The sequence below is a fragment of the Ascaphus truei genome, chromosome 1 (assembly GCF_040206685.1).
Source record: "Ascaphus truei isolate aAscTru1 chromosome 1, aAscTru1.hap1, whole genome shotgun sequence".
In the NCBI taxonomy this organism is placed as follows: domain Eukaryota; kingdom Metazoa; phylum Chordata; class Amphibia; order Anura; family Ascaphidae; genus Ascaphus; species Ascaphus truei.
The window spans coordinates 397927888-397999976 of NC_134483.1; positions in this window are offsets into that span (position 1 = coordinate 397927888).

Here is a 72089-nt window from a genome sequence, read left to right on the forward strand (position 1 = left end):
TGCTGTGCCTGGAATCAACACCAAAGATACCAATCAATGTCTATTTCCTACAGCCTTGCTGTAAGTAGCTAGTGGCGGGGGAAAGGTGTATTCGTTGCCCTGAAGATACTGCGCAATGGTTTTTTGTTTTTGTATTTTTTCCTCGCAGAATATTCTGACAAAAGGATAGAAACATAAGAATACTCCATATAAAGAAGAGAACGGTGGAAAACAGTACTGTCCTACACTCCATTCTTCAACTCTCCTCACTTCTTTGGCAGGACTGGTATTCTTTATGATATTCGCGCCAGGACTTCATTCTTTTTTCATTTGTTGTTACAAGTCACAGGATAGACTTGTCATTTTGTCCTAAGGCTGCCATCCCATAATTTTATATTCTACTGTTGTAATTGGGATTATATCACATATGATTAGGTTGTTTTGTTAACTATTTTTATCACATTGTAGGTTAGGTTGAGCGCACGGTGTAGTATTTTTTATAGTATTGAAGTTCTCATGGATCTGTAGGAGGTCCTGTTCAACAGAAGTCCAAATCAGGAGGATGTCATTGATGTACTGAAGCTATGTAAGGGGTTTCAAATGACAGGTGGAAAGAAAGTCACTTTTCAGTTTTGCCCAGAACAGATTGGCATACTGTGGCGTCATCCGAGTGCCCATAGCGGTCCCGGTTGTCTGGAGGTATGTGTCATTTCCAAATGTGAAGTAGTTATTGGTCAGAATAAATTCGATTCATTTAGTCACTGTCTCTGTGAGTGACTCCTGCGGTTCCAGAAAGTATCTGCAGGCTGAAATCCCATCTTTGTGGGGGATGTTTGTGTAAAGTGATTCTACATCCATAGTTGCTAGTAGTGTTCCTGTTGAGGGGGCCAATGGCTTTTTTGTTTAGCAGGTCGGTGGTGTCCTGGATGTAGCTGCGTGTGTTCCTGACAAGTGGTTTTAGAATGATAATAATTCTGGCTGGGTGGAAGGCAGTCAGTGTGCCAGATCCAGAGATAATAGGGCACCCAGGCCTCTTACACATACAAATACTCTACATAATTCCATCCCTATGTACCAATAGGGACCACATAATACACACACACACACACACACCATTAGTAATGCAACACCCTCTTACATTTCCACACCTACCCACACCATTGGTATACACTTCCACTCCACACCTTTTGTAAAAGCGCTGTATACACTGTGGGTGCTTTATAAAATGTATATTTACACACACACACACACACACACACACACACACAACTAACATTCAGGGACCATTTAATACCATAAGTCATAAATTGCATACTGCACAGGGGGGAGGGATAGGTTTCAGTCACAGATCAGGCCGAGCTCACACTGCATGCTATGGCTGCGCACTTCCATGCACGCCTCCGCCGCACGCTCCTGCAGCCCAACGATCTGTGCTCAAGCTGCAGGAGTTGCGTCACGGCGGGGGGCGTGAAAGAAATTTGCATATGCAAACAGTTGCAGGTGCCGTCCCCTGTTCCCCCGGTGTCCCTCCGGGTGGGGGAGGGCGCAGTGTCACGGGCGCAGGGTGGTTTTGTGATCATATACTGAGAGGGGACTGATATAAATCTGTTTATGTTGAGTTCACTTTATTAGTATGTGCAACTGATTTTTGTCTCTCTACTGTGTAGTGCCAGTACCACACACATACAGCGTATACATCATGCGTCCCCCATCTCCACAGAAAGGCACCGTGATGTTGACGCTGCTTTGCTGTGATTGGAGGTTTTCAGCCGACAGCGCACTGAGCAACAGGCTCTGTTGTCGGCTGAAAATCCCAACGCCTCAGCACGGCTGCGGACGCTCGCGTGAGCCCCCTCTAAAGACATCCTCATTGAGGATGCAGGGGCTCAGCGCGGCTTCCCCTGCTATGGACGTAGCCTTAGATGCACTGTTCTTAAGTTAAACCTTGCTTGCTTTATTCATTAACACACATCCCCAGCTAGCTCAAACTCCCACACTGTAACATCGCCGGAAGAGGAGATCAGTGTATCTCGAAAGCTCGCACAAATAAAAGCATTTTGTTAGCCACAGAACGGTATCGTCTATTCATTTTCCATTATTAAGCTCGACCAATATGGTACAGACCCCCCCCACACACACACACACACACACAAACGAAAATATTGCGATTAGTGCAAACTCAGTGTAACTTTAATTATGAACATTTTAAGATCCAGTTTCTCTTCTACATTCTATGTTCCTTCCACATTTATCTTCCTTCAAATCGTTCAATGAGATGAGGGAAGGTCATGACCACCATTAATGGACATAAGCCCTTAACTTCAGCTATTAGCAGCTTGCACACATTCAACAGTACATACATCTTCATATTTTAAATAAGGTCCCCCTAGGGACCGAAGTGTTGGGCTAAATGTTTGCTTGTTGGACTTACTCTATTTTTCCTTTTACTGTGCTGTGCTACTAGTTTGGATCACCAACATGACCCTTACTGAGATATAAAGATACAGTATCTCTCTTCTTTTTTTGCCAATGTTAACACCAAAACATGCTAGTCGGGACAAACAAACTCCTCTGCTGCAGTTCATAGAGCAGGTCTTCATTTACACATCAAACAAGGTAAAACCGGCCTAAAAGGTTCTTTCCCCAGGCAGGCAGGCAGGCCATGCTGAGCATGCATCTGTTTTCAGACAAACTCCCACAGAACAGAATGGAAGCTATGTTTAAAGAAAAGCCACACAATGACACCTAGCATTACATTATACAACTGAGGCCAATCCCTCCTTTGCTCAGGAAATGTTGACTATGTTGGCAGGACTAAATCATCATAGTCCTACACAACCACAGTCACAATATCCTCCGCCTTGAAAGAATGCAAAAAAAAAAGTTACAATTACAGTACAAATACTTCCTCTATCTACACATGTCACAGAAGGAAAGACTTGAGGCCAAGCGGAGAAAGGAGAAATCTTTACCATCTCATACTTTCCCACAACAGGACAAACATTCTTTAAAGAAAATGCTTGTGTAGACATAACAATTCATAATCACAATAGAATGAAGCTTTTCAAACACATTTTATATTTAAACTATTATTTACTACCTATATCTACTGAATTCTAAAGAATCATATTTTAATAGGCAAACTGCCATACAAATGACAGCACTTGGTATGCCCGACAGCCCTGCGTGTGGCATGCTTTCCATGACCGGAGATGTGAAATCAGAACAGATTGATGGTTCTGGTATATATTTTTCCGGAAATGGACAGTTGGCCGCAGCTATTTCGCCCGAGGTAGGGGTTGCGGTTTTTAGGGTACAGGGCTAAATTACATGCGGCGGATAGCTGTCCTGGAGGGAAAACGGACGCGTTTAAATGTCCTAGAGCAGGAGTGGCCAACTTCAGTCCTGAGGGGCCACCAACAGGTCAGGTTTTCAGGATATCCCTGCTTCAGCACAGGTGGCTCAATCAGCATCTCAGTCGAAGAGTTTGCCTCCCCTGTCCTAGTCGCTGTTTTTGTCTGTATATGCAACAGAGAACAATATAGGATTGTCTTCCAGTCACTTTCACATGTACGCATATAGTATGCTCTGCAGTACAAGGGCACGTACAATAAGAACATCATTTATTAAAGGCTCATGTTGGAGCACGGCTCAGATGGAAGCCATTTGAAACAGGGGAGGTAAAAAGTTGCTAAATCTGGCATTGAGAATAAGATGCTGTTTTCATTAACCCGGCTGTACGAGAAGAAACTAAAAACGCTCTCTTTTTCTATGCCTAGTGACATCTGATCTACGCAACAGTTTCCCACATTTTGTTTTAAATTAATTCTGCAACGATCATGTCACTTCACGTTTAACTGGGAAAACATCTGCTTCGGTTTACAGGCACAAAATAGCTTCACTATAGACATTAAACTGCAGCATTCATGTGCACAAATTCCCATCTCCTTGTGTGGACTGGTAGAGAACGGCAGGAAGACACCTGCACCGCATTTTGCAAGGAGTTGCATATTAGAGACTGTGCAAAAAAAGTATATAACACTATTAAACTCCCCCCCCCCCCTAAACAGAATTTACGAACTTATTAAAATCTATAAAAATGATAATGGTTGTTACGAACGTAAGCTGTAAAAAAAAACCACACACACAGAATGCTACAACTTTACGAGCAATGCAATAACCAATCCAAAATATATCCAAATATTATTACACGCTTAAAGGATAGAGCAACTAGTTAAATACTATATCAAGGAAATCGGGTTGTGTGCACACAACAGGAGATGCACGTTTGTGACTTCTATCCTGGACAACCAGCCATTAAATAACAAATCGGGGCATAAAGCCGGTTATTGGTCCCTTGTGTGGGTTATACATGTGCACCTATAAATATCCAAAGCTTACTTATTTCACATACATTGACACCATATACATCCAGTAGGTCATGTCTATAATACATCCCCCCCCTCCCAATAGGACACTGCAAACCAGGACTCTACAAACAAAGGGGCCAGATCAGAGAACATAATATAGGAGAGTATAAGGACAACAAGCTTCCTAATGATCAGGTAATTTAAGATACAGCAACCCTTTGCGTGCCAGGGGAGTCACGGCCCCACCGATCAGGCGAGATCACTCCTTCGATGACGGAAGGGGGGTGAGTCATCCCTGTTCCATCCGCAATCAATGCAGATCGCGTTGGAACACAGGCCGCACCTCTCTCCCAACCAGCATCTTACCAAAAACACATTACTTTAGGTAGCGACTGCAATTTTCCATGGTGGACTTGCTTTCACTTTATGGTCATTCTGGTGTATGTTGCTGTGAACCTCTAAATCTGGGTAATCTAAAAGCCCATTGCACCATACTTCAATAGACGGCATTCCCCTCCAGGATAACAAAACGCCTATCAATGTATTTACCGACCAAGAGTTTTGGAAACAACTCAAATGTTGCATGGCTCATGTTAACCAGTTCCAATGAGAACCATGACTAGAACATTTCCCGATCGCAAGCTTTCGCCAAGCTTCAATAAAACACTTTGCTTACGGGAAAGAAAACAAGGAGCCACAGAAAAGAAATAAATAAATCAAAAAGTGCCAGACTACAGGGTGCAGCAGTTACAGATGGCTTTAAACCAAGGATTATATGAAAAGGAAGGTTTACAAAAAATATTTCATTGTTCCAGGGCCTGGAAGGGAAAAGCTGGTTGTAATTGGATGTGCTTTCAAATAGTCCTCTATAAACTTCTGCAGCAACAACACAACCTCAGCTAAATCTTTAGGGCAATCAACAAAAAAATAGCAAGGAAATTACCTATTAGAAAAGCACTCCATTTAATATAGTCAGGGGTCTGTCCGTGTTCAATTACATTGCTTGTTTATTGCTTTAGAAGTGTACATTACAGTGTGCAATAAATGTTTCTCCCTTATTTAAGTCTTCCAGTGTCAGTGTGTCAACAAGATAAAGAAGCTGGTCATATGGTGATCAATGAACCACTGGTTGATGCCACCCTACACATCTTTATTACGCCATCTTCTGCAAACATCAGTGTGCCACGCATCACGCACATCGCCCAAGCTTGCGCCTTACGTGCAAAGTTCAAATCAGGACATCTTGCAAGTCCATCATCCTCATTTCAAAAAGTTGAAACTTTCCATCACAAATCCAGTTTGTTTTCAGGATCAGCAAACACAACAGGAATACTTTATGTATTTCACTGTGGAATAGAAAAAAAAAAAGGTAGCTCTGTCCTTTTCGAATAATAAAAAAAAAAAAAAATAAGGGTGCTTTCCACTTCAGTTGTAGACCACAGAAAGAACAATGTTAACGCCGCTGGCAAATAGCAGTGTTTCTTTCCCCCCGGGAATCGCAGCTACCAGCTTCAAGCCACGTTTCAGCAAAACAAAGAAGCCGAAGAACAAGCTGCCCTTTCACTGGGAGTCTTCATTAAAGAAGGAACATCTTTACTCAATAAACGTTGGCTTTCTTGAACAGCTGGCTGTGTGTGATTGGGGCCCGCCTGTACGTGCGGCAAGACATTTTTCTTAAAATAAAAAAAAAGGTAGCGTGGAGATGCCACGGAAAACCAAAGCAATATTTAATGCCGTCTCCCAAAATCCCAGGTCAGAAGTTAATTCAACCGTTTCAATTAACCGTTTCGCCAACGGAAACGCATTGAAAAGCAATTATGCGCCGCTGGCACATCCTGCAGGGAAAGGGTTACAATTCTATTACCACCAAAACATTTACGGCTGTCAGACTTTGGCTGGGTCTTGTAGAGATGGATTTGGTATGGTCAAATCATTTTTACATGAAATTCCGCATTTTCCAGATGTACAGTATCTGTTACAAACTCACTGAAATAAGCCCTATTTTTTTTTATTATTATTTAGTTTTTCTTAACAATGAGACCAAAAAGTTTTGATTAGGAAAAGGGTGTTATTTTTCGCATTTGTATTTATGTTCTCAGAGATACAAATAAATTACCTATTCTAAAAAATAAAATAAAAATTAAAAAAATACACAACTATATATTCAAAAATAGAATTTCCAATTAACACAACAGGTTAAAATCAAATATAAATTTAATCTGGAAAAAAAAAACAGGACTTGAATTACACAATTGTATTTTTTATGTTTCAAAATTTAGTATTAAAGCATTGTGGGTGCGAACGCAATGAAAACTCTACTTCATAGTGACATTTCTAACTACAATAATGACAGACCAGAAATGTCCCAGAGCTCATGAACCAGGACTAGGGCTACAAGAAACACCATTAAATCAAGTCAATGATTAGGAAGTTGTTAAAGCCAATTCTAGTTAAGCCGCTGTCACCTGACTCCTTGCAATGGGCGATTCTGCAGTGCCAAGGTGCTGGGGTCACACATTCACATCCAGACAGTACAGAGAGGATAATGTCCCCTGCTATGTATATCTGTGATACACGTTAAGAAGATTGTACATGTTCCAACATACATCTCTGACCAGATCATATGAGGGGGGCTTCAACAAACCACTACCATCTTAATTTAGGTCCACCAATGGAGTTTGAAACAAAACATGAGCACAAGTGAGTCGGTTTGGACAGGACCTGCTCTATTAACCCCTTTGGTGCTGACAACCATAAAAGGTTTATATGAATTGGTTTAACAAAAGAAACAATGGAGCTACTTCAAATTATGATGTTACAATTTCTCTTATAGATGAAAATGCAGGTGCATTGACACTATAAAAAACACAGAATAAACCTCCCCATCTTGTGAGCTGGCTCTTTAAAACATACTACAGATGTTATAAATCACATGTTAAGTGCAGAAGCCTTTCAGAAGGAAGTCACAGAATGCAGCCTGACAAAAGGAAAGTTCAAATTCCTCCTCTGCTACGAGGCCCACAGCACAATGTGTATTAACTTTTACTATTTATTTTTTTATAATGTTGACTATGCAAGCAGAGCTTTCATAAATAATTATTTGATCCAAAGTGATAATCATTAAACTAATGGAACAATAGATAAACATTTGCTTGTTGAGTTGCTCATAGCTTTCGTTTGGTGTTTAAACTGATGAGTGATCCATCATGAAACAGTCAGGACAAAGGGTCTGGTGCATTAAAGTGGCTGTGACTGGAGGCAGCTCATCCTAGTACAGGCTGTAACACTCGCAATGAAATAATACCTAGTGTCAGGGCACATAATGCAGACCCAGGGACTTATCCACTGTGCCACACAGGGTTTCCAAAAGGTACAAAGCCAACAAAGGATGTGTGTGTGGTTAAGCCTGCAGGCTGACAAAGTATAATTAGCAAACAACCCCTTAAGTAAGAAAGGAGAGGACCTGTTTTAAGTCTGAAATGGGTAGGTGTGACACCCTTATTCATAAAAAAAAGTATTGATTTTCAAAAATGTCAAACAATTGTGTAGTGTCACAAGAATCAATAGTTACATACAGCACCTCCGAAAGCACAGACAAACACCAGTCTGGTTACCTGTAAACTGCAGTCATTGCACAGGAGTATGTGCAAATATATATTAAAAAAAAATATATATGCAGCGAGGCTTTCAGTATAAACACAGGCATATATTCCCATACAGGCTCTGAGCATACAAAAGATCCGTAATACTGAGCTCCTTGATGAAACAATGTCGCCACAAGTACTTTGGATAAAATCACAGAGCCACAAGTGGTTTAAAGATTCCATTTTTCCCACCACCCCACACGGTAACCACACTCCAGGACCCCCCCCTGATGTGCCTGGATGTATCTGAGCTGTCAGCATGGAATGTTCAGAGCAGAGCGTTCTATTGCATTGTCTTGCACTTATTGGGGAAGGCTTGGAACATTCTGCTGCTGGGTTTAACACAGTTTCTACGGACTATATAAACCATGTACAAATCAGAATAACTCAAATACTTAAGGGAGGGAATTTACACTCAGATAGAGAATGTATCATGCATACCTATAAATATCTTTATCTAATGCACTTACTGTGCACATAATACATATGTATAAACACTATACGCATACCTGAGTGCTCCTATCAGCCGGGGGCTTCATTACCGCCTGTCTGAAACTGTTATCCACATAGGACGCCATATTTCTGCCTCCCAGGATGCTGCTCTTATTATCCCAGCCAGCCGGCCGCCCCTTACCAGGACTTCCCTGGTGCGGGGACTCAGCCTCTCTCTGTCCCCTGAGGCTGTTGGGTTGGAGATCCAGTCAGTGCGACTTGTGTCCGCCGAGCTGATGCTCTGAGCCGGCCAGGAGTGAAACCTGGAGGGGTGGGGGGGATGTGTGAGAGAACTACAACTCCCAGCAGCCCCCGCCACCAGAAACCCAATCCAAAGCTCCCAGCTTTATTGTGCGAGATGCAGAGTATCTGAAGGACCGTGCACACTGTGCAGCCTCTCGCCCCACTGTCCCCCGCCGGTGCAGCACCCTCTTCCAGCCGGAAAGTAAATGCAAATGTACACAAAAGGAAAACAATGATAGCCCGTCACTCATCTAAAGGAAAGCGGGCAGCTGCCCCCCACGTACACACAGAGGGGGGGCTCAGTCCTGCAGTCATGGTGAGAGGGGCACACACTGGCAGCATCACCGCAGGAAGAGGGTGTGGAAGTAAGATGGGCAACCCCTCCTCCTTCTTCCCTCTTCCTTCCCCTTCCTGTCTTCCTTGCACGCCTCCTCCTCAGCTCTCTGCTGCCCCCTCCAGGATATCTCCAATGTGCACCCGAGCCCCTGTCAGGGGGATAGGGAGACATGAGGGAGGTCCTCAATTGCAACCCCAGAGATCAGTCACGTCCAGGAGTGCAGGGATTATTATTTTTTTAGATGGGGGTGCTATACATACAAAATCAGCAATATACATACATTACTGGCATGTACACGTATAAACCCGGCACCCCACACCCAATTGACAGACCACCTGGCTATATATTTATTGGCAAAAATAATTGCCCTATAAGAGCGTTTGACTGATAGGTGTAACGTAACCTGAAACATAAATCTCTCCATCTGTCTAATCTACAAAGTTATCCTGTTTTATCAATATTTTGGCGTTCTGTAAACTGACATCAAGGGGAATTGAAGTCCATAGAATAGAATAGTTGTATTACTATCTAAGATCTGGTGCATTTGTTTGCCAAGAATTGCACCACTTTTCACTTGGTTCTCAGATCCCATTCAATTAAAAATGTCAAACAATAAACAATATGCTGGTTGAATACAAAGATTATTCTAAGGTTTCCCAGTGTGATTTTGGAATACAATTATTTTTTAAATGTTATTTATGTATGTAACAGTGTTTCCCCCTGCCGCTGGGAGATCCCCTTGTTACCAGGTGTATGGTGCATGCTACCTGTTGGTTCACAAGGGGCTGAGTTGTTCGCTGATCGTTATGTGGACTGCAGGACAGGCTTCTGGGGTATATATCTGACATTTACTCCATGGTAGACAGCGCTTCAATCTGCCGTAAGCTCCAGATGTACGGAGGCGATCTCCCACACTAGAAACGGTTACCTCTCCCCCCAGTAAGATCACACACCAGGCAGGAGGTATATTCAACTGGAACGGATTTATTCCTGTACACTATCAGCACACGGCAGTCCTCTGCCCAACACAGTCTCTGTTCTGGTCTCCAAAATTGGGAATTTCCTTGAACTTTACTACGTGTCAAGGGCCCCTGCAGCAGTCCTTGCTCTTCCCCAGCCCTCTAGCAGGACCAGGGGAAAAGGTAATCAATCCCTCTCCCTCATAGGGAAGAGGAAAGGGCCTGCCAGGGCACAGTGTGATACCTTGTCTCTCTCAATGGTAGAGATACTACTGAATTTGGGGTTGCTCCACCCTTAAGTACAGTAGGGGGAATGTACTAGATCTGAACACAGGATTGGGCAGAACACAGACCTAGTCACACCTCCTCCCCTGTCACTCAAGGGACTGCCTGTGTGGGGGAAAACACATGATTAGCACGGGCACTGCCTGCTCTTACCAGGACTTGCATGCCAGTGTGGGCAGAATGGTAGCCAGGAACCAGCCATGGCTACATGTAAAAACAAAGTTAACTGCAGCAGGGCACACTTCAAAAACATACAATGCACTGGTCTTCAACTGGAGGCCCAAGGGCCAAATACATCCCGCAAAGTGCATTTCTGTGGCCCTCAAACAATTCTTTACATGCATTCATGTATTAAAAAACGACGAGCATTCTGGTATATTTATATGTTGCTGGGGAACGCATGAATCACTGTCTTTGGATTGAGCAATTACTGTATTTCTGCACTCCCATAGAGACAGTTATTTTTATATATATCCTGATTAACAGATTGCTAGTATTTTGTTGCCACGCACCCATCACTTCCGAGGACATTAATTAATTGTGGAAAAATGTTCTTGGGTTTTTTTGGTTGCTAGAAAAGTACCCAGATATCTGCCAAATGTTTGGGATCTGGCATAGTATGTCTCTAAAAATAATGTATTTTGTAAAATCCATATTCTTCCTCATTTTATACTGTGATATAACCAATGTCCATTTTTACTGTATGCTATGTTAAGGCTTGCAACCACACACGACAGATCAAAGAAAGCTAAAGACGCAGTGATTATTTTTAATATTGATTTTGAACCAATAAATATTTGGAGTCTTCATACTTATTTACAGATGGAAGGCAAATCAGTTAACATTATTAGGCACGTTACAATAGATAGGTTTACTCCTAAAATATGATGCAGTATAATTACTATATATTATTGATACACATATGTTTATAAAACAACCACTAAACCACATTTCTGTATAGTAAACAAACAGTGTCAAACACACACAGCAGGGCTAACAATATGGGAATTAGGTTTTTGGTCCGCAAGTGTGATAAGCTGTAAACCAAAACTAAAATATCAAAGAGACTGTATTTGCCTTCACCCCAACAAGTAATTTTGCTTCATGGCAAATCCAAATTCTTTGGAATGTTATTACCCATTTTGCAATACTGTATATGCTGGAATTACAATAGAAATGGAGTTCTCAGTTATATAACACTTGTCAATGATGTTGTTTCGTCATTTAAGAAACGTTTTAAATTCTTAAAAGTCTAACTATGATTTTTTATTTTATATATATATGTATTTAAAACCAGAGACATAACATAAAACACAGACAGAGCTCAGTGCACATCCAGAGAAAACTTATACACGGTGCAGTGCCTAAATATACATGTATAGATATCTATTAAATAAAATGGTCTTTTAGTTTAACATTTTGGCCAAATTGTTGTAAGCCCCTGAGCCACTACACGGCAGATCACATCTCAAGGGTCCCAAACACTAATATAAATTCTTAATAACCTGTGCATTGCCAGGAAGAATGATTTATAATAAATCTGTCAAAATTAGTTGCATAGATCTAAGTCTGATTGAAGCTTTTATTTACCTGTACATTACCAGGAAAAGCACTCTGTATTAGATTTGTCACAATCACACTGCAAGCAAGCAAGTTCCCCTGAGAGTGGGAGATGTTATGGAGTGAGCTTTTAACCATTTAAATGTGGGACCATTTATACATGTATATTTAGGCACTGTACCGTGTATAAGTTTTCATTGGATGTGCACTGAGCTTTGTCTGTGTTTTATGTCTCTGGTTTTAAATATATAAATTGCCATGCTCAGTAGCCCTCCTCTGTGACACTTATATGCTTATATATATGTTGTGGTTATTTTGGGGGTTCAATATGAGCTTGTAGGTGTCCTGTATGTTTTATATATATATGTAAACAGTGTTCTGTTCGAAAAACCTGGTCGCCCACTCGCTAGGGGCTAGTGGAAATTGGCTGATGTCCAGTTAAATTTCCCCTGCTGTGCAAAAAAAATCCCCTGCTCGGAAAAAAAAAATCCCTCTAGCAGATTCGGCATGACGCGGGATGGAGCTGCCAGGACCTTTTTTTTGGCGCTGAGCAGTCAAGCCACCCTTCCTTCTCTGCACGGGTAAGTTTAAAAGTGTGCGTGTGTGTTGTGTGTGTTTTGCTGCTCGAGTGCTTGCCTCCTGCCCCTGGTCCCCGTGGCTGGGTGCCTAGGGCGGGGGGTGTTCCTTCCCCCCCGGTACCTGGCGCTCCCTTGGCTGCCCGCACGGGGTGGGAGATTGGCGCGGGGGGGCAGTGGTGGTGGTGCGGGGGTGTTCCTTCCCCCCAGTCCCTGGCGCTCCCTTGGCTGCCCGGGCGGGAGATTGGTGGGGGGGGAGAGCGGGGCAGTGGTGGTGGTGCGTGGTCGTGGCTGGCTCCTGGTGGGGAGCTGCCTGCTTGGTCGCCGGCCTTTCCTCTCTTCCTCCTCCCCCCCCCCCGTCCCGTGTGTGTGTGTATGGGACACTCTGTCTATCACCCCCGCTCTGTCTGTCTCTCACCCACACACACTCTCTCTGTCTCTCTCTCACACACACTCTGTCTGTCTCTCTCTCACACACTCTGTGTCTCTCTCTCACATACTCTCTCTGTCTCACTCTCTGGATCTGGATATCTTATTTACCCTATACCTACACCGAAATAACATATACTGCTTTCTTCCAGATCTGACTTAAGCTTCACACGGGAGACATCGGAATCCCCCCTAACCCAGAAGATAGGTAGGGAACACCTCCCCTCCAACATATAACATTGCGGGAATGAGGGTACCTGGACATTGAGGGACTGCGGAACAGGTAAGATCCCAGGCGGGATTGCTGCTTTAGAAATTGTGAAGCGGGGACATCCAGACACTGGTTAAGGGGTTCAGGAAACTAGTCATTCATATCTGGCTTTTTTTTCCAGATCCGTCATTTAAATACACACACACCTATGTAACAAGGACTAATTGTAGTATAATTTAATACAATAAATAAACTTATGTCAAAAACGAATGTTGTTCTTACTAGGAATTTATTCAATGTATTTATTTTTTGGGGCTGGAGGCAGGACTAGGGGCGGGGCTAGGTGGCGAGTAAATTTTTTGATTCGGCGAGTAGATTTTTGGGTGATTTGTCAACCATTGTATGTATGTGTGTATATGTATATGTGTAGCCAGGTCCCCTCCGGTCCCCCGGTGTTGTGCCCTTCTCCCTCCTACCTCCGTTGGCGTGCAGGTGGTAGTGTGGGTGGCGATAGGTTCGCCGGAGGCTCCGGCGGCCCTCTCCACAGGGCACACCATCTTGCGCAAGGTTGCGCATGCGCAGGGCATGCCAAGAGTCACAGCATTCATACAAGGATCGCGCATGCGCAGGGAAGCATTGCGGCAGCCATTAGAGGCAGCGCACGCGGCGCCAATAGAAAAAAGGTTCCACGGGGACTACAAGCCCCATAGTGCTTAGGGGAAAATAGGCCATGTGATGCCAGTGAGCCAATGCCGCGGCCGGGTCTTCTGGAGGAGATACAATTTGTGCGCTGGCACAGGAAGGAAGTTAGTTGGAGCTGGGACGCAGATAGGGGAGGTTGTGTAGGTGCAGGGGTCTGTGACCCTCTGCACTAGGCCAGAGACCCCCTAGGCCCCAGCTAGGCCCCAACTCACCCTAAGATTGTTGCTGCTTTGGGGAAGGCCCCTGTAGTTAGGGACCCTGTCCTTTAGTGATCAGCCAGCTTAGGGCCACAGCTGCTTCAGTGAACATCTTGCTACACCCAGTCTGCGACCAGACTGCAAGAGAAAGAGCGACCATCACCGCGGCGGTCACTCCAATGGGAGGCGTTCCATCCGGCGGAGGACATCGTTGGATCGGCGTATCCCCTACTTCTCTTTGTCAGTGCGCCCGGGTGTGGACACTGATCATGCCTAGAGGGGTGGGCATCTTTTGGGGACACTCAGTGGGTGAGGTGACCAAGGGACTCCTCTGGTACTGTGGACACGGTGTGGGGGTACACGGTGGTGGATCAACGCGCTGCACGGCGAGGTATAGCTGTAACCATTAGTGTTGCTATTTCATTTATATAGTCTATGGTTATCTGTCACAGTAAAGGTTATTGTTATAATCTATGGGCTGTTATTATTGGTTCCTGCTCTGGATTATCTCATCCAATTGGGATCCCGTGCAGGTGGAGGTGCTGCCACTCAGTATATTTGTTACCCCAGGCTCCCGGTAGCGGAGGCTCAGATCCCTGTGAGCTGACAGGTAAAGCCAGCACTAGTAGACCCTTCACACTAGAGGGAAAGAGGGCTACATATATATGTTTCCTTCCCCGGCTCCCTGTTTCTCCTGCGTACTGCAGAGGATATGCAGGCAAGCTGGTTGCACCGCCATCTTGGTATTGCTCGCGCATGCGCAAGCAGCGGCAAATACAGCAGGACTCCGTTGGGGACTACAATTGCTACTTTTGGCGCACCAGGGACCACGCCTGTCGGAAGAGGGACCTCTGAGGAGCAGGTAGAGTCCAGGAAGCAGTGCTCCCCTGGACAAGGCCAGATCTTCCCCATTATGCCCCAGCTAGGCCCCGACTCACTGTAGCTTGTGGCTGCTATAGGGAAAGCCCATAGTCAGGGATCTTTCCCAGTAGCTGCCTATAGTCAGGTACAGCACCGGTGACATGCCACGCGGTGACTGTGGCCTGTGGTCAGGGACCAGACCAGTGACGCGGTAAAGACGGTAGGGTGATATTATCCACGCCAGAATTAACCCACACGCGGAGGTGGATGCCATCGCGGACGACAACGTTGGATCAGACAGATCCTTCTTGTTATTTTGCAACACCCGGATGCGGGAGCCCCGGGCAGGTACCTAACCAAGTGCACTAACACTCCACCGGATAGCGCTATCTCCAACACTTTGGGTGGGCCTTGACATTGGGGAATGGACATCAGGGAATTGGTGCCTGGTACCCAATGTACTCTGGGGACTTTCACTGTTGGTTTTAGGTTGGGGCCTATATGACTGTGTGGTACAGGTTACCACTATTATTGTGTGTAGTAAAGGTTGTTAGCATATATTTGTGTGCGTGCATCATTAGTATTGTTCCTGTAAAAGGGCCATCCCATCCTGTTGGGATCCCTTGCAGGTGGAGGCGCTGTCACCAGAAGAATCAGGTACACCCCAGGCTCCCAGCGGCAGAGGTTCAGGCCTTCTGTGAGCCACAGGTAACACATCAAACACACTGTAGCCACCACATCTTCCATAGGGGGGAGAAGTGTGTTACATTTGGAGGCGCTGCTGAGATCTCAGACCTGGGGTGTCGTACTCAAAATCAAAGTTAGCCATTCACATCCCCAGTATGTTCACCCCGTCCAAGCAACAGGTTCACGACTGGGCGCTGGAACTTAACGAGTCTCCCCACCAGTAGTCGCGGTGGGGGACGTGCCCTCTGGCATCACCCCTCGAGAAGTCGTTGAGCAACTCAGGCCCCTCCCGGGGTTTGCCCATGTCCGGCAAATAGGGTGAAAATGGGATCCCACTTTTCGCTGGTACATCCTCATCATGGTGACCCGCCATGAAGTAAGGGAGGATGACACCCCATGGCCCTACACTTTCTGGGAGCCCTGCCCCTCGGCTGTCCGGTCATCTTTCCTGAACTGTCCATGCCAATGGTGACTGCCAGTCCCAAACGCTTTGCCAAAAAGCACTACCAAGAGGAAACTCTGTGTCTTTCCCGCGCTCCCTGGAAGTACAACGCCTTGCTCACAGTGTCCACTACTCCATTCAGATCCCCTTCTACCCAGGGTGATTTTCAGTCCCTGGACCCTGCTAGAGGCACCCCTCATAACTGAGCACCACACCAGTCTAGGGCTCATATCTAGCCCAAGGTCAAGAGCTTCTCAACACTTGTCTCCAGGGAACTCAGCATTGGGAGTGACTCTACCCCAGCTGGTGGAAGCCCTGAACCAGTCATCCCATTCCCACCAGTACCGTAAGCTCAAGTTTTTCTCAGGGATCCGGCCTACGCCTCTTGGCGAGGCCGAGTTTGAAGAATGGAAGGATCATGCGGAACAAGTGCTCTCTGATTGGACCTGCTCCGATGCCGTAAAGCGACCACCTGCCACACATATGGTACAGTTCTACAACAATAGTCACCCTAATACTGATGCGCAAGCGCTGATACATGCACTAATCAAGACTTATGTTGTCCCCGATGATGCCGTCTCCCTACTGGCCCGGTTCTACGCCCTCATGCAAGTCGAGGGAGAAGACGTGTCGGAGTTCCTTCGTCGGATCCAGTTGGCTATATTGCCTCTAGTAAAGAAAGAGTTTATCCTCGTGGCCCAGGCCGACGGTCTGCGCATCCAGAAACTTCTGCCGGGTGCATTGCCTATGCACCTGGTAGCTATATGTGTCAGTTGCACCCTCTCAACGGACCAGTCTCTAAGCTTCAAAGACTTGATGGATAGAGTACAAGCCCTAGAGAGTATATGACGGCTATACTTGTCTAAGCCGCTTAGTGACTCTACAAAAAGAGAGAGGACTGCTGCTTCCGCCAAGGGATATCATAAAGATGGATAGAAGGTGAGAGAAGAACTCAGTCGGTGCATCTGCTCCCGAGAAGAAAAGTTGCAGACCGGGTCTTTCTACTGGTAAATAGCTTTATTGGCACATAATATCCGAAAAAGACAACTATTACGCGTTTTCATCGACGGCATGGTGAAAATTCGACTGGCCATACTACAGCTGAACACCGGCAAGTCTCACACCATGGACGTGGACGCTTTGATATGCCCTGAGCCTCGGGAACACCCAAGCGCCCCGGTCATACTTGGAACCAATACCGATGTGGTACGGGCAGTGTTCCAAGCATACCTATAAGAGGCCGGCAAACTACCCCTGTCGGCTCTACAAATCCACCCAAGCCTGACAAAAGAGTGCTGTCAGAGTTCGGACGACATGACGGTGACTTGATCAATTACACTAAAGGGTTGACCATGATTCCACCAGGGGGAGTGGAAGATATGTACGCGGCGTGCTGCTATCCGGAACGAGACGAGGCCGACCAGCTCTTCCCCTTAGAAAGTGCACCCGAAGAAGATGCCTATCACGGTTACCGACTCGTGCCTGAGATCCGGGAATGGAAATCCGAATTACCTGGGAAGGTCAAGGTGTTTGTCCATAACATCTCTCCCTACCTCATGCCCTTCGACCAAGGGCAACGGTTGGGTCGGATATACCCCGTTACCTCCGTCGAGATGATGGCCGCTCAAGTGAACACCGCGGCTCTGCCAGATCAGTCAACTGAGATGGCATTCGACTTCAGGGAGTCCACCCTGCCCACCACGTGGAAGGATCGGCTAGCGGCCAAGCTGGAAGAGCGAAGGGAAGTATTCTCCACGAGCGAAATGGATGTGGGTGCAGCCGAAATGCCCAACACACCATCCGGTTAAGTGATACCACCCCCTTTCGGGAACGGTCCCTTCGCATCGCTCCCCGAGATGTGGAGGACATGAGAGACGTCTTACAAGAGATGGAGGCGGCAGTCATTGTAACCAAATCTCGTAGCCCCTACGCGTCACTGATCGTGGTGGTGCAGAAGAAGCATTGGTCGGTTCGATTGTGTGTTGACTACCGGACCCTGAACAACCGTACCATACCTGACCAGTATACCCTTCCGCGAATTGAAGAAATTCTCAACGCGCTGTCGGGAAGTCAGTGTTTCAGTGTATTTGATTTGAGATCTGGCTACTACCATGTACCAATGAGTGCAGAAGATCAGGAGAAGACAGCATTTGTATGTCCCCTCGGCTTCTATCAATTCACCCGCATGCCCCAAGGCATTTGTGGTGCCCCCACAACGTTCCAGCGCTTGATGGAGAAGACCATCGACGACATGAACACACAAGAATGTTTAGTTTACCTGGACGATACCATTGTCTTTGGCAAGACTTTGGAGGAGCACGAGGAACGACTACTGAAGGTGCTGGACCAGTTGGGTCAAGAAGGCTTGAAGCTATCCTTGGACAAATGTCGATTCTGTCGTACCTCAGTGACCTACGTGGGACGCATAGTATCCACAGATGGGATAGCTACCAACCCAGCCAAAGTTGAATCTGTGGTGAACTGGCCAAGACCCAAAAATGTTATTGAGCTACGTTCCTTTCTAGGAGTCTGCGGATACTACCGCCGCTTCGTGGAGGGGTATTCCAGCAAAGCAAAGGTCCATAACAATCTTCTCAAGACATATCCTGCAGAGACAGGGTGAAAGGCAACCTCCGCACTATTGGCATTCAACGACAAGTGGACAGACACCTGTGAAAAAGCATTCATCGGCCTGAAGAAAAGTCTAACAGAGGCACCCGTCCTCGCTTATGCCGACCCCGAGCGGCCCAACATCCTTCATGTGGATGTGAGCCTAAACAGTCTAGGTGCCGTCTTACAACAGAAGTACCCGGCTAGCCTCCGACCAGTGGCTTACGTCAGCCGTAGTCTAACCCCCAGCGAACAGAATTATCCCGTCCACCAGCTGGAATTCCTCGCTCTTAAGTGGGCAATTAGGGATAAACTCCATGACCTGTATGGAGTTACCTTCGAAGTGCGTACGGACAACAATCCATTGACATACATATTGATGACCGCCAAACTGGATGCCGCCGGCCACTGATGGCTGGTGGCCCTCTCGAACTACCAGTTCACGTTGAAGTACAAGCCAGGGCATCTGAACATCGGAGCCGATGCTCTATCCCGAAGACCAGGACTAGATGCCACTCCAAATGATGACCTCTGGGAGGAGATCCCTGGGCCAGGGATGTGGGCCATGTGCAGCACGGCGGCTATCATAGTAAGTGGCTCTCAGAACTGAGTGCCCCGGATTCCTTGGGATGTCAATCCAAGGCCATCCCCGCCGCCTACTGTGATCCCAAAGGAATGATCATCACACCAGATAAGATCATCGCGTGGAAGGATATGGTACAATATCCCTCCTGTGAGCACAGATAACGCACCACACACACCGTAGCCACCATATCTCCCAAGGGGTGGGGGAAAGTGCGCTATATATATATATAACAGAGGAAACAATGCAGCAGGAATGTCAAAGTTTCCAAAAATATATATTAAATAAGTTACGGGTATAAGTTTTATGGGTACAAAAAGTGACAAAACCCCTGCACCATATCATACAGCAAATAAGAATATCACTTGTGAATCTCAGACAGGACTGCAACCCTGCTTTTCCCCATTATCTCCTAGCATTCAGTGCTTCTGCTACAGCTAGGAATTCTGGGAAATGACATGCAAATGAGCACACAGCTCATATATATAAATATCTATAATTAATTGTGGCCATTTGTAAGAGGTCCAGAAGTACTGTCTTTTCTCCAAAATATTAATAACTTGAATGTTATGTTATCAGCATGCCAGTTAAAAGAAGTTGTGATGTTTCGTGAAAATAAATAAATAGATCAAAGTTCGCTCTGCTGTGTGGAACTGTAAGGAATGACAGGTAGAAAATCAGTTTTTCTGGTAGTAGTTCATATTCACACATTCAACCACTTTTAGATTATTCTTGCTACAGTGGTTTTCAACCTTCTTTTGGTTAAATATGAATTAAATTGTGACATTCTGGGGAACCCAACCCTCGTTCCCTGTCTCTTGTGTCTCTCCCCCCTTACAATCCCTCTCCTTTACGCTTACTCTCCCCTCTCTCTTCTATACACACACACACACACTCCCCCTTACATTACTGCTGCGGCAGCTTTTAATCTAACGTTCGCCGGGAGCGCCGCGGGTCTGCTATCCGTTTAAAAACGGATTTTCCAGCACGGCGGCCGCTTCAATAGATAAGCGCTAACGGCGCTTACTATTGAAAGCGCCTGAGGCGCGGGAAAACCGTCCGGTTCTCGGCCAAAGACTGCCGCACGCCGCCCGCGCTATTTTTAAAATGCGGGGGCAGCCGCATTAGGTTTAGCCTGGTCGCCTCTGTATCTCCCTTACGCTCCCTTTCCCCCACACACTCTCCCTTACGCTCACTCTCCCATCTATCTTCTATACACACACTCTCCCCCTCTCACTTACACATTTACTTAATCTGACACACACACACTTACACTTACTCTGACACACACACACTTACTCTGATAAACACACACTCTCCCCCTCTCACTTACTTAATCTGACTCACACACTTATACTTACTCTGACACATACACACACACGCACACACACACACCCTCTGATACACACACACACACTCTCTCTGAGACACACTTACTCTGATACACACACACACACTTAGGCCGGGGCCATGGTAAAAAAAATACAGCGCTGTGCCGCGCTGACGCTCATGCTCTCCTGCTCAAGCAGGAGCTTTTTTGTGTCCTGGCATGAGCGGGTGTGAGGCGGGGCTAGCGCACCATGTCACGGCGCAAACGTCACGGAGTGCCATTGGCTTTTGCCGGTCACGTGACTGGCCCTCCGCTTCCCTCAGCGCGAAAAATTCAATGAATCTGTTGGCTGCAATTCCACACGCCTGCAGAAGCATCTACCAAAGCCCGACACATGCCGGATGCAGGAGGTAAGTTTCCTGGCTCAGCACTGTATTTTTTTCCATGGCCCCGGCCTTACTCTGACACACACACACACACACACACACACACACACACACACACACGCACGCACGCACGCACACACACACACACACATACACACCTCTCTCTCTCACTTTAAGAGAGCTGCAGGTGTGCGCGCACTCGTGCCTGATCCTTCCTCCAGTCAGACGGAAGTTGACACGACTTCCGTCACCGGCAGGGAGAGGAAGGATAGCAGTGACCAGGTGGCTGCTGCTGCTAAGCTCGGGAGCCACGGGGTCACTGCTATGCGGGGTGCCGCCGGGCCTGGGGCAGCTGGGAGAGTTGAAAATAACTGATCAACAGACTCAAAATAAACTGCAAGAAAACTGCTTGATACTCTAACCTCATCCATACAATTTTACTGACACACAGTTAAAAACATAGCAGCACACACGCACATACTAATTTATTTATTTATTTATTTATAAAATATTTTACCAGGAAGTAATACATTGAGAGTTACCTCTCGTTTTCAAGTATGTCCTGGGCACAGAGTAAAACAAATAATACATGGTTACAAATACAGTTACATAAATGAACAAGGTATACATTTATATACAAGACATTGCATGCACAGTTAAAGAAAATATATATTATGAGCGTATGAAACAGTTACAGACCAGATTAAAGTGTGAGACAGCCTTAGATTTGAAAGAACTTAAGCTGGTGGTGGATATGAGAGTCTCTGGTAGGTTGTTCCAGTTTTGGGGTGCACGGAAGGAGAAGGAGGAACGTCCGGATACTTTGTTGAGTCTTGGGACCATGAATAGTCTTTTGGAGTCTGATCTCAGGTGATAGGTACTGCATGTGGTAGGGGTGAGGAGCTTGTTCAGGTAGCTGGGTAGCTTGCCCAGAAAGTATTTGAGGGTGAGACAGGAAAGGTGAACTTTGCGCTTAGACTCTAGTGATGACCAATCTAGTTCTTTGAGCATTTCGCAGTGATGTGTGTTGTAGTTGCATTGGAGAACAAAACGACAAATTGAATTGTAGAGGGTGTCAAGTTTGCTAAGGTGGGTTTGAGGAGCCGAGCCATATACTATGTCTCCATAGTCAATAATTGGCATTAGCATCTGCTGTGTAATACGCTTTCTGACCAGGAGACTTAGGGAGGATTTGTTCCTGTAAAGTACCCCTAGTTTGGCATAGGTCTTGGTTGTCAGGGTATCAATGTGCATCCCGAATGTTAAGTGGGAGTCAAACCATAAGCCCAGGTATTTAAAACTAGTGACAGGTGTTAGGGTGGTTTTAGCGTTGGTTCTAATCAGGAGCTCAGTCACTGGAAGCTTTACAAATTTAGTCTTGGTCCCAAATACCATTGTTACAGTATTGTCAGTGTTTAAAAACAGTTTGTTTTGGGAAATCCAGTTTTCGAGTCTCAAAAAGTCAGACTGAAGTATGTGTTGAAGGTCAGAGAGGCTATGGCTGTGTGCATACAGGATTGTGTCATCTGCATACATGTGTATTGAGGCTTCCTTACAAGCTGTGGGAAGATCATTAATGAACACTGAGAAGAGTAGGGGCCCCAGAACAGAGCCTTGCGGGACACCACAAGTGATATCCAGGGGGTTGGAGTTAGAGCCTGAGATGGACACATGTTGGGATCTTCCTGATAGGTAGGACTGAAACCAGTTTAAAGCATGTTTCCCTATTCCAGAGCTCTGGAGTTTGTTAAGCAGGATAGCATGATCAACTGTGTCAAAAGCCTTTGCAAAATCTAGGAATACTGCACCAGTGAGTTGTCCCCGTTCCATTCCACACTGGATTTCATTGCAAACTTTTAGCAGGGTAGTTACGGTGGAGTGTTTGGGACGAAACCCAGACTGGAATTGGCTAGGGAAATTTGTCTTGGTGTAGAAATCGCTTAATTGGGAGTGGACACATTTTTCCATAACTTTGGATAGAATTGGGAGAAGTGAGATTGGCCTGTAGTTTGAGACAGTGTTTTTGTCCCCACTTTTGAAGATTGGGACAACTCTGGCAGTTTTCCAGGTCTTAGGGATATGGCCTGCAGACAGGATAGAGTTGACTATGGACGCAATTGGTTTGGCAATGGCTGGGGCACCAAGTCGTAGGAACCTAGATTGTAGTAAGTCGGGTCCACATTGGCTGCTTAGTTTTAGTTTGAGGAGCGCTTGTGTAATCTCCTCTTCAGATACTGGGCTAAATTGAAAATTGTGGGCAGTGTTGGGAGGGGGTGGGACTATAGGGGTACTCCCAGGATGAGATTCAGGTTTGGGGTTTGTGCTGCGTTTCGCTAATAAGTTAGTGGCACAACCCACAAAGTAATCATTGAATGCATTTGCAATGTCAGTGGGGTTTGTCAGAGTAATATCCCCCTTAGTGATATTACTTGGTTGTTGATGGTTAGGAGGCTGGAATATATTGTTGATAACCTTCCAGAAATTAGCTGGGTTTGATGTATTCTGGAGGAGATTGTCAGAGTAATATTGTGCTTTTGCATGCCTTGTTTGCCTTGTGCACACGTTCCGCAGGCATCTGTAGTGATTGAGATCCTTGGTAGTGCCAGTTACTTTGTAGCTTTTCCACAAGGCATCCCTGAACTGGTAGAGTGCTATAAGGTCAGGTGTAACCCATGGAAGGTGGGCCCCCTGTACCCTTATTTTGCGTAGTGGAGCATGGGTATCGCAGAGTTTTAAGAACTCGGATTGGAAATGGTCGAGCGCAGAGTCAGGGTCGGGGATTAAATCGATTCTGTGCCATGGGCAGTTGGTAAGGTCATCCAGAAACTGTTGTGGGTTAAAGTTTTTAAATGTTCTAGTGAGGAGAACTTTGGGGCTTGAATGGGGCGGTTTAATTTTCCTTACACAGTACACTATTGCATGGTCACTGAAAATGTCAGGAAGGATGCCAGAGGATTGGATTCTGCTGGGGTTTGAGGAGAGAATCCAGTCTAGCAAGGAATGGTTATGCGACTTCAGGTTTATTCGTGTCGGTTGGGAAATGAGTTGCGATAGGTTAAGTGACTTGAGTTGTATCTGGATTTTGTGGTTTTTAGGGTCAAGCCAATTGAAGTTGAAATCCCCAAGAACTAGCAGCTCACTCTTCTCATTCAGAGAGGAAATGGAGGCAAGAAATTGGGTGATATCAGTCAAGGATTGTAGAGGGGCTTTAGGGGGGCGGTAGATGCCAGCAAGCAAGATGGGCTTAGTAAAGAGGAGGCAGATTTTGCCAACTAGAGTTTCAAAAGAGGGTGGACTTGGTGGGCAATGTAGCAGTGTAAATTGTAAGGTGTCTGCAATATAAAATAACACCCCTCCTCCTCTCTTTGACCTATCTCTCCTAAAAATGGAGTATCATATACAAATATGCCTGAACACACTTACGCATACCTAAAGACACAGATACTCACATTTACTAATACAATGCACATACCTCAATTGTGCAAAAATGAATGAGTACAATTCACCTGGACTGACATGGCTAGCTGCCAGAACACATACCTTTACAAAGTTCACACACACATAACTAGACAAGATTTTAGGAATAACCAATGATTTACAAAGCAGACATGCACTCATGTTATACTGTATGTCAATGTGTGATTAGCTTAATACTCCCAAAAGCTGAACTCCTGGGGTGTCCCGAGGAGAAGGTTGAGGAGCACTGTCTTACAGACACTCATACACACATCTGAACACATGAACACATTCACACACCGTGACTGATACATACCTAAACACATCTGCATGTCAGTTTTACTGCAACAGGCATTCTCTTAGTTACATACACCTGCAGCGGCCGTTATTTGAACACTTCACGCGTTGTGTACATCGGAATACCGATGTCATGACGTGGGATGTCTTCCAACCGTACTGCCCCTTCCCGCCTTAAGACGCGAGTGCGGAGAGTGCAGAAAATGGCATTTTAGAGTTCTGGTTTTTAAACACCTTAAATTGACACAGTAGCACAGTACTGTACACATTGCAATTCATTCATTTCATTGCACCCAAAGAAACAGAATCCATGAAATTCAAACAAAGCAATCGCGATAAGCGCGGGTGCCTGAGGCAATTGGCCGTGTTCATGCTGCGTGGAGTACAGCAGCGCACACGAAAACGGCGGCATGATCTGTTTGAATAACGGCCGCTGCAGCTGTAACACCTCTCATTTAAGATATGTATTAACTTCACAGACACACAATCTAATACACACATACAGTACACAGATGTACACAAAGGCAGGTCCCACCAAGTCAAGTCTCTAAACCACGTATTTTTATGAATATATATTACTTTGAATATTCTTATGTCCATTTGTTTGGGGTAGTTTTATTGAACTATGTGCTGCACTCATATGCATATATCTGCTGGGAGATCATCTTGTTTTTTTTTTTTTATTTTGTCTGTAACTCACAGTCAAGTACCTTTAGGTACTTTCTGGAAATTTTCTTTATCGTGATGAAAAGATATGCAAGAAGAAGAAAATACCCCTATGCTGCATGCATCTGCCTGCCAATAACAGATGTGCATAGGGTGCCTGATGCCTGCAGTCTCCAGACCAAAATTCCGATACTGTCTTTCACCAACGAGGGATCTGGAAACAGCACTGCAGCTCCACCAAAAAGCGAGACCCAGGGATGGCTACAAACATCTTCCCCCCCAAAAAAAACATACTGGTTCAGCACTCAAAAAAAAATAATAAATCAAAGAAAATTATAGACGTACGTTTTTCGTTTGCTGCTATGTGTGCACAATAGAGAAACCTTTCAAGGCCTCCTGGCTCCTTCGTCAGGACTATACTCTATTTTACACTTCTAAGTGTGTGTCTGCTAACTTCTCCTTTCCCTGTGTGTGCTGATTTGTTCTGTATTGCTGCTTTTGTGATACATTAAAGAAGAAACTTGGTGAAATCAAAAAGAAAACATAAGTCTATCATTTTCTATGAGTTGCTTTTTGAGCTGATCCAGTATGATTTTTTTTACATTTTTTTATAGTTGTATACATCTAGCAGTATTAGATTGGTAGAAGGGAAGAAAGCTGGAAGAGCACTACTGTATCAAAAAAGTACTGTAGAGAGGAAGGTGCGTATCCCATAAAAAATTATTTATTGGTCATAGAAAAAAGGACAAAGGAGAGCCCCACCAAACCCAGTACCTGTCTTCTATCAAGTTTATGTTTAGGGGTCCCCCCTCGCAAGTATCTGTTTATTCATTTATTTATTTATCCTACTGTTGTGAAGTCTATAGCACTACGCATTTACATGGTCTAGCAGTATTAGATGCAGGAAACTAGCACCTCCATCTGAACTATAGTAGACATGGTGAGTGCTAGTTCATTCAAAAAAAAATTATATACAGCAGGGCCCCGGGTATACGGCGGGTTCCATTCCAGAGGCCTGCCGTATAGTGAAAATCGCCGGAAAGCGGATCCGGCGATTTTCAGTTCTGCGCATGCGCAAACCGGCATTTCCGCCATTCTGCGCATGTGCGACCTGTGGTGTGCGCGCGCAACCTGTGGTCTGCGCATGCGCGCTGGGTGCACCCGCCCGTTCTGCGCATGCGCGATTTCACATTCAATATGACGGCTCCCTTCTCGGTGCCGCCGTATCAGCGGATCACCGAAAAGCGGAGCGCCGAGAAGCGGGGCCCTGCTGTACAAATATCTGCCATAAAAATCAACTAAGCAAAGCAAAAAGAAAAACACAAATAACTCGTAATCTTAAGCAATTCTGTGCAAAAGTTAATATGTAAGGGATTCTGGTGTGCAGCATAGAGGAATAGTGAATGTGTAGGTCACTAGGGCAATGTGGACATTGTTGGTGATGTATTACTGCGCAAACTCACTGCGCTGCGCCCCCCTTACCGGCTGCCTCCTCGGTCGTGCCCCCCCTCGCCTCTAATGATGTGTCAATTAATGCTGCGGGGTCATGTGACGGCACGTGACCCGCGGCGTTATTTGACGTCACGTCTCCATGGAAACGGGCGTCATTTGACACCACGTTGCCATGGAGATGCGTGGATAAGAAGCCGGTAAGTAAATTTACAGAGGCCTTGCGCTCTTAGCGTGGGTCATGTGTAACCGCCGCGCGGCCCAATAAAGTTTCAGGGGGTGCGACCCCCAGTTTGCGCACCGCTGTACTACTGCATTGTTCCCTAAAGAAGTTTTGTTTCTAGTCCTCAGCTGTATATGAAAGGAAACGTAGCTTTGTGAACACCAATGACGAAAAAGTAACACAGAAGATGTGAGAGGGCTATAGATACAAATGAGACAGCCCCTACCAATGCAAGCTATGGTAAAGCAGCTCAGCGCTGATAAAGAAATGGCAATATTTTGAACTTCACCTAATAACTCCACTGTATCAATATCATGTTCCTGAGCAATTAGTTATGTTTCCCCTCTGAAGTTTCTTCCATACAGTATATTTTTGTTTCTCAGTGTCTCTATATCCTGTTACAGGTTAATACTTCTTTCAATCTTATTAATGAAGAAGCTTGTGTTGGCACATTTACTGCATCTCTGCACTTGCTTTGTTATGCACTTGTGAAGTCACATGCAAATTGCATGATGTAATCTATAATTGGAAAACAAGCATGATAAAGAAGTCATATTAATTGCAGCAATCCTTGAAGTCTCTGACTGAATTAATTCTATTAATAGGGATGTTGTCCTGGAAGCACACAGGCTTTGCATGTAATATTCTTTAGAAGGCACGTTGGCTTGAAAGGTTCTTAAACACGTGAAGAAAATTGTATACCTAATTTATGCAAATAGATATAGTTTGGCTATTTCACTTGAAAAGAGGTATTAAGTCTATGCACATGATAGTACACAACTAAGTTAATCTTCTGCTTAGGATAAGCCCCAATAACTAATCTACTGGATCCTACTTACACAAGTGTTCTGCATCTTGTGAAGGTCCCAAGAATGTTTACCAAAGCAATGCTTGTTATGAAAGCAGTATATAGAAATGATCAAACATGATCCAAGTTTGTACCCAAGTCTTAATACATGATCTGAAATGCCATAGTTAAATTGGGAAATGTAATCAGCATCAATGAGACGTATTTTAATCAATGTCTATTTCTATATGCTAACAATTTTGCAATGCATAACATTTCCCCTGTCCTAAAAGGGTTAATCAGCGTGTCGCAGGGTTTAGAAGAGGACATTCCTTGTATTAAAGGGGACAATAACCAGTTCTGACAAGCTCTCAATGTACAGCATTTGTAGGGGGAAGGAAAGGATTGCCATGACACAAATAAGATTATAGGCCTAGGAGGTTATATCACTTTGCTGATGTTAGAGTAATTATGTTATCACACAACAGTGTAAGCGCATGCTGTAGGTAACAATATTGGTATACAATGATATTTAATAAACAAAAACAAAACCCTCACATGATAAGGGCAGCAAATGTTTCATGTAAGCAGTGCTGTGGGATGAAAACCAGGACCCTAGAGATAACATTCTGTGTAGTATTTCACCTTATGTAATAATGGTATATGTAGGTTATAAATGTCACCCACGTATACCTGCTGTATCTCCTCATTGTAGCACATACAATATAGCAACGCTAATGTCATGCCCACGTTTTATTACATAAGATTATAGTTTCGGATTATAGTGCATCACGTTCATTGCTGACCACATTTATTAAGCATTGCGGGCTGCCATGGAAGTGACCGTCTATAGTGCAAATAATGGCTGGTCAACAGCGTCAAGTTTCGAACTTAAATAAATATATATTCAGTACTTCAGCTGAATTTATCTGTGACATTAATACACTTGGAATTCTGTAAGCAAACAAATCGGTAGAGTAAGTCAAATCTTAGTTAAATGAACAGAATTATCCGCCCTGTGTCTCCAGTATGACCAAGCAGGATCTGACTCACTCTACAATGGGTAGGATTTATCCAAAAATGTGCAAATACCTGCAGGGAAGTTTACAAATAACTGAATAACATTAAGGTGCAACTGTATATGCTTCAGTTGAACAGTAAATATAATACTGCCTGCAGAAGCATTATAGCCTGTTTTACATTGTTGTAAATCGCACCATTGGAACAGCAATGCTGAAAATGTAATTGACTAATGGACTAATGGGAGATTTGGTTACACATTTCTATATATATTGTGACAGAAACCAGGGAGTTGTAATAAATGCGATATATAGGGCTCCCAGGATACTGGACAGCCTCTATCCTGTTTAGGTTAGAAAGTGCAGCCACAGAATGCATGTGCCCCATCCCACAGTTTCACAGGTGCTGGAGCTGAGGGATGAGAAATCCAGACCTGAGATTGGCTGCTGTCTTGGTTTCTTTCACCTGCCCGGATAGGTGGAAAGCAGATTTTTAAGGGTGCTTTCCTGCTTTCTCTCTCCAAGAGCCTGGATGCTGGGCTGCTGTCAGCAAGGAGAAAGGGGAGAACCTTCCCCCTGAAGGGCAAGTCGTTCTTATATGTTATTTTGGAGTCTATTGCTTTATCTGGTTGGAAAGCGGTAGCCAGGAAAACCTGTTTAGTTATTAGCGGACATTCGTCTTGTGTGTAGAAATGTGCAACCATATCTCCCATTATTCCATTACATAACTACATTTTCGGCATTGCTATTCCAAAGGTGTGATTTAAACAATGTAAAACAGGCTATAATGCTTCTGCAGGCAGTATTATATTTACTGTTCGACTGAAGTATATACAGTTGCATCTTAATGTTATTGAGTAATTTGTAAACTTCCCTGCAGGTATTTGCACATTTTTGGATAAATCCTACCCATTGTAGAGCGAGTCAGATCCTGCTTGGTCATACTGGAGATGTTGCAGGGCGGCTAATTCTGTTCATTTAACTAAGATTTGACTTACTCTACAGATTTTTTTTTTTTGCTTACAGAATTCAATGTCACAGATAAATTCAGCTGAAGGACTGAATATATATTTATTTAAGTACGAAACTTGCCGCTGTTGACCAGCCATTGTTTGCACTATCGCCGGTCACTTCCATGTCAGCCCGCAATGCTTAATAAATCTGGTCAGTAATGAACGTGATGCACTATAATCCGAAACTATAATCTTACATAAAAATCTCATTTGTAGCTCTTTATGCAGACAATATTTTACTAACACTCACCAGACCGCTGACATCTCTGCCTAATCTATTTGAGGAGACTTCAACATTCAACTTTTTCTCAAATGATAAAATAAACAACACAAAATTGGAAGCACTGGCATTAGGAGTAGAGTACCGCAGTTTAGATTCACCCAGATTTATCAGCAGATCGGGTGTTAGTGAGCGTAAGGGTACCAGCCCAGGCTTTGGCTGGAACCTGCCCTTACCTGGTGGCTGTAGACATCTTGGCTGCTGGGAATGGAGAACAAAAGAGAAAAAACTAGCGCACAGCCAAGAGTGGGTCCCAAACCATACATAAATTTTTTCCCTTTATTAATCCATCTTAAAAGAGGAGGTAAACACCCTCCTACGCGTTTCGTGTAGAGTACACTTTATCAAGGAGTATGTACTGTTCAAACATTACTTCCTTATATACACCCCCTATCCTCCCGTTTTCGCGCCACAGCTGATGACGTCGGCATGCCCACAATGCGTGATGACGTCACTCATTCGTCGGGCCGCCCCCCAAGCCCTCCAGAGTACCCAGGTGGAGGGACACCAGATCCCCGGCACCCTCTGCGTATGATCTCATCGCGGAGGTGACGCAGATGAGCCCGGCACTTACCCCCTGGAAACCGCTCCCCCGGTGAACGATGGTTCAGGCGCGGGGACGCACCTCTCCTCCCTGCTCTCCACATCATCACCAGGGGCGGATCCACTTGGCAAGCGCCGGACCCAAACTCTGCCTCTCTCCCACCACTCAGTGGGTGAATCCAGGGAAAGGGAGCCCCACCTCCAAAGACCCCGGAGCAAATGGGAGCACGCCCCAAGGAATGAACACGCCCCTACGTCGTCATCTGTTGCTGGGCAGAAACCGAGGGATACACAGACAATATAACTTTATTAACATTAATTCTTATAGAGTTTCCTTACGAATCACTATTTCTAGTGCTACTTCTATGAGAATAGTATAAAAACATAACAAACAGACATACCAAAGCCTCCATAGAAACTGTGCAGTAAATATATTAATAATAATTGATATTGTTAATAATAAAAATACAATGAATGTTATTTTTCCAAAATCCATAAGTCCAACATACCCCTATACTAAGGAGATAAACATAACATACAAATCTTAGAGTTACAAGATCATATGTTAATAGGAAAGAGAAGAAATTATTACACATGAAAACATTGTGTTGTTAAGAATTGGACAGTTATGAAATAACCTTTTTATCCTTCTTCTACATAGGACCAAGGGGTACTGTTTTTTCTATAGGTGTTTAAAGGATTTAAGACCACTTCAGTATGTTCAATATTCATCCTTAGAATTATATGACATAAAAATAATAACTCTAAATCCTAAATAAGTGTACGCAAAAAGTCCCTTTCAGATTCTTTACACTTACACATCGAAATACACCTTATTTTTCTTGAAAAGTAACATGTATCCATATGTATTCAATTTTTTTTTCAAAAGTTTAGACTATTTAGACTAGAATTAAGATTAAATATGTCTAAATAAGCTGAATGAGCTATTCCTTTATTCTCCAAGAAAATGAGCCAGATTCCATTCCACATTAATACCCTGAGGGGATTTGGTGTTTAGCAGAAAAATCCATTTAGATTCCATGCGATCTAAGAGTTTGATTGTATCACCACCCCGTTCTCTGGGTATAACTTTATCAATAGCCAAAAAGCTAAGATTATCAATTCCTCCATTTCTACATTCAGTGAAATGTTTCGCCACAGGGTGTGACAAGTCTCCCTTCTTAATAAACCTGACATGTTCCTGTATCCTCAATCTTAGCATTCTTGTAGTTCTGCCCACGTATCTAATCCCACAGCCACACGAGAGTAAATATATGACAAAATTGGAATTACAATTGATAAAACTGTCAATCTTAAATCTCCTTTGTGGACTGTGGGATGAGAAACATTTAGAAGGTACCATATATCTACAAATACTACAGGCTCCACACTGGTAGGAACCCTTAGTAGAGAAATCCTTCCTCTTTTTATCATCTTTAAAGATGTCACTAGGAGACACAAATCCTGCTATGGTCTTTGCTCTCCTAAAGACACACTTTGGGCCTGTTTTGAGACAGTCCTTTAGTGAGGGATCCATTTGTAATATATTCCAATGTCTGCGTAGAATTGTCTTAATCTGATTGCTACTCCTATTGTATTGTGAAATAAAGAGTGGTGTGTCAGGATTCTCACCAATGGAATTTGTTACTCGCGTTCCTCCTTCCCTTCCTTGACACTCCGGAACTCACAAGGGTTTCCCTATCCAAACGGGAGATCTCCTCCAATGTAGTTTGTAATAGGTTGGGTTCATAACCCCTCTCTATGAATCTTTCCTTCAGTTCCTCAGATTGAGAAAGGAATCCCTCAAAAGTAGAGCAATTCCTTCTCAATCTGAGGAACTGCCCCCTGGGGATTCCAGAGATCAAAGGGCGTGGGTGGCAGCTGTCCTCTCTAAGGAAGGAGTTCCGTGAGTTCTCCTTTCTATAGGTGTTGGTTTGAATTTGTTGATTAACATCAATATATAATAGAAGGTCCAGAAATGTATTTATATATGGTTTGGGACCCACTCTTGGCTGTGCGCTAGTTTTTTCCCTTTTGTTCTCCAAGATCAGCATCACCTCACTCGGCTGCACGCTTATCAGGACATTGGACAGGGGCATCTGTGAGTATCATCCTTCATACTATTTAAATACTTATTGTGAGTCCAGGAAGCATCCTAATGAGGGTTTGATTGGGGTTTCTGACCTCTCATCTTACCCTTCAGGGATCATTGGTCCGTCTGGGGACTTTACTACAGCATTATTTTGCCAACCTCCTTGTCCTATCCTGTTCATTTGCATATGGCATATATCATTATCTTGAAGGGATTTGGCGTTGGAGCGCCTTTGTCACTTAACTCTTGGATTGGTTGCTGGCAAGACTCCTCCTGAACTTTGTTATTGGCTGCACCTGTTCCAGGGCTTAAATAGCAGCCAGTAACTTCCAGCCCCTGCCTGAGCATTGTTTGCTTTTCCTCGTGTTCTTGGCCACCTTGGGTTCTAGTTCCTGAACCTTCCTTTGTCCTGAACCTTCCCTGTTCCTGAGCCTTCCCTGTGGCTTGCCTGTCCCTGTGGCTTGCCTGTCCCTGTGGCTAGCCTATGCCTGTGGCTATCCTGTTCCTGTGGCTTGCCTGTCCCTGTGGCTTGCCTGTCCCTGTGGCTTGCCTGTCCCTGTGGCTAGCCTATGCCTGTGGCTATCCTGTTCCTGTGGTTTTCCTGTTACCTGTTTGGATTCCACGGTTGCTGACCCCGGACCGTGACCCAGACCTCTCTGCCTTCTGCCTGCCCTGACCGTTTGCCTGTTGCCTGGACTTTGCACTTCTGCCGCCAGCCCTGACCTCTGCTTGCTTACCGACTGCAGATACTCTAAGAGGATACTGTCCCTGGGCTTTGGTCGGTTATTCTGCATCCCTACCTCAGCCCTGCAGGTTCGCTTCCTGATCGGTGACGAGCACCGTCACAGAGACAGGGATACTAAAACTATTGAAATTAAATTTTAATTTTAAATGGGAAAAAGATAGTATCAAATATCTGGGGGTGTATTTGACTGCTAGATATTCGGAGCTGTATAAAGCTAACTACCCAGAGCATTTTCTGTCAATTAAGAAAGATCTGGAAGAGTGGAATAAACATTGTATTTTATGGATTGGCAGAATAATATCAGGAAAGATTCATTCTCTCCCCAAATTTCTGTATCTATTTCATAGCCTTCCAATTAATATTCCAACCAACATTTTAAATGATATGCAAGGCAAAATGTATACATTTATCTGGGGAAAGAAAAAAACAAGAATAAAAATGTAAAGAATCCGCTCCTGGCTTTGATTCTAGCCTTGCAGACCTCTGCAGTTTACAAAGTCTCCCTCTGGCAATCAATGGCACATGTGCTGCCTCTCATTGCAGCTTCAGCCCTGTGCTCCGTCATTGGAGGAATGCTCACACACCTCCCTACTGTGATTGTCTCACCGCCCTTTATATGCTGGGCTCTGGCACTGATTCAGTGCCGAGCATAATCCTTCTCTGGATGTTACAGTGTTCTGCCACAAGCATCCTGGCTTGCTTCGTTTGTTTACTAACTTTCTCTAGGTCTTATCATTAGTTCCTGTGTATCCTGAGACCTGCTGCTACTCTCCACGCAGAGGTCTGTGTTCCTGTGTTTCCTGAGGTCTGCTGCTACTCACCACGCAGAGGCCCGTTTCAGACTCCTGTGCTGAAGTGCTGGTTTTCCCCGGCATTGCCCTGCGGTGTTCTCCGACCAGCCGGCTGTCTTCCCCTACAGAGACCGGCGTCATGGGCCATGCCCACTCATCGCGCAGACACCACTCCCGCGCTCACGCTCCTACGCTGAAGTGGAGAGCTCCTGTCTACCCGTTGCCGAACTCCTACCCGAATAACGACGATGCTGCCTTCTCCAATCCTGACCCTGGCTTGTCCACAGACTACGCTGCCTTCTCCAGTTCTGATCCAGGCTTGTTTGACATTGGACTTTGCACTCCGGATCCGACTACGTGGTCTAAGGTCGGTGATTATGTAACCCCACCTCGGACCCGTGGTCCGGTCCCGGTTTGTGGTGAGCACGTCCGTGACAAAAAAGAAGTGTACTTGGGTGCATTAAGGTCTGATGGTAGGTCAGCTTTGCCAGCACTAAACAAATACTATGCTGCAGCATAATTAAGTCATTTACCAACTTGGCATAGTCCCGCAGAGGAGGGTAAATGGGGGGAGATTGAAGCGAATGAGATCCCAGTACGGAATATAGACACATTACTGTGATTCCCCAAAAAGAATAGATCTCAAGAGGTGTATAATCACCCGGTTATTAAATTCACACTAAATATTTGGGATAACTGGGGGACAAAGGGATCAAAAGGACAACCCTCACTTACTGTATGACCCCCTTATGGAGGAATAAGGAATTTCCCCCAGGATGTCTACTGGGAATGAACAATATTTGCATTATAAGAGGTGCAATTAGGATTAAAGATGTTATGTTTCTGGGGAAAATATATACATTCAAAGAAATACAATATCCCACCTTCAGAATATCTCAGATATACACAAATCAGGCATTTTTTTATTTCAAAAAAATTTCCGCGAGGGAACACACATCTAACCGAATTTGCAGAGATGTGCACAATACAAACACATCACAAGGGGTTGATTTCAAGTATATATTTTACTCTGCGTTCTCTAGACAAAAAAGAAAAACACTCATACATGACAATGGGAAAAAGATATTGGCATAGAGATTCCTAGAGATGATTGGGCAGAGATATGGGAGGCGGCGGGAGCTCGTCTGTCTGCACCATAATAGGTAGAAGATTATGATGAGATGGTATATAACACCAGATAGGTTAGCACATATATATATATATATATATATATATATATATATATATATATATATATATAAAGGTGCAAGCGCTCTGTGCTGTAGAAATTGTGGTTCTAGAGGTACATTATACCATATATTTTCCCTTCTGGAGGAAAAGTAAGAGAGAGAAAGAGATCACCAGGGTGATTGAGGTGGCTATACCAATGGATCGTGTAATAATGATTTTGGGTAAAACTGTGCATAATGTGTTGTATGCAACAAACAAATCAGTTGCACATCTGTTAACAGCAGCTAGATGCAAAATAGCACTTCAATGGAAGCAAATAAATATACCATCCTATCAGGTCTTTCAGGAAACGTTGCGACTTGTTCTAGAAATGGAAACACTTATGGCATTTATGAATAACTACACGGAGAAATTCCAAAAAATCTGGAATCCCTGGTTGAATGCCTCTCCAAAAGATATGTGTTTTTTCTGGTTTTTAATACTCACATAGTTTATATGATTTGACCAAATATTCTTATGTTACATACATTTTCTTTTGGTTTGGATATGACCACTTTTTCCATCGGTCAATTTACATTTATGATCCTTGTTATATCTTATTATTATTAATTACTTTTTGAATAAGTCAATATTATTCAGTCAATATGTTATATATTGTCAATTTTTTTCATGCCTATATAGCATCATTATTCGAATATGGGTTATTAGATCAAATTATATTTTGGTATTTAGTTACACATATAAGGTTTTTCATACATCAAATAATGTGCTTTTCTCATGGATCATTATTGCATGCGATATGTTGAGGTTTCGTGTTATGTGTAGGTGGGGTGTTTAACCAAAAATGGCGCTCATTGACATTGAAACAACAGTGATATAATTAATAAAATAATGATAAGGTGATACTTAAACAAACACGGTGGTTGATTGCAGCTGTAACCTGATGTAGGATTTCTTTCTCAATCCTTGTTTGAAGAAGTAGCAGGTGGATCATCAGGAAGCGCATACCATGTGGGAACACATAAGAAAATACTTATGGTGCAATATTGTGCAAACAGTTATTAAATGAATTGTCTAGCACAGAATGTAGACACAAAATACTCACAAACGTGAGGTAGGATACAGACACATAAAGGTATCTTTACGAATTGATGTCAGTCTGTAGGGTATGTTGATGCCAGGGGAGTGTGGTTCTCAGCTGACCTTAGGATAAAAACACTGGACATAGCGTAGACTGTTTGGCAATTTAATAAATGAAGTAGTTAAAATCCAATCTACTCACATGTAGCTAGATAAAAAACAGCATTTTAGATCTCAATGATCTCTGCACATATCGCTCGATGCTGCCACCGGATGAAGTCTCTCTCTCGGATCTTTCTCCTTCTCTGCTGTGCGGTTCACGGGTGCGTGTCAGCGACCGGAAGTGACGTCATCAGCATCCGAGGGTTCCGGTGGGTAGAGACAGCGTCACTCTACGCGTTTCACCTTTCTTGGCGTCCTCAGGAGTCCTGAGGACGCCAAGAAAGGTGAAACGCGTAGAGTGACGCTGTCTCTACCCACCGGAACCCTCGGATGCTGATGACGTCACTTCCGGTCGCTGACACGCACCCGTGAACCGCACAGCAGAGAAGGAGAAAGATCCGAGAGAGAGACTTCATCCGGTGGCAGCATCGAGCGATATGTGCAGAGATCATTGAGATCTAAAATGCTGTTTTTTATCTAGCTACATGTGAGTAGATTGGATTTTAACTACTTCATTTATTAAATTGCCAAACAGTCTACGCTATGTCCAGTGTTTTTATCCTAAGGTCAGCTGAGAACCACACTCCCCTGGCATCAACATACCCTACAGACTGACATCAATTCGTAAAGATACCTTTATGTGTCTGTATCCTACCTCACGTTTGTGAGTATTTTGTGTCTCCATTCTGTGCTAGACAATTCATTTAATAACTGTTTGCACAATATTGCACCATAAGTATTTTCTTATGTGTTCCCACATGGTATGCGCTTCCTGATGATCCACCTGCTACTTCGTGTTATGTTCAGCATGCAACTTCCACATACGATGTATATACATATATGGTTCCTTTACAAGAATATATGTATACATATTTTATTATTTTTATATGTTGCACCATTACATATATTGAATGTTCACATTTTGTAATATTTTTCTTCACATTTTACATGTTATATTTCAAGTTCACACATCAGTTTGGTATTATGGTATTTATTTCATTTACAATAGTATATATTTCATATTTAGTACGTTATACACTTGACTGTAAATATAATCATTAATGGTTATTTTTTGTTTTTGCACACCATTACTCATTACACATAGGGTTCGTTATAGGTGGTATAAGGATGATTTAATTATCCAGGTTTGATGTATGTTTCATGTTTTATTTTAATTATTTTAAGTATTATATACTTTTACTTATATGTATTTTGTTGCTTTTTATGATGCAATTCACTTCCACACAGGTGTGATCTCAGTTCCAACTGTGATTGGCTGTTACATCGTTACAGCAATCACCTATTAGTAACACCTGTCTGGGATGATGCACTATACAAGGCATCCGGTTTCCAAACTAAGTCACCCTTTGAGAAAGCGCCCTGTGAGGCGAGAAACGCATCAGGGGACTCCTGTGCTGTTTTATCTTTGGCTTATTATGCCCCAATAAATTAATTTTATCAACCCATATCAGCCTCATCGATTTGCAGTGATCAATTTCTCTTTGCTATATTTTCCAAAAGATATAGCGTCAATACAAGATATACACATTTAAATACATTTGAAGATATTAAAAATGAAACATGTAAAAATATGGTTCTATAATGGGAAAAATTGTTCAAATGCTACAAACCATACTACACCAAAGAATCAGGAAAATAATTAAGGTTATTACTACTAGTGTCTCTTGCCTCCCCCATCCCTCTCCTATATACCTGTATTTATTTTTTGTTTTTTTATTAGTATTGTTATTATTATTATTATTATTATTTTTGAAGTGTATTGTTGATTTGATTATCTTGGTTTTGTTATCCCTCCTCACCCCCCACCCTTTCCTTTTTTTTCTGTATCCACCCCCTACCTTTATTATATTCAAAAAACAAATAAAAATAGTTTGAAAAAAAAACTAATTCGAACTACTGATCAAGCTCTTGATCTGAACATCGAAACAGAATATCTTATGTAGCTAATTCAGGCCTGTTATGGAACATACAGATGCTGAGTTATTCAATGTCATTTCTTTAAATATGTATCCCAGGTATGTCAAGTTTACTCCTTGTGTTATCAATCTGTCAGCACACAGGGGTTTAGAAAGCTGCCTTGTGACTAGATGACTTATCTGTAGTTAATCAGTCTTAGGAGGAATTTTAGCTCTTACAGTAGTACAAAGCTCCCCATGCCGGTGTTAGCTTTGTATCTGTTCATGCTGAACTGAACATCCCCTGTCCAGTACAAAGTGTCCTGCGTACATGCCACATAGTTAGGGGCAGTGATGTTTTAACCCTGATGATTTAACCCATAAGTGACAATATAAACAAGAGAACAAAAGTCCATGGCGCAGTAAGAGTCAAGAATATCAGTCCTGGAATGTGATAATGGAATCAGTCCCAGTTTGTGATCGCTGATCCCACTTGGTCGCTTTAAATCCAAAGAGATGATGCGGTGCAACTTCCACGCGGAAAGGAATCAGACCAGGAACAAAATCACTGAAGTGCAATGGCTTTATTGACACCCGACAGCCAACAGAGCCACTCTGACGCGTTTCGCACGGAACACCGTGCTTTGTCAAAGAGAACATGAAAAATGAAGAAAACACCGGCTTAAAATACCCATCAGACCCTGCGTTCTAGCCTATAGTAGCCTGGTATACACCCAATGACCCCCACCTGTTACATACTTGATTGCTGCATATTTCATTACTAAACAAGCTCACCAAGATGTGGGGAGTGTATACCAAGCGTCGCAGGGAATGAAAGGTAACATAAAAACAACAAATGAGTTAAAGGGATATCGGACATGCATTTGAGATGTATAACATATCAAAAATGAACAGATGATATTTTAACCATTATACCCCTAAAACAAATTGTAAATAAAAAACATATATTAACAAAAGAAATACAAAATTAAAACAAGGATCTAAGGCTGTATTAATCCTGACAAATGAATCTCAATCTAACTAAATTGTGTCTACAAATAAATGTATAGATGTTTAAATTTAAGTCAAGATATTTGTATCAAAACAAAAACATCAACATCAGAACAAACATTAACATTAAAGGAAGAAGAACTAACCCCTATGGATCTGTCAATTATCACCAAGAGCAAAATGTGTATAGAATATCCATCAATGAATATAAAGATGACTATATTATAAACCTTGACATGGTGTTACCCTTTAATAATGTTGTAACACCAATATAATAAGGTCAAAGTTAATCCTATCATATAGTATATATATATGCACCCTGATGATATGACAATATAACAAAAAACAAAACCAATGGAGGAAACATGAGAAAAATACATGTAAGAGAATGTAAATGAATAAAGGTGAGAGACCAGGAGAAGGAAGAAAGAGGAGAAGAACAAAAAAAAGGAGAAGAAGAGGAAGAAAAAGGAAAGGGGGGGAAAGAGGGGGGAAGGAGAGAGGGAGGGGGGTGGAGGGACAAGGGGAAGGACGGGGGAAGGGAGGGGGTAAAAGAGGGGGAGGGAGGGTGGGAAAGAAGGGGGAGGTGAAAGGGAGAGGAAGAAAAAGAAAAGGGAAGGGAAAGGGGGGAAAAAGAAAGAAAGAAAGAAGAAAGGGGAAGAAAAGAGGCAGAAGGACATGCATGAACCTGAAAAGTTGACAATGTGACTAATGTAAAAAATGTTGAAGCTCCCAATCAACATTTATCCCAGCAGGGTTCAAAGTGTCTAAAGCAAAGATCCATGACATTTCTTTCTGATTGAGGAGGGTCAATCTATCTCCCCCTCTAACTGATGCCGATACTTGTTCAATGCCTATAAATTGAAAGTTAGTAAGACCCCCCTGAGGACATTCCGTAAAATATCTGGAGACTGGATGTTTCAAATCTTTGTTATAAGTAAGACGAATATATTCTCCTATTCTTTGTTTTAAGGGTCTTATCGTTCTACCAACATAGCCCATGGAACAGCCACACCTGATATAATAAACCAAAAATTGTGTATTACAAGTATTCAATGATCTAATAATGTAATTTCTCCTTGTTTTTTTCTCTTTAACAATTTTGGAAAAACGTAAGACGTTATTACAATCTAAATTATTTACTGTGAATAAATATATTTGCATAGTACAGGTCCCAGGAGATATTTTGTGTAAAATGTGCATAATAAAAAAATGTAAATTCCATAGTAGCAGGATATCCTCTCCATAGGAAAGTAATCAGCGGGCACTGCTTGGACAAAAAATGGCAAGAAGGCTGGACTGTGCAAAAAATATATAAACGCCTTTATTGATTCCCGGCAAACATGGATAAAAAAGGGGAGAAGGAGTCCCCCCTCAGCGCTCTGACGCGTTTCGTCCGCACAGGGACTTTGTCAAAGAGTGCTTTCACTCGTGTTGCATTATCCTGATATAGAAATCAAAACAGGAAGTGACGTCACGCTACTCACTCAGTTGTCACACCCACATTAATCAGTGGGGAGTGTATTATGCAAGAGAGCCGACATCACGCCCGATTGAGACTAATATATGTACCCACAATCTATCACAGAGAAAGGGAACATGTGTAAAGAGTGATGATTAAAGTAAAAAAGAAGAAAATAAATAAATGATAGGGCTCTATTGGTAAATATGCTCACCCACATGTATAAACATATGTGTAAGAACACCAAATAGCAATGCTCCTCTATCTGCAACAAATTCATGATGAATCATGACAAGCAATGTTTTTATGTTTGAAAATAATGATAATAATGGATAATATTAAAAACAAGTAAATGCTAAAGGAGACAAAAAAATATATATGTATATATAGAATATATATATATATAAATAAATAACCATAAAAAATGAAAATAATAAAAATCATATATGTGAAAAACGATAATGGTAGTAAACAATATATGCATTATAACAAATGAAAAATGAAATAATATATCTGTATACATTTAAAATACATGTACACAAACATAAATGATGAATAATACATTTTTAAATAAATAACACACATATGTCTCTAAATACCTTAAAGGAACCTATACACATGATATGTAAATGAAAGGTAATAATAATCTTATTAATTATGACTACTGGAGTATCCCAATGGGTGATAATCAATCCAAAGGAATCACAAAATATCTGCAAGATGATGAAACAACCTTTGAAAAATAGCTCTATGCAAAAGCTCTATATAAAAAAGCTCTGAAGAAAGCTCTAGAAAAGTTCTGAAGAGAGTTCTAATTAGAATCTTTCCCAAAAATATTTTTTAAAAACAGACTTTAGAAAATAACATTTGAAGAGAACGTGCTTTTAAAGATATCTGTTAAGAAAACAAGATATCAGGGATAATAACTAGGGGGACCATAGAGGACAACATTGCAAAAGAGCAAAGCAATGTTAGAGAATATATTAACGATCAGTCAAGGTCTCACCGTATTGTGATCTCACCATATTCTGATCAACTGTGGATTTATTAAAGAAATACATATATTCATTGGAGGAAAAGTTTTATCTCCCAATCGACATTCATGCCGTGGGGATGTAAACTGTCCAATGAATAAATCCAAAACATCTCTTTTTTTATTGAGAATGCTTTGGCGATCACCTCGTCTGATAGGAGGTGGCACATGTTCAATTCCACTGAATGTGAGTAGATTTAATTTACCACTCTCACATTCAGTGAAATGTCTCGCTACTGGGAGTTTTGTGTCTTTGGGGCCTATGCAGAGAGCAGCGAATTTTAAAATTGGCGAGTTTAATAAAAAGTAGCTTTTTTGGAGAGTTTTATTCTCCGTATGCAGAAATGTGCGAATTCTGCTATGTTTAACATGAATGCGTGTGGCGAGTTTAAATTGGCGAGATGCGCGCTGCAGAAATGTGTTAAAAAAAAATTGCGCCTTTTTTTTCCCTTTGCTATGGCCGCGAGCGGCAGCTTCTTGCCAACTTTTCGTGGCGAGGCAAAAAGGAGACAATCGCGCCATTTTATTGGCGCGAACAGCCGCTAGATGCCATTCGCGCCTCTCTGCATTAGGATACTTTTAAAACTGGCGAGATGGAGGTTCTCGCCAGCCGCGAGGCGAGTTTTAGAAATAGAAAAAAAAATTGGCGCGTTTTTCGTAACTCGCCATTTTTTGCTGTTTTCTGCGCGATTTTCTCCAAAAAATGGCGAGTTTTGAAATAGCGCTGCTCTCTGCATAGGCCCCTTTGTTTTTTATATACCTAATGTGCTCCATGATGCGAGTTTTCAGTGGGCGTATAGTTATCCCAATGTATTTCTTCCCGCATCCACATGTCAACATATATATAACGAATTTCGTATCACATGTTATGAAACTCCTCAGCTTGATTTTATCTTTGGGTTTTATAGTACGTATAGTTTTAATAGATTTTGCATATGTGCATATTTTGCAGTGACCGCATTTGTAGAAACCTAATGGTGCCACAAAACCTCTAGTTTTAGTTGAGGGCGAGGCAAATAAACTGGGTGACACAAAATTTGATATTGTCTTTGCTTTTTTTAAAACAAATCTAGGTAAGGTCTGAATAGATGGCTTTAACTTAGTATCCAAATGTAAGATGTTCCAATGTCTAGAAATGATGTTGCGAATAACATTGGCCTGTCGACTGAATTGAGTAATGAAAAACAATGGAGTATTATGTTGTGGTTTTTTCTTCTTTTTGGTGCAACCCTGAATGTTTAGGAGACTATCACGTGGTGTATGTAGTGCTAGTTCAAATGCACTTTGTATATCTGCCTCCTGATATCCCCTTTCAGTAAATCATGAAGCCAATTCTTTTGATTGTATAAGAAAGCTGTCCATATTGGAACATATCCGTTTTACTCTTAGAAATTGTGCTTTCGGAATGCTTTTGAGCAAAGATTTTGGATGTCCACTATTTGCTCTTAAAAAAGCATTTCTAGAATTAGGCTTTCTAAATAAATCAGATTGTATATGTAAATCTGAATCGATATACAATTTCAAATCGAGATATTCAATAGTATCAGGATTAAAGGAAAATGTAAACTGTAAATTTAATTGGTGTGTATTTAAATGGAATAAAATGAGGGAGGGGGGAAGTGAGGGAGTGAGCTCTTGCTACTGTCCTAGAAACGGTGCCAGGGGTAAGTGAACTTGATAACAAAGATAGTACTTGCCTAGGCAAGAAGGAGGACCCCTTTAGAACAAGCACTCGTAGGGTGATGAAAGGGTATAAACAAATAAACCTTTAATTAATTATTGGGGTAACAGTGAACACAAAACACTTAAAACCGAATTAAATAGCTAACTCCCAGTCCTATAGACTAGGCTGGTTACCATATAGATCTAGGGAACCCTAAGTAACTGGCATATGCAGGATAGATATTTAGCTTATGCCTCAGTGAGGTATGGAAAAGTAGATGATTGTTGTCCTATCAGAGATGTACCGGACAAGACACATAAAGTATACCTACACTGAGTGGATGGTGACTCAGGGGGAGTACTCATAGAAAACTTCTAGTGAGTGATAGATGTACAATGTTACAACACTCACATACTAAATATGTATGCAGATCAATACATCCAATCGGGTACTCTAATAGACATGAGTCAACAATAAAATTATAAGGGTCCCTAGAGACAACGCATGAATGTATAACATAAGGTTAAAAGGCTACTATGTAGCTAGGGAAAGGCTGGAAGCCAAATGCATAATATGTGCAAAAGATTTCCTCATGGCACATTCACAATCTCTGTCAGAGATATAGTGCCTCAGCCTATTCGGAAGTGCTCACACAGATAGATATTAATAAGTGAGCTACTTCCCACGAACTTCCGTTGAAACGTCACAGTATACTTGAGTAAAGATATGTAGGCAAATTATATTTCAAAGTGTAACAGTGTTGATTACTGAGCCCACTGAGTGAAGTGATATAGAGTAAGTTGGTACTGAGGTCTGGACCAAATTCCAAGACCAACTTAGTATAGGTCAAAAGTACTCTATGCAGCTCCCACCCGGTGTGGTGTATTAATGAACACCACCGGACATTTAGTTAGCCGGGTGAGGAGGGAATGTTAAATAACACTCTTGATAAAATGTGGGGAGTCTATGCTAAGGTCTGCTATGAGACTCACTAGGTTATCAATCGATGAATAAATGGAGCCTCTGTGAGTGTGCCTTAAATTAAATGGCCAACTTTGTGTAGGTCCAATATACTGTATATAGCTCCCACCCGGTGTGGTGTATTAATGAACACCGCCGAACATTTAATTAACCGGGTAGGGAGGTAAATAATAAATTGCGTATCTAATACTGTGTCAAGTGGGTGATAGCGTCTGTGAGCCTAATTGTGATGGTATCAATTGCTCAGTTCCCCCTATGTGAGTTAGATGTGTGCAATGTAAGTGAATGTCTACTCAGTTATTCTACATGGATGATTCCATGGTGAGTGGTGCCAGTTTGGCTGAAACCCAACTTCATAATACACACATAGCACACAGTGTCAAATTGAAATAATGCATAGATGAAAGACTTCCACCCGGCGTGGTGTATTAATGAACACCACCGAACATTAGCTAGCCGGGTGGGGGGAGTCTCTTTGGGGGTAATGGGACGCCTCGATACAGCTCACCCTTGCAGCATTTGCCTCGGAGCTGCGCTCGACACCGCACTGTCACGTGCTGACGTCACGGAAGTGCGTCCTCCACCGACAGCCGTTTCTCGTCGCTCTGACGCTTTCTCAAGGTGGCCCCGCCTCTATGGTAGCCGATGGATTAAATAGGCACGCGTTGTCATGGCAACGGTGACGCTAACGTAAGTATTAATCAATAAAGCATTTGTTTTGTGTCTCTTTATTGTACAGGGTGATGGCAGGTGCCTATAGAATAACCTGAATGGTTAAATGGGAGTGGTGGTGGAAAGAGAGTATGTGACACAGGGTACAAGGAGGCAATATTAACTGTGAATAATCAACTTTGAATTACAGGTCATAAATCATGAATAATTGATTATGAAGTCTTTAGTCAATAATGGGGGTATTGGGGCATAATGGTGATCCAAAAATCATATATAGTTGGTAAATTAAAAAAAAAAAAATATATATATATATATAGTAATCCTCCGTTATTATGGAGCAGGATGTGGGGTGTATAGGGAGTGAACATGAAGTGACTTAGCGAAGCGTTAAGTACCAGTATGTGACCTAAGAGGGCAAGTAGGACATTGTAGCCCAAATGTTGGCTGGTAGGTTGGCGTTACCCCACCCCCCCACGGGGAACCAGTTCCTGGAGTCATAGCACAATGTCTGGCTACATGTCGGTTTGGTTCAACCAATAAATGGGGCAAACATAAATCCCTCATTCAGGCCCTGCAGATACAGAGTTCCTAGTGTATAAATCCACTTCGCCTCTTTTTTCAAAAGTTCACGATCCCAGTCCCCCCTTCTAATTGATTCTGGAAGTTGGTATATGCCTTTGAAGCGTAAATTTGAGATGTCCCCCCCATGTGCAATGTTGACGTGTTTGGCCAGTGGGGTGTCAGTGTTGTTCCGTATGGTCCCTATGTGTTCAAGGACCCTCCTTCGTAATTGTCTGCTTGTTTTTCCCACATATTTCTTGCCACATGTGCACACCGCTTGGTAAATTACCCCAGTGGTTCTACAGTTTCCGAAGTGTCGTATTTGAAACGTCTTGCTATCATCCCAATTCCCAAAAGTTTTTGTAACCTGAGCATATTGGCATGCACGGCACCCCTTACATTTGTAATTGCCCGGGAATCTTTTGTCAAGCCAGGTACCCGAGGAGATTGGTTCAAGGTGGCTATGGACCAAAAGGTCCCTGATGTTGGTCGATCTCCTACTGACCAGTGTTGGTCTAGGTTTCAAGACCCCTCGTAGGTCCGTGTCCTCCAAGAGAACATGCCAATGTTTGTTGACAATGTTGGCGATGGTTTGCCATTGTCTGTTATATGTGCCAATGAGGCGAATGATTTTCTGCTCATGTGGTTTTAGTTTAAGATTAAGCAAAGATGCCCGATGTGTTTGCTTTGCCCTGTTATAGGCCTTCCTAACGCTGTTTTTGCTGTAACCTCTAGCGAGGAAGCGCTGGCGCATGGAATGTGCTTGTGTTTCAAATGCCTCATCACTAGAGCAATTCCTCTTTACTCTTAAATATTGGCCCGTTGGAATGCCCATTAAGAGATTCTGAGGGTGATGACTGTCGGCATGTAGTAAACTGTTTGTAGCGGTTGATTTGCGGTGTGTTGTGGTCTCTATTCTACCATTGCTAGCATGCGTAATTCTCAAATCTAGGAAGACTATGCTGTCTGGTCCGATATCATAAGTGAGTCGTAGGTTGAGGGAGTTGCAGTTAAGTTTGTTAATAAATTCAACAAACATAGTACGAGGTCCGCCCCAGAGAATGATAATATCATCGATATATCTTGCCCATAAGGTAATATGGGTAGTATATATCTCATTCTCCTCTGTGAACACTACTTCTGCCTCCCACCACCCCAGGTACAAGTTCGCATATGAGGGGGCACATGTTGTCCCCATTGCAGTTCCCTGTACCTGGTGGTAGAGTTTGTTGTTGAACAGAAAGTAGTTTTTGGTCAATACAAATCGTAGCAATGATTCAATGAATTTGTTATGCTTCGTGTATAATAGGCCCCTAGTTTTAAGAAAGTACAGTGTAGCTTGTATGCCGTTCTCGTGTATTATGCTTGTGTATAGCGACGCCACGTCCATAGTGATGAGGAGCGTATTTTCATCTACCACAATATCGTCAATGCGTGTGAGGATATCCGTGGTATCTCTCAAATATGACGGCAGTGCTATTACAAACGGTCTCAGTACTTTATCTAAGTAGACACTCGCCTGTTCACTCTCATTACTGATCCCGGAGAAGATCGGTCGTCCCGGTGGTGGCCTTGTGGGCTTCTGAATTTTTGGGAGGCTGTAAAATGTGGCTATTTTGGGCACTTTATTGTACATAGCATTCAGTTCACGCTTGCTAATCACTTTGTCTGTCAAACCTATATTCAGGATGGTAAACAGTTCCTGATTGTATTGAATGGTGGGATCCTTTGGGAGGATCTCGTAACAGGTACGGTCGGATAGAAGTCTTAAATTCTCTCTGATATACTCCTCTCTTTCGCACAAGCATAATACACGAGAACGGCATACAAGCTACACTGTACTTTCTTAAAACTAGGGGCCTATTATACACGAAGCATAACAAATTAATTGAATCATTGCTACGATTTGTATTGACCAAAAACTACTTTCTGTTCAACAACAAACTCTACCACCAGGTACAGGGAACTGCAATGGGGACAACATGTGCCCCCTCATATGCGAACCTGTACCTGGGGTGGTGGGAGGCAGAAGTAGTGTTCACAGAGGAGAATGAGATATATACTACCCATATTACTTTATGGGCAAGATATATCGATGATATTATCATTCTCTGGGGCGGACCTCGTACTATGTTTGTTGAATTTATTAACAAACTTAACTGCAACTCCCTCAACCTACGACTCACTTATGATATCGGACCAGACAGCATAGTCTTCCTAGATTTGAGAATTACGCATGCTAGCAATGGTAGAATAGAGACCACAACACACCGCAAATCAACCGCTACAAACAGTTTACTACATGCCGACAGTCATCACCCTCAGAATCTCTTAATGGGCATTCCAACGGGCCAATATTTAAGAGTAAAGAGGAATTGCTCTAGTGATGAGGCATTTGAAACACAAGCACATTCCATGCGCCAGCGCTTCCTCTCTAGAGGTTACAGTAAAAACAGTGTTAGGAAGGCCTATAACAGGGCAAAGCAAACACATCGGGCATCTTTGCTTAATCTTAAACTAAAACCACATGATCAGAAAATCATTCGCCTCATTGGCACATATAACAGACAATGGCAAACCATCGCCAACATTGTCAACAAACATTGGCATGTTCTCTTGGAGGACATGGACCTACGAGGGGTCTTGAAACCTAGACCAACAATGGTCAGTAGGAGATCAACCAACATCAGGGACCTTTTGGTCCATAGCCACCTTGAACCAATCTCCTCGGGTACCTGGCTTGACAAAAGATCCCCGGGCAATTACAAATGTAAGGGGTGCCGTGCATGCCAATATGCTCAGGTTACAAAAACTTTTGGAAATTGGGATGATAGCAAGACGTTTCAAATACGACACTTCGGAAACTGTAGAACCACTGGGGTAATTTACCAAGCGGTGTGCACATGTGGCAAGAAATATGTGGCAAAAACAAGCAGACAATTACGAAGGAGGGTCCTTGAACACATAGGGACCATACGGAACAACACTGACACCCCACTGGCCAAACACGTCAACATTGCACATGGGGGGGACATCTCAAATTTACGCTTCAAAGGCATATACCAACTTCCAGAATCAATTAGAAGGGGGGACTGGGATCGTGAACTTTTGAAAAAAGAGGCGAAGTGGATTTATACACTAGGAACTCTGTATCCGCAGGGCCTGAATGAGGGATTTATGTTTGCCCCATTTATTGGTTGAACCAAACCGACATGTAGCCAGACATTGTGCTATGACTCCAGGAACTGGTTCCCCGTGGGGGGGGTGGGGTAACGCCAACCTACCAGCCAACATTTGGGCTACAATGTCCTACTTGCCCTCTTAGGTCACATACTGGTACTTAACGCTTCCCTAAGTCACTTCATGTTCACTCCCTATACACCCCACATCCTGCTCCCTAATAACGGAGGATTACTATATATATATATATATATATTTTTTTTTTTTTAATTTACCAACTATATATGATTTCTGGATCACCATTATGCCCCAATACCCCCATTATTGACTAAAGACTTCATAATCAATTATTCATGATTTATGACCTGTAATTCAAAGTTGATTATTCACAGTTAATATTGCCTCCTTGTACCCTGTGTCACATATTCTCTTTCCACCCCCACTCCCATTTAACCATTCAGGTTATTCTATAGGCACCTGCCATCACCCTGTACAATAAAGAGACACAAAACAAATGCTTTATTGATTAATACTTACGTTAGCGCCACCGTTGCCATGACAACGTGTGCCTATTTAATCCATCGGCTACCATAGAGGCGGGGCCACCTTGAGAAAGCGCCAGAGCGACGCGAAACGGCTGTCGGTGGAGGACGCACTTCCGTGACATCAGCACGTGACAGTGCGGTGTCGAGCGCAGCTCCGAGGCAAATGCTGCAAGGGTGAGCTGTATCGAGGCATCCCATTACCCCCAAAGAGACTCCCCCCACCCGGCTAGCTAATGTTCGGTGGTGTTCATTAATACACCACGCCGTGTGGAAGTCTTTCATCTATGCGTTATTTCAATTTGACACTGTGTGCTATGTGTGTATTATGAAGTTGGGTTTCAGCCAAACTGGCACCACTCACCATGGAATCATCCATGTAGAATAACTGAGTAGACATTCACTTACATTGCACACATCTAACTCACATAGGGGGAACTGAGCAATTGATACCATCACAATTAGGCTCACAGACGCTATCACCCACTTGACACAGTATTAGATACGCAATTTATTATTTCCCTCCCTACCCGGTTAATTAAATGTTCGGCGGTGTTCATTAATACACCACACCGGGTGGGAGCTATATACAGTATATTGGACCTACACAAAGTTGGCCATTTAATTTAAGGCACACTCACAGAGGCTCCATTTATTCATCGATTGATAACCTAGTGAGTCTCATAGCAGACCTTAGCATAGACTCCCCACATTTTATCAAGAGTGTTATTTAACATTCCCTCCTCACCCGGCTAACTAAATGTCCGGTGGTGTTCATTAATACACCACACCGGGTGGGAGCTGCATAGAGTACTTTTGACCTATACTAAGTTGGTCTTGGAATTTGGTCCAGACCTCAGTACCAACTTACTCTATATCACTTCACTCAGTGGGCTCAGTAATCAACACTGTTACACTTTGAAATATAATTTGCCTACATATCTTTACTCAAGTATACTGTGACGTTTCCACGGAAGTTCATGGGAAGTAGCTCACTTATTAATATCTATCTGTGTGAGCACTTCCGAATAGGCTGTGGCACTATATCTCTGACAGAGATTGTGAATGTGCCATGAGGAAATCTTTTGCACATATTATGCATTTGGCTTCCAGCCTTTCCCTAGCTACATAGTAACCTTTTAACCTTACGTTATACATTCATGCGTTGTCTCTAGGGACCCTTATAATTTTATTGTTGACTCATGTCTATTGGAGTACCCGATTGGATGTATTGATCTGCATACATATTTAGTATGTGAGTGTTGTAACATTGTACATCTATCACTCACTAGAAGTTTTCTATGAGTACTCCCCCTGAGTCACCATCCACTCAGTGTAGGTATACTTTATGTGTCTTGTCCGGTACATCTCTGATAGGACAACATTCATCTACTTTTCCATACCTCACTGAGGCATAAGCTAAATATCTATCCTGCATATGCCAGTTACTTAGGGTTCCCTAGATCTATATGGTAACCAGCCTAGTCTATAGGACTGGGAGTTAGCTATTTAATTCAGTTTTAAGTGTTTTGTGTTCACTGTTACCCCAATAATTAAAGGTTTATTTGTTTATACCCTTTCATCACCCTACGAGTGCTTGTTCTAAAGGGGTCCTCCTTCTGGCCTAGGCAAGTACTATCTTTGTTATCGTGTATTTAAATGGTCCACAAACTCCCTCAAAAATTCTGCATCACCCTCCCAAATCATAAATAGATCATCAATAAAGCGCCGGTAAAAAATAATGTTCTTACGATAGGGGTTGGTGTGGCTAAAGATGTGATTAAATTCCCAGTGTCCCATAAAAAGGTTTGCATATGAAGGTGCAAATGATGTGCCCATTGCTGTGCCTCCTGTCTGTAAATAATAATGTGAATCAAACAAGAAATAGTTGTGAGTTAATAAAAATAATATAGATTCTGTGATAAAAGTGATTTGTGCAAGTGGTAATTGTGATTTATTGAGAAAAAATTGAACGGCAGAAATGCCATGTGAGTGATCAATGATAGTATATAGAGATTTAACATCTAAAGTGACCCAAAGAAAGTTCGAAGACCAAGTGATATCAATGAGTGCATTAAGCAAATGTGTTGAATCCCTAAGGAATGATGGAAGTTTGTGGACCATGGGTTGTAAGAAAATGTCAATGTATCTTGATAGACCATCTCCCAAAGATCCAATGCTCGATATAATAGGTCGACCAGGAGGGTCGACCAGAGACTTATGGTACTTGGGAGATGGTGAAAAATGGGGATAACCGGGTTGATATTATAGAGAAAACGTCTCTCTTTCTCATTAAGAACCTGCAGGGTAACACCAAAATCCAAAACATTATTGAGTTGACGCAAAAATATGTCTGTCGGATCCGTCTTCAATGGCATATAGGAAACCTTATCAGTCAATTGCTTCATAGCCTAATTTTTATACATTGTATTGCTCTGGACCACAATTGCTCCCCCTTATCAACCTGTTTAATGATAAGATCTTTATTTTTCATAAGACCAAGTAGGCTATTATGCGCTTCCTTGGTCAAATTATTACTGAATTTTTGGGGGGAGGAACTGTGGTCAAGAGCTAATTGAAGCAAGTCACGTTCAACAAGCTTCTCAAAAGTGGTTATATGTGGACCTTTTTTGTGCAGGGGATAGAAGATTGATTTTTGCTTTTCTTTAGACCTGACTCTCTGGAACCCACTAAAAGGATGATGCATAATCTACATCTTCATTAACATCTTGTTCGTCTAAAAGACTATTCATGTCCTGTAAAGTACAAAGTTCGTGAAAGTGGTTAATTCACAAGTTTCAAGTAAAGCATTCTCACTTGCTGTAATGGGAATTGACTGATCAGGGGAAACCTGGTCAGTCCTACCCATATCAGCAGGTGAAATGTCAGTTGTTTCATTAGTGACACTGAGATCATCTTTAGAAAAAAACTTCTTTAAAACCAACTTCCTAATGAACCGTTCCACATCTATAATTGTGTCAAATAATCTAAAGTTCTCATAAGGTGCAAAGTTAAGACCCTTATTTAATAGTGAAAGTTCCATAGTTGAAAGTATTGTCCTAGAAATATTGATAACATTGTTTGAGGAATTAAAGCATATTTCTTCCTTTTGGGTACTGCGCCCTCTTCTCTGGGAGCGTCTAGTCCTTGATCGTTTTTTGAACGTCCAAACAATGATGGAGATGTATATCTATGTTCTTCAAATCTCCCTTGTGCACTATCGGTTTCCTGATCTCTTGATGCATCTTGCTGTCGAGAGGTGGATCTTGCTGCGAAGGATACTCCATGCGATCAATAGTCACTATCTGAAGCATCCGAAAAGCTTGACTGATCGCCAGACTTCTTCTTAAGGATAGAAGGACGTGGAGTGGACTTATTCTTAGGTCCAAACTGTTACATAGTTACATAGTTACATAGTAGATGAGGTTGAAAAAAGACTTCCGTCCATCAAGTTCAACTTATGCTAAATTTAGACAACAGATACTTTATCCTATATCTATACTTATTGATCTAGAGGAAGGCAAACAAAAAAACCCATTAAGGGGAAAAATTAATTCCTTCTTGACTCCAAGAATTCGCAATCGGATTAATCCCTGGATCAACATCCTTCCCATGTATACTTATTTGGCATATCGCTGTATACCTTTCCCATCTAAAAAGATGTCCAACCTTTTTTTGAACAAATCTATTGTATCTGCCATCACAGTCTCCATGGGTAATGAATTCCACATTTTAACTGCCCTTACTGTAAAGAACCCTTTCCTTTGTTGCTGGTGAAATTTCCTTTCCTCCAACTTTGAGGTATGGCCCGAGTCATTTTCACTGCCCGTGGGATGAATAGTTCTTTTGAAAGCTCCTTGTATTGTCCCTGAATATATTTGTATATAGTTATCATATCCCCTCGTAGATGCCTCTTTTCTAATGTAAATAATGACTGGTTTTGATCTTGGCTCTTTGATTGTTTCTTAGACTTCCTCTGTGGTGCTCCTGTACTCCTATTAGGACGAGATGGTCTTTGCCAGATATATATCTGGCCCCGCTCATAGTCCAAGCGGTCTCTGTCAAACTTGATCTGTTTTTTCTCCATGATATCTTGATCTAGTTTTGAAATGTTTTGAAAAAGCAATTTATCATTGTTAGCAAAGTTCGGCATTGATTCAAATTTATCAAGTTGATCCTGGTGCTTCTGAATCTTTTGTTGTAAATTTTCTTTCTCTGCTATTTTGGATTGAATAATTAGTTCCATTAGTCTCATTGAGCATGAATCTAAAATGCTTATCCAACTCTCCTCAAAATCTCTATTAATAAAGAAGAAACACCAAAGACATAACACACCGCTCACTAATTTGATTAAGAGATTATAATTATATCTGATTATATCAACAATGGGTGCTACCTATGTACAGTAGTTAATAGTATTAACAATAGAGTGAAGATTGTGACGCATCACAAGATCACTCACAGAATGTACATTTGTGGTGCACTCCACACTAAATGTTTTTAATTTTTGTGAATATATAAGGTGAAACACAAGGGTGATAAAGTGAAAAATAAAATAAGGTTAAAACTAACACGTGGTGTTGATGTAGCTGATTCCTGCTGAATTATATTGGTAATGATTATGTAATGACACAATGCTATATAGTTTATAGTGTAAACCTATCCTCCTGCTCAAGTTGATAATACAAGAGTATTACACATAATTACTGAAATCCGGCAATAAAGCTAATCAACGTTTATCACTGCCCAAGCATCTAAATAGATGATAGATAGAGTAAAACAAAATTCACATGGACTCAAATCCATGCGAACTCCAGAGTAATTGGTAAACAGTCTTATCACAGAGGTATGTTTGCAGAGTGACAGAGGGGATTCCCTGAGTAAGTGCGTCATCAGCACTTTAAACACAGAGAGAATACTGCTCACTAATGTCAGGCATTATACCGGAGCAAAATAATCAAATATGAAGACGGCCAGTGTACATATACCCGCAATGTGTTAAACACAGTGAAAAAACACATTTTATTAAATCAAAAGTAGTTACAAAATATTTAATAAATAAAAAGTATTTTATCAAATCTGCACTATGCTAAATTCTCAGTATTTTTCTGTAACTGGAAACAATCTGAACAACTTGTGGTAAACCGAGGAGAGAGACATGGCAACATTGTTGCATATTAGAGTACAAATTGTAAAAGCCTGTCAGACTATGACTGTTAGTTGATAACAGAACAAAATAAGGGCGTGGGCGCAGTGACGTGGTGACGTCACATCACGTGGTGTAGCTGATTTCGGCTGTACCGGAGCCCCTGCATGCTTGCTGGATGTGCTTGTTTTGCTGGGTCCCATGAGAGATGCAGCTTTCAGGTTACGATCAGCTGAGTATTCCTACATTATTATGCAGAGTGTTATGTTGCATGTTACACGGTATTCATCACAAGCTACAGGGACTCCCGAGTAAAATTTGACAGCGATGTTGGAGCTGTGCTGTTTGATTTCAAGCAGCGTTCATATGGTAGTTTAGTTGATTAGGGAATCCCCTCAGTCACTCTGCAAACATACCTCTGTGATAAGACTGTTTACCAATGACTCTGGAGTTCGCATGGATGTGAGTCCATGTGAATTTTGTTTTACTCTATCTATCATCTATTTAGATGCTTGGGCAGTGATAAAAGTTGATTAGCTTTATTGCCAGATTTCAGAGTTATTAATTGTGTGTAATACTCTTGTATTATCAACTTGAGCAGGAGGATAGGTTTACACTATAAACTATATAGCATTGTGTAATTACATAATCATTACCAATATAATTCAGCAGGAATCAGCAGGAATCAGCAGGAATCAGCTACATCAACGTGTTAGTTTTAACCTTATTTTATTTTTCACTTTATCACCCTTGTGTTTCACCTTATATATTCACAAAAATTAAAAACATTTAGTGTGGAGTGCACCACAAATGTACATTCTGTGAGTGATCTTGTGATGCGTCACAATCTTCACTCTAATCTCTATTAATAAAGCCAAAAGATGGAGTCTTTTTTATACGTAATCCTCTGGGTATACGTTTACTTCTCACGTAGTTTTCTAAAGATGTAATTTCCGACCAGAGTTTAATTTTTTGGCTCAGATGTTTTTCTAATATAGTAAAATACAAAGAGAGATTTAGCTTATCTTCACATAAGATGTCTGTAGAATCATTAAAAATATAAGCTGCTTTCTTCGAGCGACTGGCATTGTCTGCACAGCTAGCAACATATGCTGTTGATTTCATATTAGGTTCACAGTTTTCCTCATAATCAGAGGTGATCACAACATCCATAATAAAAATGTATAGTATCAACTGAATAAGTGACAGTAGTTCAATCCTGTTTATATTTGAAGATAAATCCAAAAAAAGGAAAGAAAAACAGGAAAAAATTCCCACATATATGTATTACAAAATGAATTTCTATATCTTGGAAAAAGATATCATGTTGCTGATTTAAATGGACTTCATATACCTGGAGTGAATCTCTGCAGCACAAGGAAATTTGAAGGGACTCTACCCTTTCATGAGTGTTTCTGTTAAATTCAATACTAGATGAGGTTGGTATAACACATGTCCATCGAGTTCAACCTTTGTTAAATATTGTCAAGTTGAGATACTCATCCTATATTTATATTGATTCCGTAGAAGGCACACAAAACAACCCAATGAAACATTAGCCAATTATGGGGCCTATTCTAGTACCTTCGATAAGTGAGATATGGGCACTTCTCGAGCGAGTTTGGATATGTAGCTATTCAGAAAGCTCCGACAACAGGGCAAACTCGCTTGAGACCTACTTGTCCCAGATTGATAGCTGTCCTGCTCAGACAAACCTAGCAGGAGCTCAAAAAATGCTCAAACGTGATTTTTTTGAGAAATTGAGGGGCTTACCCCTCTTGCTACCAACCCGATGGGCCTAGACACCCACCACAGGCCAAATACCACCTTCACCAACCCCCTCTACTCCCATAACCACACCTACATACAAATGGGCAAAACACTAGTAGCCAAAAATGGTTAATAGCACGTTTGCCCATTTGTGTGCAAAACAAAAGAAATACACAATAAAATATCATTGACATAACAGTACAATTCAAGAGAAGCATTTGCCAATAAACCCATTGATTGTGACTGTGGTAAACCATGTCCACAATATGGCCTCAATGGCGATGAATGGGCAACCTAAAAAACAACAACCACCAAATAAAATACTTTACAATTAAATAAAAACAAATATTTAAAAAAAAAAACATTAATTGTCAATGTGTTTATCTATAACCAGAATGGGGCAGTCTATGGGCATCCTAAAAAAACCCACAATGAAATAACATACAATCAAAGTGTTTTTTTACCTTTGCTGGGATGAAAATTCACCCTCCTCACCCAACTTTGGTACCAACTCTTGCCCCACGAAGCAATGATCCTCATCAGCATGATGCGAAGAAGTCCATGATCCTCAGTTGATTGCAGAGGAGGCCTGGGTGAGTAGTTCTTTCCATTATTTTCTTCTTTCTTCTCTTCCATGTAATCCAGTAGCTCCAGGAGATGTTGATCCAATGGCTTCTTGGGGTCAAATGAGATGTGACAGGCCTTATATAAGGCCTGTGATATCACATTTGACTGACAAATGGTAAACCCACGAATTTGATTGGTGGGTGTACCATTTGATTACTTCCATTTTTTTTATGATTTGGATTGTGGATGTACAATTTGTCACTCAAATGTGATGTCAGAAGCCTTATATAAAGGTCTGTCACATCTCATTTGAGTCCAAGAAGCTGTCGGACCAACATCTCCTCGACTTACTGGCTTTCAAAGACTCCTCTTTAAGCAAATTAGGAACATGAACTTCTTCACATCATGCTGTTGAGGATCATTGCATAATGGGGCAAGAGTTGGTGCCGCAGTTGGATGAGGAGGGTGAATTTTCATCCTGGCAAAGGTAAAAAGCCCATTGGTTGTATTTTATTTAATTGTGTATTTTTTTTTAGGATGCCCATTGACTGGCAATGTGTTTATCTACGTATAGATAAACACATTGACAATCAATGCATATTTTGGCAAATGTTTATTTTTATTAAAATGTTATGTCTTTTTTTTAGGTTGCCCGTTCATTGCCATTGTGGCAATCCATGCCCATATTGTGGGCATGGTTTACCACAATCACAATCAATGGGGTTACTGGCAAGTGCAATGTACTGTACTGTTATGTCAATGTTATTTTATTGTGTATTTCTTTTGTTTTGCAAACAAATGGGCAAATGTGCTATTAACCATTTTTAGCTACTATTGCTTTTGCCCATTTGTATGTGTGGTGATGAGGGTAGAGGGGTTGAGGGATGGGGGTAGTTGCCCCAAGGTAAGTGGTTAGGCCTCCCAGGTGGGTAGTGGGTGGGGTTAACCCCTTAATTACTATAGCGTTTACTACCCGGTAAGGTAATTAAAGGGTTAGTGGCCAGTAGTTAGTTTTTTTTATTTTAATGTTGCTGTCCACGGAAGATGCAGAGGACAGAGATGAGGATGAGGGCAGCTTTCATATTGGCAGGGGTAAGTATAATTTTAATTTACTATATGCTGGCTGGGTACTGTTATATTTTTATGCTATTATCCAGATCTGGATAATAGGAATTTTGCACATTACTGTACTTTATGTGTTGAGGTGGAGGTTGTTGTTGGTAGATGGGGTGGGTATTAGGGTGTCCATTCATTGCTATTGGGGTTATCTTTGCTCCCATTGAGGGCATAGGTAACAACACTGTCAATCAATGGGTGTATTGGTGTTTATAGTGTAGTTTAATGTCTGTCAGGATAATATCATGAGATATTGGGTATTTTTAATCCCTCTGGGGCATAAGGGGTTAATGAGCTACAGTTTTAGGAAAATACAAATATGTGTGGTGTCTTTTCAGAAATATCTGGCCTTCAAATGGTTTGATTGAAGTTGGGTGTGAAAAGTACAGAGGGGGTTACGTGTATGTTAATACCTAATTTGCAGGCCAAGTGTATATTGCTGGTAGAGACAGCTAGGCCCATGTCTGGAGCATTGGGTGTGAAATATAGCACCTGTGACAAACGTTCTCTACATAGGAGGCCCAGCTTCAAAGGATTTCTTGACAAGGGGTTTTATGGGGGCCAGGGGTGCGGCTACAGAAGGAGATATCAGAATAAGTGACCGTATTAAATATAAGAATATCATGAGATGTCCTCAGCTGAACATGCTAAAAGTAACATGTGTGTATCCGTGGGACCGAGTCACAAATAATGATTACAGACACATGATGTCTAGCAGGTACTAAGAGACAGATATTAATATCTCTCTTAATTTTAGTATTACACAGTTATATTTAGTCTTATTGGGAGCGTCATGCGTGTCGGAATGTACTAATATGTCTCGCGTGCCAGTAAGTATTACTGAACTGAAGTTATGAAGTTATTTAGATAGGAAAAGCAGTTTTTAAACGTCCTGGGGTGGGAGGAGTTTTACTCTGGGGAAGAATGTCAACCTCACCACTGATTTATGACAGGGGCTGGGTTTAGGTTGTGTTCAATGGGAAATAACTGTATTTAAGGCTGAGCAAGTGTGGTGGGGGGTATATATCTACAGAGGAGTATTTGAGACCAGATACGGGATATTTCAATGTTTCTTACCAGCGACCTCTCTGGGGAAAATCTATGTCATGTGGTGAAGTATAGATTTACTTTTATGTTTATCATTTTATTTTAAGAAGCTTTTCTGCCTTATATTGTAATAACTGTATGTTTATTTTGTAATACCTTTTCTGTAATCTAAGCACTATATTTTTATATATATTAAAACATTTAGTAAGTAATGCTTTGGGCTCTGAATGAACTAATACGCGCTGTGGAGAGAATAACGTACGAATTCGGGCACATGTTACTACAACTGATTTTGTGTTAGAGTGCATAGTTTTTCCTATAATAAACAGGGACCTGAGGCCCTGGCGGATATTTTAGTCTAAGATCTATTATCATATCTGCATAATCTCAGGTGGTGGCAGTGGACGGTTATGATGTGCAATTGAGTAGGGGTTAAGACTAACTCGCTGGTTCCTTGCAGAGGAGAAAGGGGGGTTGCTAGAGAAGCCTTTGTGTATTAACCCTGGTTGCATATCTAAAGTCACGTGCTCACTTGTGTGCTGTTCGTGGCGGTGGTATATTGGGACGGCTTGAGGAGAGATACAACTCATTTGAGGGACCCTTGAGGGGGTGAAGAGTGGGGCAGCTTGCGGGTTGTGTATTGATCCTTGATCCTGTAAGAGGGGATACTATCCATTTGATGGACCTTTGCGGAGGTGAAGAGTGGGTGCACTTGCGAGCATCGGTATTAACCCTTGTCCTGTATGCAGGTCGCGTGCTAGCAGGGGGTCGTACGTGACAATGTCAAATGGGGGTAAAGCAGGTGGGTGAAAGGAGTAGTTGAGCCAGGGTGGGTTGTTAGACCTCTCGGGTGGGTAGCGGGAGGGGTTAACCTTTTCATTACCTTAACGGTAGTGACTGCTAACATTCCCGGTAGGCCTAACTACCCACGCTCGGGCAACTACCCCCTTCACCCACCCCCTCTACTCTCAACAAACCAGGTTTCTAGTTTAACCCTTTGATTGCCTTAGCGGCTAGCTGCTAAGGTAATGAAGCTGTTTTAATTTGATTTTAATAACACAGTATTGAAGAAGGTGTGTAACGCCTGTATGCTCGCAGACCTGGCCAGTCCCCAGTACTGAGGTGGGTAAGGGTATAACACGCACCCACAGCAGTGAGGGCGTGCCCAGAGTGTGGTAATAGCGTTGCCGGGCCTGGTGAGTAAGGGTTAACGTAATACTTGCTGAGTCCGGGGTGCCAGAGGTTGGAGGGTAATGTCCAAGTGCCAGAGTTCAGGGGTTGGAGAGAGCAGCGTAGTGATGTCCGAAAGCCAGGGTTCAAGGGCAGGAGAAAGTAGCGTAGTCAAGTCCAAAGCAGAGTTCAAGTACAATCCAAAGGAATCCAAACAGGGACAGGGACAGGAACCAGGGCTGAAACAGACAAGGGAGCTGGGCATAGACACTGCACACACAGGAGCTACAGGAAAGCTATGCAGAGCAAGGACTGAGAGGACAGAGTGGGGTTATATGGGAAGGAGGGCCAATAGGGATGAAGGGAGGAGCATAGGTTTGAGTGGGTACTTGCAGGGATAGGTCAGTGAGAGCAGGAGAGGAAACAGGGAGGTAATCAAGAGTTATAGCCTGCAACCGACGGGGGGCGGAGCCAGAGCGTGGGGGCAGCAAGTAAGTAGAGCGGGTGCGTGCACCTTCTGTAACCCTGTTATGCGCGTGCACCAGAGCGTGAGGGAAGACTAGTGGAGGAGGTGCACGGGACAGGAGACAGAGGGGAAGGAGGAACGGAGGAACCAGGTAGGGAACGGACAGGGATGACAGAGGCATGCCGAGGAGCGCATGACCCACGATAGGAAACCCGCGATCGTGAACGCGCGTGCTTGGTGGGGGGACCTTTCGCGTGCACAGAGTGTGAGCCTGGGCGTGCGGACCGTGCCGTGGAGGAACGGCTCAGGGGAGGAGGTAGAGATTGGGGACGTAGGGGAGCGGAGGAACTAGGCACTGTGGAACCTGGGGTGACGGGGACACGCTGGGAACCATGAGTCCCCCGATCCGTTACAGTATCCCCCCCCTTGAGGATCGGACTCCGAACGATCCTCCCAAGGTCTATGAGGGAACTTCCAGCCGAAACTGTCTGAGGAGTGCTGGGGCATGGATATGATGGGATGGTATCCAGGAACGTTCCTCCGGGCCATATCCTTTCCAGTGTACGAGAAACTGAAGTCTGCCCCTGGACCAACGAGAATCGAGTATGGACTGGACTTCGAATTCTTGTTGTCCTTGTATGACGACCGGGTTACGCCTCTGGGAGCGACATGTGGAAAACAGAAGGGATTTTCATAGTAGGGGGAAGTGCAAGTCGGTATGCGACCGGGTTGATCCCTTCGAGGACCTTGAAAGGACTCAAGAATCTCGGGGCCAGTTTCAGGGAAGGAGTCTTGAGCTTGATATTCTTGGAGGATAGCCAAACTCTGTCTCCAGGTTTGAATACTGGACCCACTTGACGTCGCCGATCAGCTTGCGTTTTCTGTCTTTGAACGGAACATTGCAAAGCTTTTAAGATCTTTTTCCAAGAATTCTGAAGACTGTAAATGTGAGAATCTGCTGCGGGAATACCAGAGGGAAGGGAGGAGAGGGGAAGACTGCTGGGATGGAATCCAAAGTTAATGAAAAAAGGCGACTCTTGCGTGGATTCGTTTTTTAACGAGTTAATGGCAAACTCAGCCCAGGGTAACAGGTCCACCCAATTGTCCTGCGATTCAGACACGAAGCATCTGAGATACTGTTCCAGCGTCTGATTCATTCTCTCCGTCTGCCCGTTGGTTTGTGGTGATAACCCGAGGAAAATAGAAGGGAAATGCCAAGTCTCTGAGAAAAAGCTTGCCAAAACTTAGAAATGAATTGAGAACCTCTTTCCGAAACAATCGAAATAGGAACACCGTGTAATCTGAAAATTTCCTTTTGAAAAAACGTCGGCCAAGGTGGCTGAATTGGGGAGACCCTTGAGGGTATAAAGTGTGTATGCTTGGAAAACATGTCTACCACGACAAGGATCGTATTCATTCCTTTAGAATTGGGAAGTTCCACAATAAAGTCCATGGAGATGTGTTTCCAAGGTTGTTCCGGAATAGGAAGAGGCATGAGGAGACCAGAAGGTTTGTGTCGGGCGGATTTGCTCTGGGCACAGACTGGACAAGCTCTGGTGAAGTCAAAAATGTCTTTGTTCATCTTAGGCCACTAAAAGGTCCGTTTGATCAGGTCTACCGTCGTCTTGAAGCCTGGATGGCCAGCCGATCTAGAAGAATGTCCCCACAGAAGTATTTTGTGGCAAAAAAGCGGGGCAGCGTACAACCGTCCTTCTGGCACCTTAAATCTCTTGGAATATGAGCCTGGGCTTTATTGATTTCATCCAAGATATCAAAGTTGTTGGCGGAAATAATACACTTAGCGGGAAGAATCGTCTCCGAAGATTCATTCTCCGTGGAGAACTGACGAGACAAGGCGTCGGCCTTCATATTCTTGGTGCCAGAAATATAAGAAATTGTGTAATTGAACCGTGAAAAGAACAAAGCCCAACGAGCTTGACGAGATCCCAACCGACGAGCTCCCTCAATGTACAATAAGTTTTTGTGATCGGTGAGGATGGCTACTGGCTCCTTGGTACCCTCGAGGAGATGTCTCCATTCTTGTAGGGCCAACTTGATGGCCAGAAGCTCACGATTCCTGACATCATAATTTCTCTCGGCCGAAGAGAACTTACTGGAAAAGAATCCACAAGGATAGAGTTTTTCCTGTGGGGAAGATCTCTGAGAAAGCACTGCGCCGGCTCCCATATCTGAGGCGTCTACTTCTAGAGTAAAAGGAAGGGAAGTATCCGGATGCCGAAGGATGGGGGCAGACACCAAGGCTCTCTTGAGAAAGTCGAATGCTTCAATGGCCTCGGGGGACCAAACAGTCGGATCAGCACCTTTCTTGGTCAAGGCATTGATAGGCAGAGCAATCGTGGAGAAATTACGGATGAATTTCCGGTAGTAATTAACGAAGCCAAGGAAGCGCTGCACGGCTTTGAGGGAGTTTGGCAACGGCCAGTCGAGCACAGACTTCAATTTCTCAGGGTCCAGGGTGAAGCCTTTGTCAGAGATTATATAGCCTAAGAAGGCTGTGGAAGATTGATGGGACAGACATTTCTCCATTTTCGCGTAGAGGCAATTAGCACGAAGCCGAGAGAGTACCAGTTTGGTATGGCGAATGTGCTCCTCCAAGCTTTTGGAGAAAATGAGGATGTCGTCCAAATATACGATGATGAATGTTCCCAAAATGTCCCGGAAGATATCGTTCATGAACTCTTGGAAAACAGCAGGGGCATTGCATAGGCCGAATGGCATCACTAAATACTCATAATATCCTGAACGCGTGTTAAACGCGGTTTTCCATTTGTCCCCGTCCCTTATACGAATAAGATTGTAGGCTCCTCTTAAATCGAGTTTGGAGAATATAGAGGCACCTTGTAGACGTTCGTAGAGTTCTGAAATCAAAGGAAGGGGGTAACGTTTTTTTACCGTAATCTTGTTAAGCCCACGAAAGTCGATACAGGGTCTTAAGGAGCCATCCTTCTTTTTCACGAAGACGAAGCCTGCCCCGGCGGGGGAGGTGGAGTTTCGGATGAACCCCTTCTTAAGATTCTCCTGGATGTATGACGTCATCGCTTCTGTCTCTGGCACAGATAAGGGATAAGACTTGGACTTGGGAAGTATGGTTCCAGGAATCAAATCAATGGGACAGTCATAAGAGCGATGAGGGGGTAACATCTCAGCCTGGGTTTTATTGAAGACATCTAAGTATTCATGGTATACCTTCGGCAAAGCAGAATGGGAAGATGAGGTGGTGTCGAGGCCAGCGAGCATGGCAACAGAAGGAGAAACCGTCTTCTCTGCGGTATCAGCCCATTGGATCGGCAAAACATTGGTCCAATCAGTACGCGGGTTGTGTAGCTGAAGCCACAGCAATCCCAGAATAACCTGGACAGTAGGGGAGTGGAAAACATCGAAGACCATTACCTCGGTATGACCGTCCGCGGTGGTCAGGGTAAGTGGAATAAACTCCCAAATGATGAAGGCTGGTTGGAGCGGTCGACCATCAATAGCCTCCAGGCCGATGGGCGACTTTCTCTTGACTAAGGGTATTTGTTTGCTGCAAGCGAAGGCGTGATCAAGAAATTTGCCACCAGACCCGGAATCGATGAAGGCTTCAACCTCTACTTGAAGATCCGGACCCACGAGAGTGATGGGGAGGAATATTTTCTTCTGTAGTTCCTTAGGGAGAGAGGGGCAAGGAGAGATAGTACCCAGTAGAAGCCCCTCTACCTTTACTGGGCATTCCCATTTCCCGGTTTCAAGCGGCAGTGACGAAGTAGGTGTTCTGGGGAACCGCAGTAGAAGCAGAGACCCTCCTCATGGCGTCGTGCTTTCTCAGCGGCCCGAGGTTGTTGACTACCGATTTGCATCGGTTCCGGGGCGTCCAACGCAGGGAAGGCCAAAGGAGGAGACCTAGGAGAAACAGGCAAGGACGAGAGAGAACGAGAACGGTGGCGCTCGTGGCGTCGTTCCTGAGTACGCTGATCCATCCGAATACTGAGGGCAATAAGTTCCTCGAGGGATGAAGGCCGGGCGTGAGCTGCAAGGTCATCTTTGAGAGACTCAGACAAACCATGCCAGTATGCTGCAGCGAGAGCTTCATTGTTCCACTGGATTTCTGCAGCGATGGTGCGGAACTCCACCGTGTATCTTGCAGCTGACCTACGAGCCTGAGAGAGTTGAAACAAGGGAAAAGCGGCAGTCTACCTACGCGCTGGTGTGTCAAAAACCTGTTGGAACTCATGCCGGAATTTGGAGTAATCTTAGGTTATATCTGGTCTGTGTTCCCAGAGGGGAGAAGCCCAAGCGAGAGTGTCGCCAGTGAGTAGGGCATAGACGTAGGCCACCTTAGTACGACCAGTAGGGATGTGGGACGGGGACATCTCAAATTGGACGTCACACTGATTCAGGAACCCTCGGCAAGCGAGGTGGTCCCTGTCGTACCGGTTGGGGGGTGTTATACGTGGCCCCAGATTACTTATAGACACAGGGACCGGGGTTGATGGTGCCACAGGAGCTTCCCGCAGAGACAAATTATAAAGTCTCTGTGTGACATTAGTGAGTTGGTCGCTTAGGAATTGCCAATGTTCCATGGAGACACCTTGGCCCACCTCAGGGGGGTCTGCATTTGTTGGGCTCTGCATAATGTAACGCCTGTATGCCCGCAGACCTGGCCAGTCCCCAGTACTGAGGTGGGTAAGGGTATAACACGCACCCACAGTAGTGAGGGCGTGCCCGGAGTGTGGTAATAGCGTTGCCGGGCCTGGTGAGTAAGGGTTAATGTAATACTTGCTGAGTCCGGGGTGCCAGAGGTCGGAGGGTAATGTCCAAGTGCCACAGTTCAGGGGTTGGAGAGAGCAGCGTAGTGATGTCCGAAAGCCAGGGTTCAAGGGCAGGAGAAAGCAGCGTAGTCAAGTCCAAAGCAGAGTTCAAGTACAATCCAAAGGAATCCAAACAGGGACAGGGACAGGAACCAGGGCTGAAACAGACAAGGGAGCTGGGCATAGACACTGCACACACAGGAGCTACAGGAAAGCTATGCAGAGCAAGGACTGAGAGGACAGAGTGGGGTTATATGGGAAGGAGGGCCAATAGGGATGAAGGGAGGAGCATAGGTTTGAGTGGGTACTTGCAGGGATAGGTCAGTGAGAGCAGGGGAGGAAACAGGGAGGTAATCAAGAGTTATAGCCTGCAACCGACGGGGGGCGGAGCCAGAGCGTGGGGGCGGCAAGTAAGTAGAGCGGATGCACGCGCCTTCTGTAACCCTGTTATGCGCGCGCACCGAGCGTGCACCAGAGCGTGGGGGATGACCAGCGGAGGAGGCGCACGGGACAGTAGACAGAGGGGATGGAGGAACGGAGGAACCAGGTATGGAACGGACAGGGATGACAGAGGCACGCCGAGGAGCGCGTGACCCATGATAGGGAACCCGCGATCGTGAACGCGCGCGCCTGGTGGGGGGACCGCACGTGTGCGCAGAGTGTGAGCCTGGGCGTGCGGACCGTGATGTGGAGGAACGGCTCAGGGGAGGAGGTAGAGATTGGGGACGTAGGGGAGCGGAGGAACAAAGCACTTTGGAACCTGGGGTGACGGGGACATGCTGGGAACCGCGAGTCCCCCAATCCGTTACAAGGGGGTCTCCAGAGCTGAACTGCATTAAATTCAGCCTCTAGGACCCCCTGCGGCCTGAGTTACAGGCCCCGGTATGGGGTGCCAGTATCTCCCTGCATTGTTTAAATGTACCAGTCACGTAACCCAAGAGATTTAAACTTTGCGGGGATACTGGCACCGCATACTGGGGCCTATAACTCTGGAATCAGGGGGTCCCCGAGGCTGAAATGAATGCGTTTGAGCTCTAGAGACCCCCTGCTTCAATACTGTGTTATTAAAAACAAATAAAAACAGTGCAATTGCCTGTTAGAGCTGTGCAGGGAGATGCAGCTCTCTCTGTGCAACTCTTACAAACTGTTGGCAGATCGCAGGGGCAAAACTTAGAAAAAAAGGGTCCGTGTGTCGAGCACGTGCATTTTAAGTGAAACCTCTTTGTCTTTGTCACTGTTTTGTCACAGAAAATGTATTTGTGATGGTGATGTTTTAAATAAAAAATCAAAACACAATTTCAGCGACAAAATGCAAAGAAATGTGACTTAGAAAGCGGGTGCTCGGCACCCACCCCATGTTTTAGTTATTTGCACTTCTATTTTTATACCAACTGTGAATTCCGTGTGTGTGTGTGTGTTTCAGTGTGTCTCAGAGCTTGCTGGGGTTTTCTGTTTTGTTAACCTATTGTCAGCTGTTTCAGCTGTTGGGGGTTGGTGGCTCCTCCTTCCCAGGTTTTAAGCCCGCCCCTCCCCACTTCCCAAGTTAGTGGGTCCTTTCATTCTACTGGATATAGATCCAATGTGGACTTTCTACCTCCTAATAGAGGTAAATGAGAATTTTAATCCTAATAGAGGTATATTAGTATTTTATCTGGCAGTGTTAGGACTTGCGAACAGGGTCTGCCTTGTCGTGGCTCACAAGCTTACAATGCTTTGGCCAAAGGGTTAAACTAAATGACCCTTTTTCAAGAGAATATATGAGTTTTTTATTGTGTATTTTTGTCATGTTGGATGTAGCATTGGGCTTCTCTGTCGTCTGTTGTCTCAGTGTGTGTCTGTGTGTGTGTGTGTGTCTCTGTGTGTGTCGAACTATGCTGCTGCCAAGTCCTGGAGGCCTCTGTGCCTGTGCACCATGCGTAGTAGGCGTCTGTGGGCGCCATGTGAGTGAGGCCTCTGCGCATGCATGCCGAGCGTGGGAGGCCTCTGCGTATGCGTGCGAGCTGCCAGCACTGATGTCGCCAACGGCCTCTTCTGCCAGCAGTGACGTCACTTACGGGAGTGCACTTCCGTCACTAACAAGGCAATTTACTCCAAGTCAAATTTTCATGTGGTAGGGGAAGCATAGACATTTCACTTCAAAATATAGATGGAGCAGTCTGTAGGTGAGGTCAGATAGGGTGAACTAAAATATAGAGTAGTTTATTTCTCCACAAACAACAACAAAACATTGGGCACACTGTCCCTTTAAGGCAAAACACAAAGCATAAAAACAAAGCTTACTCCACTTTGGTAGACTAAATAAACAGAGAGACCCTAACTACCTGCCTGGCTGGATAGGCCAGTTCTCTGTCCAAAACACATAACATACGATCAGGGAACAATGTATATGAAAGTCTTATCTTAGTATGCTGGTCCGGCGTCTCTGGTTTTTCCAGACAAACTTCAGATGCAGGCGTTGCAGTCCTGCTGCTCCCAGAAAAAGACTCTTGCCCTATTTCTGTGCAGGCTTCTCTGCGGTGTGGTGCTTTGGGTTCCCCACTGTTCCTAGGCAAATCCCTCTGGTGAACAAGAATCCTGGATCCCTGCGGGCTGGAGCTCCGTTGTTGCTGGGTTTGAATCCCAGATGGGTCACAGGCAATCCTCTGTGACCCTCAGTACTTGTGGAAAAAGAACTCTAACAGAGACTCCAACAGGGATCCTGCCAGGTGCACACTTCCTGCCTTTTAACCCTGTTTAATCAGTTAATTTCACACACCACATGCAGGAAACCTGACACCAGTGTCGTCTCCTGATCCTTGCAAAGGGAGTTAACTCCCTTACATAAAGACACTGCTATTCCGAGCGGTATGGCATTTTCCTACCTTTCGGTTTCTTACTTGCAATAACTCTTTCTGAATACCGTGATAACGCAAACGTCAGACCAATCAGTATGGTCATGCCATACCGTTCGATTTGGCAGTGATTTTATCTAAGCTACCTGAATAGGCCTCTATGTTTCATGAGGGGGAAAATAAATGCCTTCCTGAATAATGGCAATCACCTGGATTAACATCCTTCTTACGTTTAACAAATTTGTTATCTGTGTATGTCTTTGCCTCCTAAAAAGTTGTCTCCATCTGTCGAAAATTCTACATTTTCACTGCCTTTGCCATCAACAACACTTACCTTTGCTGCCGGTGAAAACGCATTTCCTCCAATTTCAAGGGATGACCTAATTTAATTTGTACTTTCCTTTTGATGAAGAATTCCCTTGAAAGTTTCTTGTATTGACATTGAATATACAGGCGGTCCTCGGTTATCCGCCCCGCAAACCGCTGTCGGATAGCAAAACGTTGGATTACGAATCCAACGTTAATCTGTGGTGGTGAAAGCTGGGTTACCCGTTCTGATGTCAGATGTGTTCTGTGGAATGCATTATATGGCGTCAGATAATCAGTTCGATGGATAGCGGACCGACAGATAGCGAGGACCACCTGTATTTGTAAAAAGTTATCATATCCCCTCTCTCAGACACCTATTTTTTTTTATGTAAACAAACCTTTGAATAGCTTGTCCTCCTTAGTCAGTCCTTTCATTCTCTTTTTTAGTGGTACCCAAAGGTGTGGTCTTACTAAAGACATAGCAGTGGCACAATTATGCTGTCTTCCCTTCCATCCACACCCCATTTTGTGCATGGTAATGTCCTATTTAATACCCTTGATGTACCAGTAGAGAAAGCCCTCCAGGAAAATGCTCATACCTATAGCGGTTTCAATTAATGCTCTATATTGGATATTTGCTTAGAATACTTATGAATGCTTACTAATGCTTAGATACTTGCTAAGAATTATTAGTGGCTACAGCTATAAAACGCAAGAGCTATAATAGGTCTACAAATGTGAAGGATTGTAATATGAAATATTACACTTTATGTATTTTCTATGAGGATTCTATTTATTCTCATAAGCCAGTCGGTCAACAAGAACTAAAGGTCAACTGCTGTTAAAGGTAACCCGACCCTTAAGTGCTTAATAATGCAAGCAGTCCATCTGTGCCTTAAAGTAACATTTGGTCCTTGAGTGTGACTTAGCTTTTTAAAGGTAACTGATCTATAACATATACCAACAAAGCACTCTGGAAAATTAGAACAATCACAACACCACCCTAGCATTTTGAACGTCTCAAATCAATAACAAATATATAATTGAGTGCAATGTGTAAATGTAAATTACAGGCTTTGATATTCTAGAAAATGTAGTATTTATTAATCAAATAAGTCAACCCCAGATCGATCCGTAACTCCATTCCACTTGTCCCTTTAGCAGATAAAACGACATATAGAATGACAATTTAATATGATCAGTGTGATAAGTGCAGCTTTAATTTTGCACTCTTGCCTATAATAAGTGTAACAACCCTCGGGATTACTAAGTAATGTAAGGGTTTAACAGCCTTAATGGGTTAACCAGGTTTTGGGATGTCAGTGATGTCACTATTGGGAGGTAGAAGGATATATATAGGTGTTCCCAATGTTCTACAAGTAGGTTCCGACTCAGGCTTCACTGTGAGTCCTGGGAATAGGTTTGTCAGTATAGATTACTGTACTAAGAGTGTCCTGTCCCTGTTTATTGTTTTCGGTTAAGGAATGTGCCCTATTTAGTTAGCACCTATATTAATGGCCTAAGATTGTTGTCATTCGGGAACAGGAGTGGGCAAGTGCTCAGTATGTTTTCTCAGACTAGTAGCTTCGAAGTCTAAACGTATCGGCCCCACAAGAAGGTCCATAGTAAACCCCCGATCCGATACGTATGGATGAAGAATGCCATACATAGTATGGAAGAATAATATTTTCACATTATTTCTATGCATAGCTATAACCAAGCTTTTGTTTTCCATTGTTATAAAAAGAGTCATTCTTTGTGTTTCATCGTGTTACGAGTTCATTGAAAATGTGTGTGTAACAATTTCTTTCAACAGCAACAAAAACTCGCCGAGGCAAGTAGAGAGACCCCTTTCAAAACTAGCAATCGCCAAATTAGAGATAGTAATTATTATCTCTAATTTGGTGAGTGCTAGTTTTGAAAGGGGTCTCTCTACTTGCTACGGCGAGTTTCTATTGCTGTTGTACTCATCTTACCCCTGGCACCACCTATCCAGCATAGATTGTAGCAAGAGCCTCCCCTCTCTCTCCCCCCATCCCCCCTACCAATAAATTTCTTTCCTTCAAACTTTCTTAAATGCTGAAACTGTAATTTCATTGTTAAGCTGGGCCTATCGTCTTATCTACTAACTCCCCCTTACAGAGTCAGATGTACCAGCTGTCGGCCTTGAGAAGAATGCCTTAGCTTAGCACCTGAATTTTCCTTTTTACTTAATTGCTAATATATATATATATATATTGCAAAAATGTAGAACCAAGTAACCGCAAGAAAAAACAGATAAAGAAAAGTAAGATGTGCAATAAAGTCATATAAGCTGACATTGTGAAACTAAATATGCCAGCCCCTTTTTCTGGTATAAGATAGCTTACTTAGAGCCCATAGAGCAGTGCCTTTGTGTTAGGTCAGACAGCATGTCTTGAGTTAATGTTAATGTACTCTTGTAAGTGGCCACTGCAATAAAATTTCTCAGATTGCTTTTGTCTAAATAATAATGTGTGGACTGAGTTTTATTCCACGACAGTTCTTGGTGCTGTGACCCGAATGGCTAAAACTCAGTGAAGATACCTGCAATAACAGCACGCCTTTTTGCCAGACCCCAGGCGTGCCTAAAAGGAAGGTAAGAGAGACCTTGGTTTTTTTAACAAAACATCTCAAATTTTTTTTGTTGGGTTCTTGAAAAAGGAGTGAGATGTTGAAGGTATCCTCATGTTAAGTTGACACCATCCATTTTTAAGCAATCTGTTAGACAAACTTTTTTTATTTTTTATTTTATTTTGGTAAAACCGGTTAAATACCCCTTCGGGCGGGATTATCCGAGGTGGGAGTTTTCAACAGGGAAAACGCCCAGGTTCTGGACCCCAGCAGAGGGGGGAGGTTATTTGGTTAGGACCTCTGTTTTCGGGACAGTCCGAAGTGGGGTTTTCAAAGGAAAACGCACTGGTGCCTGCTTCCAAAAGAGGGATCTTTCCATCTGGGATTGAGAATCTCAGGTTGAGTCTCATGTATTGCGAATCTCACATGGAAACATACCCTATGTTAAGGTCCAAGTAGGGGGAAAAAAATTTCCCCAAAACTTTTGTTAGGTTGTAAGGTATAAATATGTTAAAAGTGTTGTTTGTTAACAAACACAGATACCGAGCAAGCTTTCAGAAACCCCCCTTT